The following is a 72089-nucleotide window of genomic DNA, read 5'->3' on the forward strand; positions in this document are numbered from 1 at the left end:
ATGAAGAATTGTTTCATAACCAAACCTCGTGCTGGGAATCCTATGTTGTACCAAAATATAATATTGAATAATAATAACAATAATGATAATAATAATAATAATTATTATTATTATTTATTATTACTATTAACAACTGGATTAACACAACATGTCAATACATTTATTTTCAGGTCGACTCACTTTGTGATAATCAACAGATAAAATTCCAATAAACCACAACTCAGTCTCCTCACAACTGATTAATTAATAGAATGTCAGGAGGAGAAACTCTACTGGCATCGTAAGGATAAAAATGTTGCAATGAACAAAAGTAATCGGTGTGCTTAATCATATGCTTGAGTCAGACATAACAGTCGGTAGAAGCCCGAATTGCTCCATGCTAGCACCTCTGACTACGACACTGATTGACGTGGGTTCGAAGTCCACACAGGACGTCCATTTCTCTCAAGATTCCAGGCACACCTTACTGACGAGTGCCAGTGAGCACGAAACCTGGGTCTACAGCTTCTTATCGATTACCTCCGACCAACTAACATGGTACAATTCGGTCACTAACATCAGATCAAATCACGATGAAAACCCACTCCAATATAAATATTTTATCCCATGCAACAAGTCAAGGAAAATAACGAAAATGAATGACACACTTTAGGAAATATTATGAAAACTTTCAGGTTTAAACTATCATGAAGTATATAAGTAGCTTGAGACAATGCTTCGATCGTGCCACTCATTCATTAGCTAACTAGGACAGATAGTGAGGTTCAAAATTATTCTACAAAGGACACTCACAAGTTCAGTGGTGTCAGGTTGTGCTCGCATTTTTCACTGATTCACACAATTTCCCAATTACTTAGTATACGCCTTGATATGCTCACTCGCAATTCTAAAACTGAAGTCACATAATTCTCAGTTGTAAATCGTTGCTGAACTCCTAGGCTAGGCGCAACACGACTTAGAAAATCCTAGGTTCGAGAGCTGACGAAGCGCACACATTTAACTATCATGATGACTTTGAATAAAGCCAGAACTATAAGGCCTACAGGACACAGTCAACCAACTTCACCCTACCACTTCTTCTCATCCAATAATAATCCCGTACCCTAGTTACTTTTATCAATATACTTCAACTCCCACTCACTACTCTCTCTCTCTACACCACCACAACGAAATTAGCAATGTTTCCAAAACACTGTTTCACACCATTCTCTCTGAATTGATCAAACAACAATGGTTTGGTGGCTTATTTATTTATTTATTTATTTGAACACATAATATTGGTACAAGAGTGCGCCAAATATATATTCGCCACACAAAACATTGAGAGTTTAAAGAGAAGGTAAAAACGGTAAGGAGCGTAAAAAACAAGAGAATAATAACGAAGAGATTGGTGTAAGGTAGTGTAATAATGATAATAATAATAATAATAATAATAATAATAATACTAGTAATAGTAATAATGGGGGAACGGAAAGGTACAATCAGAAGAAATCTTTCAGTTTAGGAAGATACAACCACTGTTTACGAAGAAAGTAAAAGAAGGTTACAGCAGGATCGCCACTGGCTTCTATTCTGAGCCATATCTGATAACGTCTCTAGCCACTATGTTGCACCATCTCTCGGACCCCAACCAGGGAGTCGTGAACGACTAACACAAGCCAGCCCTTTGCAGCTTTCTTTCATACCACGACACCATGTCATACACTGACCACCTCTCCGCTTTTTCCAACCAGTCCCAGAGTCGGCAAATAATCCACGACGTAAAATTCTCTAATACTAAATGTTGTAATTCCAGGCTGATTCTAGTTCACAGGAAGCGCTCAATTAAAAACACGAATTCATCTCATCCTGAAAGTCTGGCCTTGCCCACAGGAAGCTTCGTTGACTCACTGGAAACTCACCTAGTTGCGTCAATGAGACATGAGACTGCACCATTCACATCTTGCACTAGTTGACTGAATTGAAATCAGCATAAAAATGCCAGCCCAATATGCTAGCTTATAAACATCCTCATCTATACACATGTACCATCTTACCCCTTCCAATTGTTGCGTACACGAATGCCACTTCTACTTCAGCTACATATACGCATCTCCAAACAACCCCACACCTCGTTTTACGAAATTCAAATACAACCAGTCTAATCACCACCTACAAGTCTGAACACATACCTACCAATTACAAAGTAAAAGGTTTATAACTTCGATGACTGGACATAGCTTATAATAAATTCACTTCCATACATACGATTGCCCAACTGATCGACCATCCGTTCTTCGACGCACTGCAGTTAATTGACTCCATGAAATATAGGCACTTCCAACAATTAAGTAAACGCTAATTACATTTCACCAACCTACATATCCCAATGTAGAATACTATGCGAAACACGTGCATTGTTATCCCTACTTATTTTACAACTCGTCTGTTGTTGAGCAAGGCAGTAAATAACTAACTAGTAATTGGAGACCGTTCACACTAATCAACTAAACACTTACCATCTCACAAGAAATCATCCCACTTAACTGGGTCGTTAGTCAAGTTCTCGAGCAAATACACTTACAGACCAAAAGTACGAGTCGCCTGTCTTCAACAACACTCGACGAAAATAACTTTATCACTCCACTCACCAACTACACCAAAATCCCCATCGGAACATCTAGTCACACAAACTACTCACTCGGTCTTCTCGACGCGTACGCAACAACGCTCCACAACTACGCCGGTCTAATAAACTAGGAACAGACGACATGCCACCTAAATCGCAACCAATAGTCCTGAGGTGCAAACGCCACGTTGCACACATACGGATTCGCAACACTCAACTTAACAAGCCTTCCGTAACATAGAGGGCAGGAAGAGATAGAGAGCGATCACTATCCTACACTGAGCGACCAGACATTAGACAACGATATTCACTACTCGCCAGTAACGAAACCCTGATCCTGTATCAAACAACCAATAACTAATAAAAATCAAAAGACAAAATTCATTACAGATAAAATCTAAATTCATTCAAGTACCAAATAATTAATCACAACAATTACAGGTTAGTCGACCTCCTCAATCGTTGGTCCCTTACCACTTCCACCACCAGCACCACCTGTTTCATGCATGCCTCCTGGCATACCACCAGCCTGGTACACCTTCGTAATTATCGGCGCACAGACCTTCTCCAACTCCTCCCGCTTACTTTCATACTCATGCTTCTCCGCCAATTGATTAACGTCCAACCAACCAATTGTATCCTCACACTTACTTAATATCACTTGACGATCACTTTCAGATATCTTTTCTTTAAGCTCACCCTCCACTTGCTGTTTCATTGTGTACACATAACTCTCAAGCGAGTTCTTCGCAGAAACACGATCTCTCTGCTTCTCATCCTCAGCCTTGTACTTGTCCGCATCGGCTACCATTCGTTCAATCTCCTCCTTCGTCAAACGACCCTTGTCATTTGTAATCGTTATCTTGTTCTGCTTCCCTGTACCCTTGTCAACAGCAGATACGTTCAGAATACCGTTCGCGTCTATATCAAACGTCACCTCAATCTGGGGAGTACCACGAGGAGCAGGTGGGATACCTGAGAGTTCGAACTTGCCAAGCAGATTGTTGTCCTTCGTCAGAGCACGCTCACCCTCGAACACCTGGATAAGCACACCAGGCTGGTTGTCCGAGTACGTCGTGAACGTTTGAGTCTGCTTCGTCGGAATTGTCGTATTACGCTTAATCAGAGCCGTCATTACACCACCAGCCGTTTCAAGACCCAGTGACAATGGAGCCACGTCAAGCAACAGCAAGTCCTGCACAGCCTCACACTTGTCACCACTTAGAATAGCTGCCTGCACAGCTGCACCATAAGCCACAGCTTCATCCGGATTAATAGATTTGTTCAACTCCTTCCCGTTGAAGAAGTCCTGCAACAGCTTCTGCACCTTAGGGATACGAGTGGAACCACCAACCAACACTATTTCGTGAATCTGGGCCTTATCCATCTTAGCATCTCGCAAAGCCTTCTCAACAGGACCCAATGTACCACGGAATAGATCGGCATTCAACTCCTCAAATCGTGCACGAGTAATCGACGTGTAAAAATCAATACCATCACACAACGAGTCAATCTCCAGATTCGTTTGGGTGCTCGAACTCAATGTACGTTTCGCACGTTCACATGCTGTTCTCAGGCGACGCAATGCACGCTTATTGTCACGAATGTCTTTACTAAATTTCTTCTGGAACTCTTTCACAAAGTGATCCACCAGACGATTGTCAAAATCTTCACCTCCCAAGTGTGTATCACCAGCAGTAGACTTCACCTCGAATATACCATCCTCAATTGTCAAGATGGACACATCAAATGTACCACCACCCAAATCAAATATCAACACATTACGCTCACCACCAACCTTCTTGTCTAAACCATAGGCAATTGCCGCAGCTGTCGGCTCATTAATGATTCTCAACACATTAAGACCAGCTATAGCACCTGCATCTTTCGTTGCTTGACGTTGACTGTCATTGAAGTAAGCAGGAACTGTTATAACCGCGTCACTTACTGTCCTGCCCAAATAACTTTCAGCAACCTCCTTCATTTTCGTCAACACCATCGACGAAATCTCCTCCGCGGAGAACAACTTTTCTCACCCTTATACTCAACACGAATCTTCAGCTTACCACCGACTTGAACCACCTCAAATGGCCAATGCTTCATATCACTCTGAACTGATGGATCATCGAAACGACGACCGATTAGCCGCTTCGCATCAAACACTGTATTTGTTGGATTAATAGCCACTTGGTTCTTCGCTCCATCACCAATTAAACGCTCAGCATCTGTGAACGCCACATAACTCGGTGTCGTTCTGTTACCCTGATCATTGGCAATTATCTCCACTTTGCCATGCTGGAAAACACCAACACACGAATATGTTGTACCAAGATCGATCCCAATGGCGTTAGGCATTTCGAGATACGTCAAAACGAACAAACACAGGTAATCGAATCACTCAATTAATACCACTGCAAGCTGTGCACCTGCTTAAATACTTTACACGTAGAACATACTAGAAGTTTCGATGACCTTCGATAGAAAACAATCGACCAATGACCTGTCGACAAGTATTCACTATTGGCCAATCACACTCAACCACCAGACTACTGACCAAATACTCACAAACAAGATGCTTTCCTAGTCAAAATTTCACTCATAGCCTCCCTAAGTACAATGCAATGCAGGGTGCCTAATACAAACGCAATTGTCTGGTCAGTGTGGACAAATGGACAAAATCTAAGACGTGCACCCATCCCATTCACCCATTCACAACCTCAAACACAAAAAACATTCCAATATCGAGTTTGACTACTGACACAATTATAAGTAGTTGAACTAACACGTGTGATATTTAGGGGTCAGGTATAGTTCAGTTCATACTGGTTAGTCACCGAGCTGTAACTATGCCCGGCTGTACATCATTATGTCATGTTTGCCTACTTCTTAATGCTGATCCAATTCCATCTGAACAGTTGCAATGTGGCTACTTGTTCGAGTGTTCGATGGAATTCGATCATCATTCAGAATTAGACAAACATGGGATCGGTTACCACTCTGTGATGAACCAGTGTAAATGTCTCAGTCCTACAGGAGGTCGGTGACATGACCGTTATGGTTGACTGAATTATCGTTGATTGTCGAAGTGACTAGAAAGACTCATGTAAGAAGTCAAAAGACTGATCGACAGATGAAGAATTGTTTCATAACCAAACCTCGTGCTGGGAATCCTATGTTGTACCAAAATATAATATTGAATAATAATAACAATAATAATAATAATAATAATTATTATTATTATTATCATTATTACTATTAACAACTGGATTAACACAACATGTCAATACATTTATTTTCAGGTCGACTCACTTTGTGATAATCAACAGATAAAATTCCAATAAACCACAACTCAGTCTCCTCACAACTGATTAATTAATAGAATGTCAGGAGGAGAAACTCTACTGGCATCGTAAGGATAAAAATGTTGCAATGAACAAAAGTAATCGGTGTGCTTAATCATATGCTTGAGTCAGACATAACAGTCGGTAGAAGCCCGAATTGCTCCATGCTAGCACCTCTGACTACGACACTGATTGACGTGGGTTCGAAGTCCACACAGGACGTCCATTTCTCTCAAGATTCCAGGCACACCTTACTGACGAGTGCCAGTGAGCACGAAACCTGGGTCTACAGCTTCTTATCGATTACCTCCGACCAACTAACATGGTACAATTCGGTCACTAACATCAGATCAAATCACGATGAAAACCCACTCCAATATAAATATTTTATCCCATGCAACAAGTCAAGGAAAATAACGAAAATGAATGACACACTTTAGGAAATATTATGAAAACTTTCAGGTTTAAACTATCATGAAGTATATAAGTAGCTTGAGACAATGCTTCGATCGTGCCACTCATTCATTAGCTAACTAGGACAGATAGTGAGGTTCAAAATTATTCTACAAAGGACACTCACAAGTTCAGTGGTGTCAGGTTGTGCTCGCATTTTTCACTGATTCACACAATTTCCCAATTACTTAGTATACGCCTTGATATGCTCACTCGCAATTCTAAAACTGAAGTCACATAATTCTCAGTTGTAAATCGTTGCTGAACTCCTAGGCTAGGCGCAACACGACTTAGAAAATCCTAGGTTCGAGAGCTGACGAAGCGCACACATTTAACTATCATGATGACTTTGAATAAAGCCAGAACTATAAGGCCTACAGGACACAGTCAACCAACTTCACCCTACCACTTCTTCTCATCCAATAATAATCCCGTACCCTAGTTACTTTTATCAATATACTTCAACTCCCACTCACTACTCTCTTCTCTACACCACCACAACGAAATTAGCAATGTTTCCAAAACACTGTTTCACACCATTCTCTCTGAATTGATCAAACAACAATGGTTTGGTGGCTTATTTATTTATTTATTTATTTGAACACATAATATTGGTACAAGAGTGCGCCAAATATATATTCGCCACACAAAACATTGAGAGTTTAAAGAGAAGGTAAAAACGGTAAGGAGCGTAAAAAACAAGAGAATAATAACGAAGAGATTGGTGTAAGGTAGTAATAATAATAATAATAATAATAATAATAATAATAATAATAATAATAATAATAGTAATAGTAATAATGGGGGAACGGAAAGGTACAATCAGAAGAAATCTTTCAGTTTAGGAAGATACAACCACTTTTTACAAAGAAAGTAAAAGAAGGTTACAGCAGGATCGCCACTGGCTTCTATTCTGAGCCATATCTGATAACGTCTCTAGCCACTATGTTGCACCATCTCTCGGACCCCAACCAGGGAGTCGTGAACGACTAACACAAGCCAGCCCTTTGCAGCTTTCTTTCATACCACGACACCATGTCATACACTGACCACCTCTCCGCTTTTTCCAACCAGTCCCAGAGTCGGCAAATAATCCACGACGTAAAATTCTCTAATACTAAATGTTGTAATTCCAGGCTGATTCTAGTTCACAGGAAGCGCTCAATTAAAAACACGAATTCATCTCATCCTGAAAGTCTGGCCTTGCCCACAGGAAGCTTCGTTGACTCACTGGAAACTCACCTAGTTGCGTCAATGAGACATGAGACTGCACCATTCACATCTTGCACTAGTTGACTGAATTGAAATCAGCATAAAAATGCCAGCCCAATATGCTAGCTTATAAACATCCTCATCTATACACATGTACCATCTTACCCCTTCCAATTGTTGCGTACACGAATGCCACTTCTACTTCAGCTACATATACGCATCTCCAAACAACCCCACACCTCGTTTTACGAAATTCAAATACAACCAGTCTAATCACCACCTACAAGTCTGAACACATACCTACCAATTACAAAGTAAAAGGTTTATAACTTCGATGACTGGACATAGCTTATAATAAATTCACTTCCATACATACGATTGCCCAACTGATCGACCATCCGTTCTTCGACGCACTGCAGTTAATTGACTCCATGAAATATAGGCACTTCCAACAATTAAGTAAACGCTAATTACATTTCACCAACCTACATATCCCAATGTAGAATACTATGCGAAACACGTGCATTGTTATCCCTACTTATTTTACAACTCGTCTGTTGTTGAGCAAGGCAGTAAATAACTAACTAGTAATTGGAGACCGTTCACACTAATCAACTAAACACTTACCATCTCACAAGAAATCATCCCACTTAACTGGGTCGTTAGTCAAGTTCTCGAGCAAATACACTTACAGACCAAAAGTACGAGTCGCCTGTCTTCAACAACACTCGACGAAAATAACTTTATCACTCCACTCACCAACTACACCAAAATCCCCATCGGAACATCTAGTCACACAAACTACTCACTCGGTCTTCTCGACGCGTACGCAACAACGCTCCACAACTACGCCGGTCTAATAAACTAGGAACAGACGACATGCCACCTAAATCGCAACCAATAGTCCTGAGGTGCAAACGCCACGTTGCACACATACGGATTCGCAACACTCAACTTAACAAGCCTTCCGTAACATAGAGGGCAGGAAGAGATAGAGAGCGATCACTATCCTACACTGAGCGACCAGACATTAGACAACGATATTCACTACTCGCCAGTAACGAAACCCTGATCCTGTATCAAACAACCAATAACTAATAAAAATCAAAAGACAAAATTCATTACAGATAAAATCTAAATTCATTCAAGTACCAAATAATTAATCACAACAATTACAGGTTAGTCGACCTCCTCAATCGTTGGTCCCTTACCACTTCCACCACCAGCACCACCTGTTTCATGCATGCCTCCTGGCATACCACCAGCCTGGTACACCTTCGTAATTATCGGCGCACAGACCTTCTCCAACTCCTCCCGCTTACTTTCATACTCATGCTTCTCCGCCAATTGATTAACGTCCAACCAACCAATTGTATCCTCACACTTACTTAATATCACTTGACGATCACTTTCAGATATCTTTTCTTTAAGCTCACCCTCCACTTGCTGTTTCATTGTGTACACATAACTCTCAAGCGAGTTCTTCGCAGAAACACGATCTCTCTGCTTCTCATCCTCAGCCTTGTACTTGTCCGCATCGGCTACCATTCGTTCAATCTCCTCCTTCGTCAAACGACCCTTGTCATTTGTAATCGTTATCTTGTTCTGCTTCCCTGTACCCTTGTCAACAGCAGATACGTTCAGAATACCGTTCGCGTCTATATCAAACGTCACCTCAATCTGGGGAGTACCACGAGGAGCAGGTGGGATACCTGAGAGTTCGAACTTGCCAAGCAGATTGTTGTCCTTCGTCAGAGCACGCTCACCCTCGAACACCTGGATAAGCACACCAGGCTGGTTGTCCGAGTACGTCGTGAACGTTTGAGTCTGCTTCGTCGGAATTGTCGTATTACGCTTAATCAGAGCCGTCATTACACCACCAGCCGTTTCAAGACCCAGTGACAATGGAGCCACGTCAAGCAACAGCAAGTCCTGCACAGCCTCACACTTGTCACCACTTAGAATAGCTGCCTGCACAGCTGCACCATAAGCCACAGCTTCATCCGGATTAATAGATTTGTTCAACTCCTTCCCGTTGAAGAAGTCCTGCAACAGCTTCTGCACCTTAGGGATACGAGTGGAACCACCAACCAACACTATTTCGTGAATCTGGGCCTTATCCATCTTAGCATCTCGCAAAGCCTTCTCAACAGGACCCAATGTACCACGGAATAGATCGGCATTCAACTCCTCAAATCGTGCACGAGTAATCGACGTGTAAAAATCAATACCATCACACAACGAGTCAATCTCCAGATTCGTTTGGGTGCTCGAACTCAATGTACGTTTCGCACGTTCACATGCTGTTCTCAGGCGACGCAATGCACGCTTATTGTCACGAATGTCTTTACTAAATTTCTTCTGGAACTCTTTCACAAAGTGATCCACCAGACGATTGTCAAAATCTTCACCTCCCAAGTGTGTATCACCAGCAGTAGACTTCACCTCGAATATACCATCCTCAATTGTCAAGATGGACACATCAAATGTACCACCACCCAAATCAAATATCAACACATTACGCTCACCACCAACCTTCTTGTCTAAACCATAGGCAATTGCCGCAGCTGTCGGCTCATTAATGATTCTCAACACATTAAGACCAGCTATAGCACCTGCATCTTTCGTTGCTTGACGTTGACTGTCATTGAAGTAAGCAGGAACTGTTATAACCGCGTCACTTACTGTCCTGCCCAAATAACTTTCAGCAACCTCCTTCATTTTCGTCAACACCATCGACGAAATCTCCTCCGCGGAGAACAACTTTTTCTCACCCTTATACTCAACACGAATCTTCAGCTTACCACCGACTTGAACCACCTCAAATGGCCAATGCTTCATATCACTCTGAACTGATGGATCATCGAAACGACGACCGATTAGCCGCTTCGCATCAAACACTGTATTTGTTGGATTAATAGCCACTTGGTTCTTCGCTCCATCACCAATTAAACGCTCAGCATCTGTGAACGCCACATAACTCGGTGTCGTTCTGTTACCCTGATCATTGGCAATTATCTCCACTTTGCCATGCTGGAAAACACCAACACACGAATATGTTGTACCAAGATCGATCCCAATGGCGTTAGGCATTTCGAGATACGTCAAAACGAACAAACACAGGTAATCGAATCACTCAATTAATACCACTGCAAGCTGTGCACCTGCTTAAATACTTTACACGTAGAACATACTAGAAGTTTCGATGACCTTCGATAGAAAACAATCGACCAATGACCTGTCGACAAGTATTCACTATTGGCCAATCACACTCAACCACCAGACTACTGACCAAATACTCACAAACAAGATGCTTTCCTAGTCAAAATTTCACTCATAGCCTCCCTAAGTACAATGCAATGCAGGGTGCCTAATACAAACGCAATTGTCTGGTCAGTGTGGACAAATGGACAAAATCTAAGACGTGCACCCATCCCATTCACCCATTCACAACCTCAAACACAAAAACATTCCAATATCGAGTTTGACTACTGACACAATTATAAGTAGTTGAACTAACACGTGTGATATTTAGGGGTCAGGTATAGTTCAGTTCATACTGGTTAGTCACCGAGCTGTAACTATGCCCGGCTGTACATCATTATGTCATGTTTGCCTACTTCTTAATGCTGATCCAATTCCATCTGAACAGTTGCAATGTGGCTACTTGTTCGAGTGTTCGATGGAATTCGATCATCATTCAGAATTAGACAAACATGGGATCGGTTACCACTCTGTGATGAACCAGTGTAAATGTCTCAGTCCTACAGGAGGTCGGTGACATGACCGTTATGGTTGACTGAATTATCGTTGATTGTCGAAGTGACTAGAAAGACTCATGTAAGAAGTCAAAAGACTGATCGACAGATGAAGAATTGTTTCATAACCAAACCTCGTGCTGGGAATCCTATGTTGTACCAAAATATAATATTGAATAATAATAACAATAATGATAATAATAATAATAATTATTATTATTATCATTATTATTATTACTATTAACAACTGGATTAACACAACATGTCAATACATTTATTTTCAGGTCGACTCACTTTGTGATAATCAACAGATAAAATTCCAATAAACCACAACTCAGTCTCCTCACAACTGATTAATTAATAGAATGTCAGGAGGAGAAACTCTACTGGCATCGTAAGGATAAAAATGTTGCAATGAACAAAAGTAATCGGTGTGCTTAATCATATGCTTGAGTCAGACATAACAGTCGGTAGAAGCCCGAATTGCTCCATGCTAGCACCTCTGACTACGACACTGATTGACGTGGGTTCGAAGTCCACACAGGACGTCCATTTCTCTCAAGATTCCAGGCACACCTTACTGACGAGTGCCAGTGAGCACGAAACCTGGGTCTACAGCTTCTTGTCGATTACCTCCGACCAACTAACATGGTACAATTCGGTCACTAACATCAGATCAAATCACGATGAAAACCCACTCCAATATAAATATTTTATCCCATGCAACAAGTCAAGGAAAATAACGAAAATGAATGACACACTTTAGGAAATATTATGAAAACTTTCAGGTTTAAACTATCATGAAGTATATAAGTAGCTTGAGACAATGCTTCGATCGTGCCACTCATTCATTAGCTAACTAGGACAGATAGTGAGGTTCAAAATTATTCTACAAAGGACACTCACAAGTTCAGTGGTGTCAGGTTGTGCTCGCATTTTTCACTGATTCACACAATTTCCCAATTACTTAGTATACGCCTTGATATGCTCACTCGCAATTCTAAAACTGAAGTCACATAATTCTCAGTTGTAAATCGTTGCTGAACTCCTAGGCTAGGCGCAACACGACTTAGAAAATCCTAGGTTCGAGAGCTGACGAAGCGCACACATTTAACTATCATGATGACTTTGAATAAAGCCAGAACTATAAGGCCTACAGGACACAGTCAACCAACTTCACCCTACCACTTCTTCTCATCCAATAATAATCCCGTACCCTAGTTACTTTTATCAATATACTTCAACTCCCACTCACTACTCTCTTTCTCTACACCACCACAACGAAATTAGCAATGTTTCCAAAACACTGTTTCACACCATTCTCTCTGAATTGATCAAACAACAATGGTTTGGTGGCTTATTTATTTATTTATTTATTTGAACACATAATATTGGTACAAGAGTGCGCCAAATATATATTCGCCACACAAAACATTGAGAGTTTAAAGAGAAGGTAAAAACGGTAAGGAGCGTAAAAAACAAGAGAATAATAACGAAGAGATTGGTGTAAGGTAGTGTAATAATAATAATAATAATAATAATAATAATAATAATAATAATAATAATAATAATAAATTAGTAATAGTAATAATGGGGGAACGGAAAGGTACAATCAGAAGAAATCTTTCAGTTTAGGAAGATACAACCACTTTTTACAAAGAAAGTAAAAGAAGGTTACAGCAGGATCGCCACTGGCTTCTATTCTGAGCCATATCTGATAACGTCTCTAGCCACTATGTTGCACCATCTCTCGGACCCCAACCAGGGAGTCGTGAACGACTAACACAAGCCAGCCCTTTGCAGCTTTCTTTCATACCACGACACCATGTCATACACTGACCACCTCTCCGCTTTTTCCAACCAGTCCCAGAGTCGGCAAATAATCCACGACGTAAAATTCTCTAATACTAAATGTTGTAATTCCAGGCTGATTCTAGTTCACAGGAAGCGCTCAATTAAAAACACGAATTCATCTCATCCTGAAAGTCTGGCCTTGCCCACAGGAAGCTTCGTTGACTCACTGGAAACTCACCTAGTTGCGTCAATGAGACATGAGACTGCACCATTCACATCTTGCACTAGTTGACTGAATTGAAATCAGCATAAAAATGCCAGCCCAATATGCTAGCTTATAAACATCCTCATCTATACACATGTACCATCTTACCCCTTCCAATTGTTGCGTACACGAATGCCACTTCTACTTCAGCTACATATACGCATCTCCAAACAACCCCACACCTCGTTTTACGAAATTCAAATACAACCAGTCTAATCACCACCTACAAGTCTGAACACATACCTACCAATTACAAAGTAAAAGGTTTATAACTTCGATGACTGGACATAGCTTATAATAAATTCACTTCCATACATACGATTGCCCAACTGATCGACCATCCGTTCTTCGACGCACTGCAGTTAATTGACTCCATGAAATATAGGCACTTCCAACAATTAAGTAAACGCTAATTACATTTCACCAACCTACATATCCCAATGTAGAATACTATGCGAAACACGTGCATTGTTATCCCTACTTATTTTACAACTCGTCTGTTGTTGAGCAAGGCAGTAAATAACTAACTAGTAATTGGAGACCGTTCACACTAATCAACTAAACACTTACCATCTCACAAGAAATCATCCCACTTAACTGGGTCGTTAGTCAAGTTCTCGAGCAAATACACTTACAGACCAAAAGTACGAGTCGCCTGTCTTCAACAACACTCGACGAAAATAACTTTATCACTCCACTCACCAACTACACCAAAATCCCCATCGGAACATCTAGTCACACAAACTACTCACTCGGTCTTCTCGACGCGTACGCAACAACGCTCCACAACTACGCCGGTCTAATAAACTAGGAACAGACGACATGCCACCTAAATCGCAACCAATAGTCCTGAGGTGCAAACGCCACGTTGCACACATACGGATTCGCAACACTCAACTTAACAAGCCTTCCGTAACATAGAGGGCAGGAAGAGATAGAGAGCGATCACTATCCTACACTGAGCGACCAGACATTAGACAACGATATTCACTACTCGCCAGTAACGAAACCCTGACCCTGTATCAAACAACCAATAACTAATAAAAATCAAAAGACAAAATTCATTACAGATAAAATCTAAATTCATTCAAGTACCAAATAATTAATCACAACAATTACAGGTTAGTCGACCTCCTCAATCGTTGGTCCCTTACCACTTCCACCACCAGCACCACCTGTTTCATGCATGCCTCCTGGCATACCACCAGCCTGGTACACCTTCGTAATTATCGGCGCACAGACCTTCTCCAACTCCTCCCGCTTACTTTCATACTCATGCTTCTCCGCCAATTGATTAACGTCCAACCAACCAATTGTATCCTCACACTTACTTAATATCACTTGACGATCACTTTCAGATATCTTTTCTTTAAGCTCACCCTCCACTTGCTGTTTCATTGTGTACACATAACTCTCAAGCGAGTTCTTCGCAGAAACACGATCTCTCTGCTTCTCATCCTCAGCCTTGTACTTGTCCGCATCGGCTACCATTCGTTCAATCTCCTCCTTCGTCAAACGACCCTTGTCATTTGTAATCGTTATCTTGTTCTGCTTCCCTGTACCCTTGTCAACAGCAGATACGTTCAGAATACCGTTCGCGTCTATATCAAACGTCACCTCAATCTGGGGAGTACCACGAGGAGCAGGTGGGATACCTGAGAGTTCGAACTTGCCAAGCAGATTGTTGTCCTTCGTCAGAGCACGCTCACCCTCGAACACCTGGATAAGCACACCAGGCTGGTTGTCCGAGTACGTCGTGAACGTTTGAGTCTGCTTCGTCGGAATTGTCGTATTACGCTTAATCAGAGCCGTCATTACACCACCAGCCGTTTCAAGACCCAGTGACAATGGAGCCACGTCAAGCAACAGCAAGTCCTGCACAGCCTCACACTTGTCACCACTTAGAATAGCTGCCTGCACAGCTGCACCATAAGCCACAGCTTCATCCGGATTAATAGATTTGTTCAACTCCTTCCCGTTGAAGAAGTCCTGCAACAGCTTCTGCACCTTAGGGATACGAGTGGAACCACCAACCAACACTATTTCGTGAATCTGGGCCTTATCCATCTTAGCATCTCGCAAAGCCTTCTCAACAGGACCCAATGTACCACGGAATAGATCGGCATTCAACTCCTCAAATCGTGCACGAGTAATCGACGTGTAAAAATCAATACCATCACACAACGAGTCAATCTCCAGATTCGTTTGGGTGCTCGAACTCAATGTACGTTTCGCACGTTCACATGCTGTTCTCAGGCGACGCAATGCACGCTTATTGTCACGAATGTCTTTACTAAATTTCTTCTGGAACTCTTTCACAAAGTGATCCACCAGACGATTGTCAAAATCTTCACCTCCCAAGTGTGTATCACCAGCAGTAGACTTCACCTCGAATATACCATCCTCAATTGTCAAGATGGACACATCAAATGTACCACCACCCAAATCAAATATCAACACATTACGCTCACCACCAACCTTCTTGTCTAAACCATAGGCAATTGCCGCAGCTGTCGGCTCATTAATGATTCTCAACACATTAAGACCAGCTATAGCACCTGCATCTTTCGTTGCTTGACGTTGACTGTCATTGAAGTAAGCAGGAACTGTTATAACCGCGTCACTTACTGTCCTGCCCAAATAACTTTCAGCAACCTCCTTCATTTTCGTCAACACCATCGACGAAATCTCCTCCGCGGAGAACAACTTTTTCTCACCCTTATACTCAACACGAATCTTCAGCTTACCACCGACTTGAACCACCTCAAATGGCCAATGCTTCATATCACTCTGAACTGATGGATCATCGAAACGACGACCGATTAGCCGCTTCGCATCAAACACTGTATTTGTTGGATTAATAGCCACTTGGTTCTTCGCTCCATCACCAATTAAACGCTCAGCATCTGTGAACGCCACATAACTCGGTGTCGTTCTGTTACCCTGATCATTGGCAATTATCTCCACTTTGCCATGCTGGAAAACACCAACACACGAATATGTTGTACCAAGATCGATCCCAATGGCGTTAGGCATTTCGAGATACGTCAAAACGAACAAACACAGGTAATCGAATCACTCAATTAATACCACTGCAAGCTGTGCACCTGCTTAAATACTTTACACGTAGAACATACTAGAAGTTTCGATGACCTTCGATAGAAAACAATCGACCAATGACCTGTCGACAAGTATTCACTATTGGCCAATCACACTCAACCACCAGACTACTGACCAAATACTCACAAACAAGATGCTTTCCTAGTCAAAATTTCACTCATAGCCTCCCTAAGTACAATGCAATGCAGGGTGCCTAATACAAACGCAATTGTCTGGTCAGTGTGGACAAATGGACAAAATCTAAGACGTGCACCCATCCCATTCACCCATTCACAACCTCAAACACAAAAAACATTCCAATATCGAGTTTGACTACTGACACAATTATAAGTAGTTGAACTAACACGTGTGATATTTAGGGGTCAGGTATAGTTCAGTTCATACTGGTTAGTCACCGAGCTGTAACTATGCCCGGCTGTACATCATTATGTCATGTTTGCCTACTTCTTAATGCTGATCCAATTCCATCTGAACAGTTGCAATGTGGCTACTTGTTCGAGTGTTCGATGGAATTCGATCATCATTCAGAATTAGACAAACATGGGATCGGTTACCACTCTGTGATGAACCAGTGTAAATGTCTCAGTCCTACAGGAGGTCGGTGACATGACCGTTATGGTTGACTGAATTATCGTTGATTGTCGAAGTGACTAGAAAGACTCATGTAAGAAGTCAAAAGACTGATCGACAGATGAAGAATTGTTTCATAACCAAACCTCGTGCTGGGAATCCTATGTTGTACCAAAATATAATATTGAATAATAATAACAATAATGATAATAATAATAATAATAATAATTATTATTATTATTATTATTACTATTAACAACTGGATTAACACAACATGTCAATACATTTATTTTCAGGTCGACTCACTTTGTGATAATCAACAGATAAAATTCCAATAAACCACAACTCAGTCTCCTCACAACTGATTAATTAATAGAATGTCAGGAGGAGAAACTCTACTGGCATCGTAAGGATAAAAATGTTGCAATGAACAAAAGTAATCGGTGTGCTTAATCATATGCTTGAGTCAGACATAACAGTCGGTAGAAGCCCGAATTGCTCCATGCTAGCACCTCTGACTACGACACTGATTGACGTGGGTTCGAAGTCCACACAGGACGTCCATTTCTCTCAAGATTCCAGGCACACCTTACTGACGAGTGCCAGTGAGCACGAAACCTGGGTCTACAGCTTCTTGTCGATTACCTCCGACCAACTAACATGGTACAATTCGGTCACTAACATCAGATCAAATCACGATGAAAACCCACTCCAATATAAATATTTTATCCCATGCAACAAGTCAAGGAAAATAACGAAAATGAATGACACACTTTAGGAAATATTATGAAAACTTTCAGGTTTAAACTATCATGAAGTATATAAGTAGCTTGAGACAATGCTTCGATCGTGCCACTCATTCATTAGCTAACTAGGACAGATAGTGAGGTTCAAAATTATTCTACAAAGGACACTCACAAGTTCAGTGGTGTCAGGTTGTGCTCGCATTTTTCACTGATTCACACAATTTCCCAATTACTTAGTATACGCCTTGATATGCTCACTCGCAATTCTAAAACTGAAGTCACATAATTCTCAGTTGTAAATCGTTGCTGAACTCCTAGGCTAGGCGCAACACGACTTAGAAAATCCTAGGTTCGAGAGCTGACGAAGCGCACACATTTAACTATCATGATGACTTTGAATAAAGCCAGAACTATAAGGCCTACAGGACACAGTCAACCAACTTCACCCTACCACTTCTTCTCATCCAATAATAATCCCGTACCCTAGTTACTTTTATCAATATACTTCAACTCCCACTCACTACTCTCTTTCTCTACACCACCACAACGAAATTAGCAATGTTTCCAAAACACTGTTTCACACCATTCTCTCTGAATTGATCAAACAACAATGGTTTGGTGGCTTATTTATTTATTTATTTATTTGAACACATAATATTGGTACAAGAGTGCGCCAAATATATATTCGCCACACAAAACATTGAGAGTTTAAAGAGAAGGTAAAAACGGTAAGGAGCGTAAAAAACAAGAGAATAATAACGAAGAGATTGGTGTAAGGTAGTGTAATAATAATAATAATAATAATAATAATAATAATAATAATAATAATAATATTAGTAATAGTAATAATGGGGGAACGGAAAGGTACAATCAGAAGAAATCTTTCAGTTTAGGAAGATACAACCACTTTTTACAAAGAAAGTAAAAGAAGGTTACAGCAGGATCGCCACTGGCTTCTATTCTGAGCCATATCTGATAACGTCTCTAGCCACTATGTTGCACCATCTCTCGGACCCCAACCAGGAGTCGTGAACGACTAACACAAGCCAGCCCTTTGCAGCTTTCTTTCATACCACGACACCATGTCATACACTGACCACCTCTCCGCTTTTTCCAACCAGTCCCAGAGTCGGCAAATAATCCACGACGTAAAATTCTCTAATACTAAATGTTGTAATTCCAGGCTGATTCTAGTTCACAGGAAGCGCTCAATTAAAAACACGAATTCATCTCATCCTGAAAGTCTGGCCTTGCCCACAGGAAGCTTCGTTGACTCACTGGAAACTCACCTAGTTGCGTCAATGAGACATGAGACTGCACCATTCACATCTTGCACTAGTTGACTGAATTGAAATCAGCATAAAAATGCCAGCCCAATATGCTAGCTTATAAACATCCTCATCTATACACATGTACCATCTTACCCCTTCCAATTGTTGCGTACACGAATGCCACTTCTACTTCAGCTACATATACGCATCTCCAAACAACCCCACACCTCGTTTTACGAAATTCAAATACAACCAGTCTAATCACCACCTACAAGTCTGAACACATACCTACCAATTACAAAGTAAAAGGTTTATAACTTCGATGACTGGACATAGCTTATAATAAATTCACTTCCATACATACGATTGCCCAACTGATCGACCATCCGTTCTTCGACGCACTGCAGTTAATTGACTCCATGAAATATAGGCACTTCCAACAATTAAGTAAACGCTGATTACATTTCACCAACCTACATATCCCAATGTAGAATACTATGCGAAACACGTGCATTGTTATCCCTACTTATTTTACAACTCGTCTGTTGTTGAGCAAGGCAGTATATAACTAACTAGTAATTGGAGACCGTTCACACTAATCAACTAAACACTTACCATCTCACAAGAAATCATCCCACTTAACTGGGTCGTTAGTCAAGTTCTCGAGCAAATACACTTACAGACCAAAAGTACGAGTCGCCTGTCTTCAACAACACTCGACGAAAATAACTTTATCACTCCACTCACCAACTACACCAAAATCCCCATCGGAACATCTAGTCACACAAACTACTCACTCGGTCTTCTCGACGCGTACGCAACAACGCTCCACAACTACGCCGGTCTAATAAACTAGGAACAGACGACATGCCACCTAAATCGCAACCAATAGTCCTGAGGTGCAAACGCCACGTTGCACACATACGGATTCGCAACACTCAACTTAACAAGCCTTCCGTAACATAGAGGGCAGGAAGAGATAGAGAGCGATCACTATCCTACACTGAGCGACCAGACATTAGACAACGATATTCACTACTCGCCAGTAACGAAACCCTGACCCTGTATCAAACAACCAATAACTAATAAAAATCAAAAGACAAAATTCATTACAGATAAAATCTAAATTCATTCAAGTACCAAATAATTAATCACAACAATTACAGGTTAGTCGACCTCCTCAATCGTTGGTCCCTTACCACTTCCACCACCAGCACCACCTGTTTCATGCATGCCTCCTGGCATACCACCAGCCTGGTACACCTTCGTAATTATCGGCGCACAGACCTTCTCCAACTCCTCCCGCTTACTTTCATACTCATGCTTCTCCGCCAATTGATTAACGTCCAACCAACCAATTGTATCCTCACACTTACTTAATATCACTTGACGATCACTTTCAGATATCTTTTCTTTAAGCTCACCCTCCACTTGCTGTTTCATTGTGTACACATAACTCTCAAGCGAGTTCTTCGCAGAAACACGATCTCTCTGCTTCTCATCCTCAGCCTTGTACTTGTCCGCATCGGCTACCATTCGTTCAATCTCCTCCTTCGTCAAACGACCCTTGTCATTTGTAATCGTTATCTTGTTCTGCTTCCCTGTACCCTTGTCAACAGCAGATACGTTCAGAATACCGTTCGCGTCTATATCAAACGTCACCTCAATCTGGGGAGTACCACGAGGAGCAGGTGGGATACCTGAGAGTTCGAACTTGCCAAGCAGATTGTTGTCCTTCGTCAGAGCACGCTCACCCTCGAACACCTGGATAAGCACACCAGGCTGGTTGTCCGAGTACGTCGTGAACGTTTGAGTCTGCTTCGTCGGAATTGTCGTATTACGCTTAATCAGAGCCGTCATTACACCACCAGCCGTTTCAAGACCCAGTGACAATGGAGCCACGTCAAGCAACAGCAAGTCCTGCACAGCCTCACACTTGTCACCACTTAGAATAGCTGCCTGCACAGCTGCACCATAAGCCACAGCTTCATCCGGATTAATAGATTTGTTCAACTCCTTCCCGTTGAAGAAGTCCTGCAACAGCTTCTGCACCTTAGGGATACGAGTGGAACCACCAACCAACACTATTTCGTGAATCTGGGCCTTATCCATCTTAGCATCTCGCAAAGCCTTCTCAACAGGACCCAATGTACCACGGAATAGATCGGCATTCAACTCCTCAAATCGTGCACGAGTAATCGACGTGTAAAAATCAATACCATCACACAACGAGTCAATCTCCAGATTCGTTTGGGTGCTCGAACTCAATGTACGTTTCGCACGTTCACATGCTGTTCTCAGGCGACGCAATGCACGCTTATTGTCACGAATGTCTTTACTAAATTTCTTCTGGAACTCTTTCACAAAGTGATCCACCAGACGATTGTCAAAATCTTCACCTCCCAAGTGTGTATCACCAGCAGTAGACTTCACCTCGAATATACCATCCTCAATTGTCAAGATGGACACATCAAATGTACCACCACCCAAATCAAATATCAACACATTACGCTCACCACCAACCTTCTTGTCTAAACCATAGGCAATTGCCGCAGCTGTCGGCTCATTAATGATTCTCAACACATTAAGACCAGCTATAGCACCTGCATCTTTCGTTGCTTGACGTTGACTGTCATTGAAGTAAGCAGGAACTGTTATAACCGCGTCACTTACTGTCCTGCCCAAATAACTTTCAGCAACCTCCTTCATTTTCGTCAACACCATCGACGAAATCTCCTCCGCGGAGAACAACTTTTTCTCACCCTTATACTCAACACGAATCTTCAGCTTACCACCGACTTGAACCACCTCAAATGGCCAATGCTTCATATCACTCTGAACTGATGGATCATCGAAACGACGACCGATTAGCCGCTTCGCATCAAACACTGTATTTGTTGGATTAATAGCCACTTGGTTCTTCGCTCCATCACCAATTAAACGCTCAGCATCTGTGAACGCCACATAACTCGGTGTCGTTCTGTTACCCTGATCATTGGCAATTATCTCCACTTTGCCATGCTGGAAAACACCAACACACGAATATGTTGTACCAAGATCGATCCCAATGGCGTTAGGCATTTCGAGATACGTCAAAACGAACAAACACAGGTAATCGAATCACTCAATTAATACCACTGCAAGCTGTGCACCTGCTTAAATACTTTACACGTAGAACATACTAGAAGTTTCGATGACCTTCGATAGAAAACAATCGACCAATGACCTGTCGACAAGTATTCACTATTGGCCAATCACACTCAACCACCAGACTACTGACCAAATACTCACAAACAAGATGCTTTCCTAGTCAAAATTTCACTCATAGCCTCCCTAAGTACAATGCAATGCAGGGTGCCTAATACAAACGCAATTGTCTGGTCAGTGTGGACAAATGGACAAAATCTAAGACGTGCACCCATCCCATTCACCCATTCACAACCTCAAACACAAAAACATTCCAATATCGAGTTTGACTACTGACACAATTATAAGTAGTTGAACTAACACGTGTGATATTTAGGGGTCAGGTATAGTTCAGTTCATACTGGTTAGTCACCGAGCTGTAACTATGCCCGGCTGTACATCATTATGTCATGTTTGCCTACTTCTTAATGCTGATCCAATTCCATCTGAACAGTTGCAATGTGGCTACTTGTTCGAGTGTTCGATGGAATTCGATCATCATTCAGAATTAGACAAACATGGGATCGGTTACCACTCTGTGATGAACCAGTGTAAATGTCTCAGTCCTACAGGAGGTCGGTGACATGACCGTTATGGTTGACTGAATTATCGTTGATTGTCGAAGTGACTAGAAAGACTCATGTAAGAAGTCAAAAGACTGATCGACAGATGAAGAATTGTTTCATAACCAAACCTCGTGCTGGGAATCCTATGTTGTACCAAAATATAATATTGAATAATAATAACAATAATGATAATAATAATAATAATAATAATAATTATTATTATTATTATTACTATTAACAACTGGATTAACACAACATGTCAATACATTTATTTTCAGGTCGACTCACTTTGTGATAATCAACAGATAAAATTCCAATAAACCACAACTCAGTCTCCTCACAACTGATTAATTAATAGAATGTCAGGAGGAGAAACTCTACTGGCATCGTAAGGATAAAAATGTTGCAATGAACAAAAGTAATCGGTGTGCTTAATCATATGCTTGAGTCAGACATAACAGTCGGTAGAAGCCCGAATTGCTCCATGCTAGCACCTCTGACTACGACACTGATTGACGTGGGTTCGAAGTCCACACAGGACGTCCATTTCTCTCAAGATTCCAGGCACACCTTACTGACGAGTGCCAGTGAGCACGAAACCTGGGTCTACAGCTTCTTGTCGATTACCTCCGACCAACTAACATGGTACAATTCGGTCACTAACATCAGATCAAATCACGATGAAAACCCACTCCAATATAAATATTTTATCCCATGCAACAAGTCAAGGAAAATAACGAAAATGAATGACACACTTTAGGAAATATTATGAAAACTTTCAGGTTTAAACTATCATGAAGTATATAAGTAGCTTGAGACAATGCTTCGATCGTGCCACTCATTCATTAGCTAACTAGGACAGATAGTGAGGTTCAAAATTATTCTACAAAGGACACTCACAAGTTCAGTGGTGTCAGGTTGTGCTCGCATTTTTCACTGATTCACACAATTTCCCAATTACTTAGTATACGCCTTGATATGCTCACTCGCAATTCTAAAACTGAAGTCACATAATTCTCAGTTGTAAATCGTTGCTGAACTCCTAGGCTAGGCGCAACACGACTTAGAAAATCCTAGGTTCGAGAGCTGACGAAGCGCACACATTTAACTATCATGATGACTTTGAATAAAGCCAGAACTATAAGGCCTACAGGACACAGTCAACCAACTTCACCCTACCACTTCTTCTCATCCAATAATAATCCCGTACCCTAGTTACTTTTATCAATATACTTCAACTCCCACTCACTACTCTCTTTCTCTACACCACCACAACGAAATTAGCAATGTTTCCAAAACACTGTTTCACACCATTCTCTCTGAATTGATCAAACAACAATGGTTTGGTGGCTTATTTATTTATTTATTTATTTGAACACATAATATTGGTACAAGAGTGCGCCAAATATATATTCGCCACACAAAACATTGAGAGTTTAAAGAGAAGGTAAAAACGGTAAGGAGCGTAAAAAACAAGAGAATAATAACGAAGAGATTGGTGTAAGGTAGTGTAATAATAATAATAATAATAATAATAATAATAATATTAGTAATAGTAATAATGGGGGAACGGAAAGGTACAATCAGAAGAAATCTTTCAGTTTAGGAAGATACAACCACTTTTTACAAAGAAAGTAAAAGAAGGTTACAGCAGGATCGCCACTGGCTTCTATTCTGAGCCATATCTGATAACGTCTCTAGCCACTATGTTGCACCATCTCTCGGACCCCAACCAGGGAGTCGTGAACGACTAACACAAGCCAGCCCTTTGCAGCTTTCTTTCATACCACGACACCATGTCATACACTGACCACCTCTCCGCTTTTTCCAACCAGTCCCAGAGTCGGCAAATAATCCACGACGTAAAATTCTCTAATACTAAATGTTGTAATTCCAGGCTGATTCTAGTTCACAGGAAGCGCTCAATTAAAAACACGAATTCATCTCATCCTGAAAGTCTGGCCTTGCCCACAGGAAGCTTCGTTGACTCACTGGAAACTCACCTAGTTGCGTCAATGAGACATGAGACTGCACCATTCACATCTTGCACTAGTTGACTGAATTGAAATCAGCATAAAAATGCCAGCCCAATATGCTAGCTTATAAACATCCTCATCTATACACATGTACCATCTTACCCCTTCCAATTGTTGCGTACACGAATGCCACTTCTACTTCAGCTACATATACGCATCTCCAAACAACCCCACACCTCGTTTTACGAAATTCAAATACAACCAGTCTAATCACCACCTACAAGTCTGAACACATACCTACCAATTACAAAGTAAAAGGTTTATAACTTCGATGACTGGACATAGCTTATAATAAATTCACTTCCATACATACGATTGCCCAACTGATCGACCATCCGTTCTTCGACGCACTGCAGTTAATTGACTCCATGAAATATAGGCACTTCCAACAATTAAGTAAACGCTAATTACATTTCACCAACCTACATATCCCAATGTAGAATACTATGCGAAACACGTGCATTGTTATCCCTACTTATTTTACAACTCGTCTGTTGTTGAGCAAGGCAGTAAATAACTAACTAGTAATTGGAGACCGTTCACACTAATCAACTAAACACTTACCATCTCACAAGAAATCATCCCACTTAACTGGGTCGTTAGTCAAGTTCTCGAGCAAATACACTTACAGACCAAAAGTACGAGTCGCCTGTCTTCAACAACACTCGACGAAAATAACTTTATCACTCCACTCACCAACTACACCAAAATCCCCATCGGAACATCTAGTCACACAAACTACTCACTCGGTCTTCTCGACGCGTACGCAACAACGCTCCACAACTACGCCGGTCTAATAAACTAGGAACAGACGACATGCCACCTAAATCGCAACCAATAGTCCTGAGGTGCAAACGCCACGTTGCACACATACGGATTCGCAACACTCAACTTAACAAGCCTTCCGTAACATAGAGGGCAGGAAGAGATAGAGAGCGATCACTATCCTACACTGAGCGACCAGACATTAGACAACGATATTCACTACTCGCCAGTAACGAAACCCTGATCCTGTATCAAACAACCAATAACTAATAAAAATCAAAAGACAAAATTCATTACAGATAAAATCTAAATTCATTCAAGTACCAAATAATTAATCACAACAATTACAGGTTAGTCGACCTCCTCAATCGTTGGTCCCTTACCACTTCCACCACCAGCACCACCTGTTTCATGCATGCCTCCTGGCATACCACCAGCCTGGTACACCTTCGTAATTATCGGCGCACAGACCTTCTCCAACTCCTCCCGCTTACTTTCATACTCATGCTTCTCCGCCAATTGATTAACGTCCAACCAACCAATTGTATCCTCACACTTACTTAATATCACTTGACGATCACTTTCAGATATCTTTTCTTTAAGCTCACCCTCCACTTGCTGTTTCATTGTGTACACATAACTCTCAAGCGAGTTCTTCGCAGAAACACGATCTCTCTGCTTCTCATCCTCAGCCTTGTACTTGTCCGCATCGGCTACCATTCGTTCAATCTCCTCCTTCGTCAAACGACCCTTGTCATTTGTAATCGTTATCTTGTTCTGCTTCCCTGTACCCTTGTCAACAGCAGATACGTTCAGAATACCGTTCGCGTCTATATCAAACGTCACCTCAATCTGGGGAGTACCACGAGGAGCAGGTGGGATACCTGAGAGTTCGAACTTGCCAAGCAGATTGTTGTCCTTCGTCAGAGCACGCTCACCCTCGAACACCTGGATAAGCACACCAGGCTGGTTGTCCGAGTACGTCGTGAACGTTTGAGTCTGCTTCGTCGGAATTGTCGTATTACGCTTAATCAGAGCCGTCATTACACCACCAGCCGTTTCAAGACCCAGTGACAATGGAGCCACGTCAAGCAACAGCAAGTCCTGCACAGCCTCACACTTGTCACCACTTAGAATAGCTGCCTGCACAGCTGCACCATAAGCCACAGCTTCATCCGGATTAATAGATTTGTTCAACTCCTTCCCGTTGAAGAAGTCCTGCAACAGCTTCTGCACCTTAGGGATACGAGTGGAACCACCAACCAACACTATTTCGTGAATCTGGGCCTTATCCATCTTAGCATCTCGCAAAGCCTTCTCAACAGGACCCAATGTACCACGGAATAGATCGGCATTCAACTCCTCAAATCGTGCACGAGTAATCGACGTGTAAAAATCAATACCATCACACAACGAGTCAATCTCCAGATTCGTTTGGGTGCTCGAACTCAATGTACGTTTCGCACGTTCACATGCTGTTCTCAGGCGACGCAATGCACGCTTATTGTCACGAATGTCTTTACTAAATTTCTTCTGGAACTCTTTCACAAAGTGATCCACCAGACGATTGTCAAAATCTTCACCTCCCAAGTGTGTATCACCAGCAGTAGACTTCACCTCGAATATACCATCCTCAATTGTCAAGATGGACACATCAAATGTACCACCACCCAAATCAAATATCAACACATTACGCTCACCACCAACCTTCTTGTCTAAACCATAGGCAATTGCCGCAGCTGTCGGCTCATTAATGATTCTCAACACATTAAGACCAGCTATAGCACCTGCATCTTTCGTTGCTTGACGTTGACTGTCATTGAAGTAAGCAGGAACTGTTATAACCGCGTCACTTACTGTCCTGCCCAAATAACTTTCAGCAACCTCCTTCATTTTCGTCAACACCATCGACGAAATCTCCTCCGCGGAGAACAACTTTTTCTCACCCTTATACTCAACACGAATCTTCAGCTTACCACCGACTTGAACCACCTCAAATGGCCAATGCTTCATATCACTCTGAACTGATGGATCATCGAAACGACGACCGATTAGCCGCTTCGCATCAAACACTGTATTTGTTGGATTAATAGCCACTTGGTTCTTCGCTCCATCACCAATTAAACGCTCAGCATCTGTGAACGCCACATAACTCGGTGTCGTTCTGTTACCCTGATCATTGGCAATTATCTCCACTTTGCCATGCTGGAAAACACCAACACACGAATATGTTGTACCAAGATCGATCCCAATGGCGTTAGGCATTTCGAGATACGTCAAAACGAACAAACACAGGTAATCGAATCACTCAATTAATACCACTGCAAGCTGTGCACCTGCTTAAATACTTTACACGTAGAACATACTAGAAGTTTCGATGACCTTCGATAGAAAACAATCGACCAATGACCTGTCGACAAGTATTCACTATTGGCCAATCACACTCAACCACCAGACTACTGACCAAATACTCACAAACAAGATGCTTTCCTAGTCAAAATTTCACTCATAGCCTCCCTAAGTACAATGCAATGCAGGGTGCCTAATACAAACGCAATTGTCTGGTCAGTGTGGACAAATGGACAAAATCTAAGACGTGCACCCATCCCATTCACCCATTCACAACCTCAAACACAAAAACATTCCAATATCGAGTTTGACTACTGACACAATTATAAGTAGTTGAACTAACACGTGTGATATTTAGGGGTCAGGTATAGTTCAGTTCATACTGGTTAGTCACCGAGCTGTAACTATGCCCGGCTGTACATCATTATGTCATGTTTGCCTACTTCTTAATGCTGATCCAATTCCATCTGAACAGTTGCAATGTGGCTACTTGTTCGAGTGTTCGATGGAATTCGATCATCATTCAGAATTAGACAAACATGGGATCGGTTACCACTCTGTGATGAACCAGTGTAAATGTCTCAGTCCTACAGGAGGTCGGTGACATGACCGTTATGGTTGACTGAATTATCGTTGATTGTCGAAGTGACTAGAAAGACTCATGTAAGAAGTCAAAAGACTGATCGACAGATGAAGAATTGTTTCATAACCAAACCTCGTGCTGGGAATCCTATGTTGTACCAAAATATAATATTGAATAATAATAACAATAATGATAATAATAATAGTAATAATAATAATAATAATTATTATTATTATTATTACTATTAACAACTGGATTAACACAACATGTCAATACATTTATTTTCAGGTCGACTCACTTTGTGATAATCAACAGATAAAATTCCAATAAACCACAACTCAGTCTCCTCACAACTGATTAATTAATAGAATGTCAGGAGGAGAAACTCTACTGGCATCGTAAGGATAAAAATGTTGCAATGAACAAAAGTAATCGGTGTGCTTAATCATATGCTTGAGTCAGACATAACAGTCGGTAGAAGCCCGAATTGCTCCATGCTAGCACCTCTGACTACGACACTGATTGACGTGGGTTCGAAGTCCACACAGGACGTCCATTTCTCTCAAGATTCCAGGCACACCTTACTGACGAGTGCCAGTGAGCACGAAACCTGGGTCTACAGCTTCTTGTCGATTACCTCCGACCAACTAACATGGTACAATTCGGTCACTAACATCAGATCAAATCACGATGAAAACCCACTCCAATATAAATATTTTATCCCATGCAACAAGTCAAGGAAAATAACGAAAATGAATGACACACTTTAGGAAATATTATGAAAACTTTCAGGTTTAAACTATCATGAAGTATATAAGTAGCTTGAGACAATGCTTCGATCGTGCCACTCATTCATTAGCTAACTAGGACAGATAGTGAGGTTCAAAATTATTCTACAAAGGACACTCACAAGTTCAGTGGTGTCAGGTTGTGCTCGCATTTTTCACTGATTCACACAATTTCCCAATTACTTAGTATACGCCTTGATATGCTCACTCGCAATTCTAAAACTGAAGTCACATAATTCTCAGTTGTAAATCGTTGCTGAACTCCTAGGCTAGGCGCAACACGACTTAGAAAACCCTAGGTTCGAGAGCTGACGAAGCGCACACATTTAACTATCATGATGACTTTGAATAAAGCCAGAACTATAAGGCCTACAGGACACAGTCAACCAACTTCACCCTACCACTTCTTCTCATCCAATAATAATCCCGTACCCTAGTTACTTTTATCAATATACTTCAACTCCCACTCACTACTCTCTTTCTCTACACCACCACAACGAAATTAGCAATGTTTCCAAAACACTGTTTCACACCATTCTCTCTGAATTGATCAAACAACAATGGTTTGGTGGCTTATTTATTTATTTATTTATTTGAACACATAATATTGGTACAAGAGTGCGCCAAATATATATTCGCCACACAAAACATTGAGAGTTTAAAGAGAAGGTAAAAACGGTAAGGAGAGTAAAAAACAAGAGAATAATAACGAAGAGATTGGTGTAAGGTAGTGTAATAATAATAATAATAATAATAATAATAATAATATTAGTAATAGTAATAATGGGGGAACGGAAAGGTACAATCAGAAGAAATCTTTCAGTTTAGGAAGATACAACCACTTTTTACAAAGAAAGTAAAAGAAGGTTACAGCAGGATCGCCACTGGCTTCTATTCTGAGCCATATCTGATAACGTCTCTAGCCACTATGTTGCACCATCTCTCGGACCCCAACCAGGGAGTCGTGAACGACTAACACAAGCCAGCCCTTTGCAGCTTTCTTTCATACCACGACACCATGTCATACACTGACCACCTCTCCGCTTTTTCCAACCAGTCCCAGAGTCGGCAAATAATCCACGACGTAAAATTCTCTAATACTAAATGTTGTAATTCCAGGCTGATTCTAGTTCACAGGAAGCGCTCAATTAAAAACACGAATTCATCTCATCCTGAAAGTCTGGCCTTGCCCACAGGAAGCTTCGTTGACTCACTGGAAACTCACCTAGTTGCGTCAATGAGACATGAGACTGCACCATTCACATCTTGCACTAGTTGACTGAATTGAAATCAGCATAAAAATGCCAGCCCAATATGCTAGCTTATAAACATCCTCATCTATACACATGTACCATCTTACCCCTTCCAATTGTTGCGTACACGAATGCCACTTCTACTTCAGCTACATATACGCATCTCCAAACAACCCCACACCTCGTTTTACGAAATTCAAATACAACCAGTCTAATCACCACCTACAAGTCTGAACACATACCTACCAATTACAAAGTAAAAGGTTTATAACTTCGATGACTGGACATAGCTTATAATAAATTCACTTCCATACATACGATTGCCCAACTGATCGACCATCCGTTCTTCGACGCACTGCAGTTAATTGACTCCATGAAATATAGGCACTTCCAACAATTAAGTAAACGCTAATTACATTTCACCAACCTACATATCCCAATGTAGAATACTATGCGAAACACGTGCATTGTTATCCCTACTTATTTTACAACTCGTCTGTTGTTGAGCAAGGCAGTATATAACTAACTAGTAATTGGAGACCGTTCACACTAATCAACTAAACACTTACCATCTCACAAGAAATCATCCCACTTAACTGGGTCGTTAGTCAAGTTCTCGAGCAAATACACTTACAGACCAAAGTACGAGTCGCCTGTCTTCAACAACACTCGACGAAAATAACTTTATCACTCCACTCACCAACTACACCAAAATCCCCATCGGAACATCTAGTCACACAAACTACTCACTCGGTCTTCTCGACGCGTACGCAACAACGCTCCACAACTACGCCGGTCTAATAAACTAGGAACAGACGACATGCCACCTAAATCGCAACCAATAGTCCTGAGGTGCAAACGCCACGTTGCACACATACGGATTCGCAACACTCAACTTAACAAGCCTTCCGTAACATAGAGGGCAGGAAGAGATAGAGAGCGATCACTATCCTACACTGAGCGACCAGACATTAGACAACGATATTCACTACTCGCCAGTAACGAAACCCTGATCCTGTATCAAACAACCAATAACTAATAAAAATCAAAAGACAAAATTCATTACAGATAAAATCTAAATTCATTCAAGTACCAAATAATTAATCACAACAATTACAGGTTAGTCGACCTCCTCAATCGTTGGTCCCTTACCACTTCCACCACCAGCACCACCTGTTTCATGCATGCCTCCTGGCATACCACCAGCCTGGTACACCTTCGTAATTATCGGCGCACAGACCTTCTCCAACTCCTCCCGCTTACTTTCATACTCATGCTTCTCCGCCAATTGATTAACGTCCAACCAACCAATTGTATCCTCACACTTACTTAATATCACTTGACGATCACTTTCAGATATCTTTTCTTTAAGCTCACCCTCCACTTGCTGTTTCATTGTGTACACATAACTCTCAAGCGAGTTCTTCGCAGAAACACGATCTCTCTGCTTCTCATCCTCAGCCTTGTACTTGTCCGCATCGGCTACCATTCGTTCAATCTCCTCCTTCGTCAAACGACCCTTGTCATTTGTAATCGTTATCTTGTTCTGCTTCCCTGTACCCTTGTCAACAGCAGATACGTTCAGAATACCGTTCGCGTCTATATCAAACGTCACCTCAATCTGGGGAGTACCACGAGGAGCAGGTGGGATACCTGAGAGTTCGAACTTGCCAAGCAGATTGTTGTCCTTCGTCAGAGCACGCTCACCCTCGAACACCTGGATAAGCACACCAGGCTGGTTGTCCGAGTACGTCGTGAACGTTTGAGTCTGCTTCGTCGGAATTGTCGTATTACGCTTAATCAGAGCCGTCATTACACCACCAGCCGTTTCAAGACCCAGTGACAATGGAGCCACGTCAAGCAACAGCAAGTCCTGCACAGCCTCACACTTGTCACCACTTAGAATAGCTGCCTGCACAGCTGCACCATAAGCCACAGCTTCATCCGGATTAATAGATTTGTTCAACTCCTTCCCGTTGAAGAAGTCCTGCAACAGCTTCTGCACCTTAGGGATACGAGTGGAACCACCAACCAACACTATTTCGTGAATCTGGGCCTTATCCATCTTAGCATCTCGCAAAGCCTTCTCAACAGGACCCAATGTACCACGGAATAGATCGGCATTCAACTCCTCAAATCGTGCACGAGTAATCGACGTGTAAAAATCAATACCATCACACAACGAGTCAATCTCCAGATTCGTTTGGGTGCTCGAACTCAATGTACGTTTCGCACGTTCACGTGCTCTGCTTAGATAACTCCATATAATGATAAGGTAAGTCATTGGTATAAAAAAATTTTCATAGATCGTTTAGGTTTTGGAATTTTAGAATTCTTACTTTTATTTGCGTGTACTGTTTTGAGTAACATGTTACACATGCGCTTAGTTTTTCTCCGGGTAAACTAATATTTAGATAATTTGAATTTTGCTTAATGAACAGTTAATTTATCAATCTGACGATAGGAAACACCATAGATTCGAAGCTTGATCCATTTATTTGGGTTTGAGAAGCCAGTTTTATAACTAGCACCATGGCAACGCTTATTTCTAAGAGTTCATTAACCAGTTTTTATACCCCGATAAGCATAATGAGTGGTAACTTTTGGGATCCATTTATGGACCAATACTATGCGCATATTTCTATCGTATAATTTTTAAATAACTAGACTGTTCATATTCACGTCCCTCTTATCATGGGCTTTATTTGACCTACGAGCTATTATAATACGATTTACCATTCTTGAATTATGCCCTCCCACGTTCACAGCCACATTTGGCCAAATCTTGTTTCCTATTTTATTGGTAAGATGTAGTCTGTCTGGTTGGTATATAAACCCAGTATGCTTGAAATAAATGATTCATATTGCAGAGGCTGAGATTGGTGTTCTGGACTTAACTGGCTGGGCTAGGCAGGAAGCAGGACCGATAAGTACTCTGGAATGCTCGTACGGGTTTACGCGTCATTAGTCCGATCGATAATACACTGCTCTATAATTGATGGTATCATTACGTATACATTAACAGGGCACGCAGGCCACAAGTACTTAGTTGAGTGGCTACATCAAGCCCGTTAGTTTGTCTTAAAATGAAGTCATATGCCTAATTCTACCAGAATTTATCATTTCTTCAGTTGATATCAATGCATGGTCAAAATAATATTTGTGCTGAAAATATTTCGAATAAACCTTCAATCAGGAATTCGAACAACTTACCGCCCTATTAAGAGTAAATAAAATATATAATACTTTTAAACAGAGCAAGAACAATAATGTTTGGATGCATCACTTACATTCTATTCATGTCCACTATCGAGATGTCTGGCAACTGCACTTGTAAACACTTCAATTCCTCTTAGCTATAGGTTACAAGGAGTGTGTTAAGAAAATTTTGTAGAAGTCCTCTTTGTCCTTCCTATGTACCTGCAGCAGCAGGTACAATTGGGAGTGACATCGGGAGAGTATTGATCTATCTTTGAATGGTAAAACGAACACTTGGTGTTGTATGGTGAAACAGTTGAGCAGCAGGGAAGTATCTTTTCGGTGACGCCTTCAATCTTCAGTCGATTCTTCCTGAAATATCACCTTCCTTGAACAGAAGGCTGATGAAGACAGGTTTATTTACGATAGATGGTTGTTAATCATCCTCGGAATATTCTTTTCCGTAGTTCATACTAAATTTCCTCGGGTATCCATTTTTTATAAGATGCTTTTCCAGAATAGCCAATTCCTCATTTATTTTTCCGTTTAAGCATAACATCTTAGCTGTATTGAAGAGCGTTTTTACTAGAAAATTTTTGTAACTGATAGGGCCAAAACTGTCAAATACTGTCCTATCCATGGTTTTTTTCTATATATACTTTCCTTAAAACTTCTATCATTTTTCCGTCCTACACTTAAAAATTGTGTTGGTTCTCTTTTATATTCCATCGTAAACGTTATGTTGGGATGATAGTTGTTGAAGTAACTGAGTAACCTAGAAGCCTTTTTCTGCCATGGTGATCTGACATGTGTCCAATAACGTTTGTTAATTTTTTTAACTACGACTCCGACAACAACTATGTTTATTCATACACTTTGTGTACCTATTCTTCTTATTATGAGTTCGGATACATTGCGAAAATTTATCTAAAAATCACAAACTAAAGTATGCTAAACATTTATTAATAATTATATTTATATTAGTAATTGTAATTTTAGGTTGTATGCAACTGATGAGAAACCGTGAAATAGAATGGATTCATTTTATCTCGCAAACCTCGTTGTTTAAATTTTTGAGAACAAACAATAAACAAGCATTATGATTGCGTTACATTAGATGGTTAATACTATGAGTAAATTATTCGTGCGTGAACTCAGCTTAGGTGAATGACTGCCACAAAACGCTATATTGTGCATACAAGAATGAAAGACATATACACAATTGGAAACGAATCACGTGGAACATATCCCATAAACGGCCTTTTTACTAGCCCTCGTATTCAGTTGGTTCATGCAGGAACAATGAGTATTGACTGCTTGATTATAAACCCCTTAAGTTCTGAACCTTATTCGGTACAGCAATACACTTTCTTAAATGTAATATCCAAGAACTATTATGATGTACGATGTGAACACTATTATTTTCAGATTAAAATGCTTCAATATACAAAATATCCTCATTACTAAGCAAGGTAATACAAAAATTAATTATCTTCTAAACTCCTCATTTTAATTTATCCAAGACGATTAGGTTGAAAAAAATTAGACTGGAACAATGCTAGATATATATAGATTTAATAGTAATAATTTCCCACAATTTTTATTCAAACACGATACAGTAAGACGATAAAATAAATGAAGCTTAATGATTTCTTCTAATATACTTGCAAAATTAACCCTAAAATGAATGAGAACTGGTAGTCTGACTAAATGGAAAAATAGCCGTCACAAATTCAAACAATGGTATCAGTGTTAGTAGTAGTAGCAATAACAAATAATCATATTAATAGTAATAAGAATGTGATTAAAGTTTTTTACATTTTCCCAAAGTAACTTCATTACAATGGAATTAAAAATGCAGACATGAGAATCCTTGACTTAAAACTAAGCCCATCAAAAATGAGTAAGAAAATGTTACATGAGAATTTTGACAATATAATGTGTACAATGAACAGTTGATACATTGATCAAGTTAACTGTATATATGTGTGTTTATTTAAATATGCATCTATCAATGTTCAGTAACCATTTTAAGGCACAAAATAAGAAAAAGCAATGTACAAATCACATAAACATGGAAAGTAATGGATTTACGTAAGCCATTGGGCGCACATCTGGATGAGCTACTGCTGTAAAGCTGGTAAACATTGGAGACATTTCACCGGGTTTATTACTACCTATCAATGTAATAAAAGCTCCTCGATTATGCATTGTGTCACAGTAATTAGGAGCTGAGAAAACAGTAATACAGCGACCGTTGTGAGCAACTTCGTAACCTTCATCTTTCACCTTAAAAAACAATACAAAAATTTCTTGGATGACTCAGAACACAGAATGAAGATCTCGGTTTATGAACGTAATAAGGTCTAAACTGAAATCATAACATAATATAAATCAAGTACTGTACACATTAATACCATCGAAAACAGCAACTATTTCCACTAACTGTTAGATGAATATAACTGGCAGGATCAACCAGTTTGAAAGAAAGGCATGCGGTGTAAATAAATATCATTACTTTTAAATATTATCGAATATATTGTATAAAAATAAGATTATTAGGAAATTGCTAATCGATTCTTACAAATGGACAAAACAGACAACACAAACCAATGTAAAGCCTACACCAAAATGATGGTTGCTCTATTTCATAACTTTCAGATATCGTACACAATTATCATGATTGATTTCGCATAATACCCAATTGGAAATCTATGCGGTAAATTCCCTGCTAAAATCTAGCTATCTAGCGACATGAACCTCAAAATTACACCTAAAAATATAGCATGTAAACATTTCTGACGAAAATCCGAATTTCGTAACAATGTCTGCAGCTTTAAGAAGCTAAATCATGTCCAACGTTTAAACATGGACGACTCCTAGGTTAATAACTCAAGATCGACTGAAGAAATTGAAGCCAGTTCGACAGTCAAAATTAAAACAAGCCTGACATTTAACAGCCAAACTAGCCTCACGACGGCACCAAAGGTAGCCAAGATTGATATGATCCACTTTGGCTTCCAATATACTTAAATTACTCTTATTAATCACAGCACCATCATCGCTCACACAGCCACCCGGATACAAAAACTTTTCGACTACTTCTAACGGCAATATACCAATAGTGAGCGCGGGCGCAGCCTGCTACAAGTCTAGCAAAGGTCCTTTACATTTAGTACTTGCCAAATACATACCATACTTACGGATATTGCTTGCCAACAACATCGATTAGATTGTTCTGTCCCCCATGGTTGGTGACTGACTTCCCTAATGGAAGGTCCTAAAGGATCTTTGTTAGGGCAGCACACCAGCTGAACTATCCCTCAAAGAAATCTATCGATCGAATATGTTAAGAAAAGTCAGGTAGTGAGTGCCCCAACATCCTTGAATGAAGCGACAGCCCCTTTTATTTTTAAAATGGACCGACATTCAAGTAACAACTATCGAGGGACAAGTCTACTTTATACTGCATCCAAACTATTGGTTTTTGTCATACTTGACTGATTTTTCAAAATCCGTGAAATATTGTCTCGCGATTAGTAGGTCAGCCTTTGTTATGATCATCGGTGTGTTGATTATATCTTTACCCACCACCAAATTTCAGAACATCGCCGCACCTACTGGAGGCCAATGATAATTGTGTTTATTGATATCCGGACCGACTTCAATCCGCAGAACAGAATTGTAAACTATGGGATTATTTGTTGAAGGTGTGTGTGAGAAGTTTATTGATACATTGAAAGCTCTGAATACAAAAAACTCAGGGAGAGTGTGATCATAAAACCGCCTCCTCCTATTGTTTTATTTCAGTAATTTTATTTATTTATTTGAACACAAATATTGGTACAAAGGGGCACCAAATACATATGCGCCACACAAGTCACTTGATTTGCGTGTGGGCTGTGATACTGCCCGGGTGCTCAAACCGAAGCAGGTGGTCTTCTTGAGGAGTCACACCCGGAGCATTCGTCCTAAAGGTATGATCCACAAGGCAGTGGAGCAACGTAAGGAGATACAGTCCCATAGTGGCCGGTGACCAAGAGTAGGTTCACACGCCTTTTGTTCCTTCAGGATCCTGGAGCCAATGTGCACCATTAGTTTGGAATCAGGGTTTTACAACTCCTCTATGTAGATCTTTCATACCCACCGATACTGTTGAAGCGCCGGACATTCGCTTTTCATGGTCTCAATTTCGTAAACAACACCCCCATAGCGAGAAAGCAGTGAGTAGGATCTCTATGACAGTGGCTGTATACACACGGCCATGTGAGACCATACTCTCCACACCTTTGACCGTACCAGGGCACTTGGGCTATCACACGGGGTTCGAACCCGGGACTTTCGGTCTCGCGCACGAATGCCTCCAGTAATGGTGTCTATCATTGAAAGGTGTACCTCAGAAGTATATAATCCATGTGAAGGCTCTTTACTGAAACACTACCGGTCGAGTTAGAGCTTATAGAGAACTGTCATCTGATCTTGCAACCTTAAGTGATGTATGACAAGGTTGTCCACTATCTCCATTTTTGCTCACTTTCGTCATAGACCTACCGTTAGAAATAACGTTTACGTCGACTGAATTTTCAGGAATTGATCTCCTTCCAGGAGGTCCACACAGATGACATAGTTCTGTTTGATGAAGACGCTGATAAAATGCAGTGTTCTAGTAGCATTGAGCAACAATGCCATGAAGTTTGGAATGCGTTCCTCTCCCTCTAGATGAAAGTTGTTGCTTCAGGACTGGTCTGTGTCAACACCTGAACTAAAGATAGGGAATGAAGTAGTCGACCGCATCGACAACTTCATTGATCTTGGAAGTTCGATCAGCCCTAATGGATTGGTGTCTGACAAAATCTCTTGTACGGATTCAAAAGGCTCGTTTGGCTTTTGCTAACTTACGTCACCTATGTCGAGAGCGAGATATCCGTCTATCAATCTATATATACTGCGCAGACGTTCTCTCTATTTTACCTTACAGCTGCGAAACGTGGCCATTAAGGGTAGAGGATACTTGTAAGTTGCTAGTATTTGATCACAAATGTCTCAGAAATATTGCCAGCATCTGCTGGGATCACTGGGTAAGTAATAGTGAGGTTAGACGCAGGGTATTACGGAATGATGGTAAATCAGTTGATGAGGTTGTGAGTCTTGATTGACTGAGATGGTTGGATCACGTATTACGCATACCCAACCACCGATTACCATGACGCGCAATGCTGACTAGTGTTGAAGACGGATGGAAGAAAGTTGGGAGCGACCAAACCAAAGCATGGCATCAGTCCATAAAGTCATTAACTTCTGGTCTAAGCCATGTTGGTGTAGATGCTGACTACTTGGTTGGGGTCCGCGCGACTGTCGTAACCAGTGGCTAGAGACTCTGGGTGACATGGTTCAGAACCGATCACAATGAAGTAGGTGTATACACTTTTTGTCTTCTCATAAACGATGAGTTTAAAATTACTTTAGACCTTTCTACGAACTAATTCTTCCTTCCTGTATTATATCCTTATACACAATCTTTCTTTTATATATTACTACCATTGAAGTAACTACTTCTATGAATTTGGTGTTCATCTTGATGTATTAATGAGGTGTGGCAACTTGAACCATTGCATATATGTGCCTGGTCCACGGTCACGGTTTCCCAGTTTCATTATTCCTCTTTAACTGTACCATCGATGATATACTGGGAACATCCCTGATGCAAGTAGATAGTAGTGGTGTCAATTTATCACATGGAAAAAGGCTTTTTGACCCTCAGTATGCGGATGATTTACTTGACTGTGGGATGATAATCAAGATATGCAGTTCATAAGTAATGAGCTGACAACTATTATCCATCAGTATAGCATGTACTTGCAAAGTCTTAATGTAAAGGACTTTTGCAAGACTAGTTGACACTTGTGTCAGCAACCATTCTTGACGGTGAGACAAAGTAGTGGGTTGAAACATCATCAAAAATGGCTCAGAATAGAAACATGTGACAGTCCATATGTAGTTCTCTTTTATCTTTTTATAAGAAATATTATAGGAATATCTTCAACTGAAAGAACTCTTCTTGGCTGTATTTTCTTAACTAGACTGCTCCTCTCAAGATATACTACCCTCATCGTCTACTGAAATACGAAACGACAACTGTCTATTCCAATTTTCAAAGTTAGTCCTACACCACCAACAAGATCACGAGTTTGCTGTTGAAGATCATCCAGTCAGTTATCATCAATGTACAGTCTGGCACAGATATATTTTGACCTAATTTGTCATACAGCATTAGTAAGACGAGTTGAAATTAACAAGATGCATAGCAGAGGAGACCATAGTAAAGTAGTAGCAATGACAAGGAAAATGACTCATCACTGAGAATAGGGTTCGGAGAGACAGAATGGAGAAGTACATATGGACGGAAACTGGAATTCAAAAATTGAGTGCAACTGCACCACTGATTGCAGTTATCACACAGAGCCTAATCAGGTAGTCGGCATCTACTAACATAGCGCAAACTCACAGTTAATGGCCTCAAGGACTGATATAGTATGGCAGCCCCTAGCTTTTCTGCAAACTACTCCTACACCAATGAACAATGGGGATTTCTAGATACACGGAGATTAAACTATGTTGGATTGCTATATTTATCAAATGAACGATTACGCTGGGATCTAGAGAGAGAAGAGATTGGACTTTTAATTTTAGAGTAAATCAAGCAACTTTAGGGTATTTTGAAAACAGAACACTTGATGATCAATGCACTTACTTCATGACTTCTAATAATATAGTCTAGACCATTTTGCTTACAGAACTTTTTAGTGACATCAGGACCAAATTGACAACCGACTCCACGTTTAGAATGGGCTCGACCTTCAGCCTCCATTGGGTCAGACCATAGCAATTCACACATTATAGTGCCTTCGTCAGGTTGACGATTTCGAGACACCTTTTTTATTTCATCTAATGTAACATTATCGCGTTCGAACAATCCACCATGCATAACCTAATTGAATGTGTTAACATTGTAAATAAAGTAAAAAAGAATATTGTGAGATAAACTTCTCTCATTAATTTTTACAGCTAGAAATAAATAGGCAGTAAGAACATGGAAAATCACAAAACTAATAGATGATCGCGATCTATCAGAAAATACCATTTGTGTAATAAACTTGGGGTGATAGATTGGCTAAACATCAACCAATAAAAGTATAAGCATCAAACATTTGGTTTTGAAGAAAATTAAAAACAAAATTAGGTAGTCCGGTAAAGCTTAGTAATTAAAGAGGTTAGTTTCCAACCGACGGTCAGTCAGTCAGTAACAACGTAGAACTTTGTACGTACGTACATCAGTTCGAGTTGCCATACCACATTAGCACACAGATGTAGTGGTCGATTTAAATCCCGTAGTGGTAGAGGTAATAAGAGTATAAGCAGTAATCGGGAAAATTAGTGTTTGGAGATGTTATTTAAAGAGTATAATACTTACCTAGTACCCGTTTCCTAACAACTGCGTTACTTACTCGATGGTCCCAGGATATACGAGCAATATTTCGAAGACACCTATGGTCAAATACTAGTAAACTACGGATATCCTCTACTCTTACCGGCCATGTTTCACTGCCATAAAGTAGGACGGAACGAACTGCTGCGCAGTAAACACGTCCTTTGGTTGATAGACGGATATCTTGCCTACGCCATAAATGACGCAAGTTGGCAAAAACTGGTCGAGCCTTCTGTATCCGTGCTGAGATTTCGTCACACACCAGACCACAAGGGCTGATGAGACTTCCAAGATAAGTGAAGCGATCGACACGCTCAATTACTTCACTCCCTATCATTAGTTCGGGTGTCAATGCAACCCAATCCTGAAGCAACATTTTGCATTTCGAGGGGGAGAATCGCATCTCGAACATGCTTGCATTGTTGCTTAGAGTGGTCAGAAGACTCTGCATTTTGTCAGCGTCTTCACCAAATAAAACTATGTCATCAGCATATTCTAAGTCAACAAGTGAACCTCCCGGTAGAAGTTCAACCCTTGGAAACCTAGACGAGGAAAGTGTTACCTCTAAAAGTACGTCGACGACAAAGTTCAACAAGAATGGAGAGAGTGGACAGCCCTGACGAACACCACTTGAGGTAATCAATTCTGATGACAGTTCCCCATAAGCTCTCACTCTACCAGTTGTATTCGAGTAGAGAGCCTTTATAAGGTTAATATACTTCTTTGGTACTCCTTTCAATGACAAACACTGCCATAGAACCTCACGATCGACAGAATCGAATGCTGCTTCAAGGTCGAGAAATACTACAATTGTGGGGCGTCTGAATGTGTGTCCGTGTTCTAGAACCTGACGTAGTGTGAATATGTGGTCTATACAATCACGTCCAGGTCGAAAACCAGCCTGATTTTCTCTAGTCTGCTCTTCACGAGCTTTAGTTAGGCGTCGGAGTATTATTGAAGCTAATATTTTAGACATTATATTAGTCAAACTGATTCCTCTGTGATTGTCACAAGAGGACTTTTGTCCTTTCTTATAGACTGGCACAATCAGTGATTGAGACCAGTCAGATGGGATTACGTCCAGTTCCCAAATTCTACCCAAGACCTCAGTTAATCTCACTGCTAATACTGAACCACCATCCTCAAAAATCTCAGGAGTAAACCTGTCAGGGCCTGCTGTCTCCCTCGCTTCAGATTTCCTATGGCTTTTTCAACTTCGTAAAGAGACGGAGGACCTACATTAACTTGCCATTCAGGTTGACTGGAGGTCGTGGGAAACCCAAGTGTGGCTGAAGGCCAGTTGAACTGATCCCTAAAGTGTTCTGCCCATCGATCCAACCTCCTGGATTGAGAATGTATAATATGTCCATCTTTCTTTGAGAGTGTTTCGCTAACAGTCGGTTTCCTTAACAAGTCTAAACAATTGTCTGCTATTACCTATTGCCACTGCCTTTTCCACCTCTCTTGCTTTCGCTACCCATCACTGTTCACGATCATTGCGTAGACTTCTTGTCAGCTTGCATTTAAGCTGACTCCGCTCCTCATTATGTTCAGAGCCAGGTGGAATGAGTTTCCGAGCATCTATCAGTGCGATAGATGCTGCTGAGATCCAGTGTTGATCCCTAACCTTACGGGTTACCGTACTAGCAGATATCACTGCTGTTTCCACAGCTTTTCGGATATCATTCCATGCTGCCTCGGGGTGGGCATCACATACATGGCTGCCTAACTGTTTTCCTAGTTGTTCCTGAAATATGCTCTTAGCTCGACTATCATTAAGTAGGGCCCTAAGGGGTTTACTTGCAGCGTCTTTCCTACGTCCAGTAAGACGCAGACAGATACGCGCTCGTACTAGAGCATGATCTGAATCTAAGCATGTGCTCCAGAATGAGCGACAGTCTTCTATCGAGCCCCTCCATCGGTGGCTGATAGCGATGTGATCTATTTGGGTCCAACGTTGGGACGAATTAGGGGGTCGCCATGTTAAAGGATGTTTTTCCTTATGCTTAAAGTTAGTATTTGCAAGGAACAGGCGGTTATCTGAACATAGCTGCAACAGACGGTCGCCATTATCTGTTCCTTGAGCCACGATGCTATAAGATCCACCCAGGTGTCTTTCCCTATCGCTTAGTTTACCTACTTGAGCATTAAAGTCACCGGCCATTATTATTAAACCCGAGCGCCTAGCTTTTCGGAGAAGGTCGGAGAGCTTTCTGTAAAACTCATCTTTTACATCATCTGCGCTGCAGTCAGTGGGAGAATAGGCAGAGACGACGAAGAGGCAACGACGAGTGTCCCTATCTTTTCGGATCCCTACTGTTCCGTTTAGTCGGACAGCGCATAAACGACTGTCTACTGGGATCCACTCTAAGAGAGCTAGTTCTGCCCTAGGACTCAATGCTATATCTACGCGGGCGAGGCCATGGTAAGCAGAATCAAGGCTTCCAGATACACGAAGTGTGAATCGAGTCGGTTCTTTATTTTGGCATGGTGAGGTCAAATGAATGACGCTACTCGGATCCTGTATGCGCGTTTCGGAGACGCAGCACACATCGATGGCGCGGGATTCTAAAGTCTTAGCTAAGGAAGCCTGTTGTCCTATTTGGCACAGTGTTCGGACGTTAAAAGCTCCTACGTGTAGTTTAGAGCGTGGTTTCAGGAGACCAGGAATAGCGTTCCGCGTACTCGAATCGTTTGCCCTAGCGGTGCGAGATGATAAAGAGACGTGAGGAGGATTAGTCATGGAGATAAGAGAGGTATTAGGAGGTGTGGGAAGGGTTTGAATGTGACCAACTTGTTCTCGTGTGCTGTTACGGGTATGAGGGGTGATATCACTTCCCGGCTGCCCACACCGTGGAAGGGTACTTCTTGAGGAACTTGAAAAGGAAATTGGATTAGTGTTGGTCTTAACGACCTGGGAGCGTGACCGCAGAGCCCAAGGGACAACTGCTTGAGGCCGGTCGCGCACGGCCATTTCGTGGAAGGTTTTTAATGTGTTAGTTCCGTTCTTGAAAGGGCCTTACCGCCGGAGACGGAAATGCGTGAGGTAAGGTGAGGTGTGACATTTTTAGGGTCGACCTTTTCTAACCCCACCCCTCCTTGTGGGAAGGCAGCATAGCTGCAGATGCTGGTTGTCCAAGGGAAACACCTTACTGCTGTCACACCCCTCTACAGTCAGCAGTATGACTTCGCCCTCAGACCTTGAGTTGCTGCCTTTAGTCTTACCGTTCTCCAATCGAACTGCCTGGCATGGTAGAACCTACAGGGACATATGTTCCAGCCAATATAGCTCGGTTGGGTCACCACGATAGGCAAGCCCGACCACCGCGTCAAGGTAGCAGCTTCGGTCGGGTTCCAACCGATGGGCTAAAGATTCGAACTTCACTCCATTTGCCTATGAGTGGGTAGCTAGTTGGGTAGTATTACCGAACTTTAACCAAATAATGTGGTTTAAGGCTGAATACAGAAAAATGTATTTCACAAATGGGTAACGCTGCAGCCCAATATGAAAAGTTGCACAGCTAAATAATTTTTGGTCCTAGACAGAATTATTGATTACCACAAATGGCTACTTCCTTGAAACATAAAATTTGTGGTTACACTTAACAAAATAATATAGTAATAAGATAAACAAATAGGAAAAGAACCACTCATATAAGATGTTTTTAAAATAAGCTTATTTAGTTTTGTTAGTGTAACACGTAGAGCGATTGATATTTGCTTTAATTATGATTCAGTGGACTATGTATATCTTATGCTATAAAACTGTACACTCATCCTCCTACAACTAGAAGAACTTTGTGTCAAAGCGATATTTGATCAAAGCCAACATACCATGATCTAGCTCTAACACTATTATAAACAGAATCTTATTTGTAAGATGATTCATTACCATGAGCAACTACAAGCGCAAACTACTATCAGTCTTCGTATTACAGAAACATACACCAATATTCGGCAGATAAAAACAATGTTACAGAGATAAGTTTAGAGAAGAAAAGTTTTTTTTGTTATATTTTCTGCTATACTTTTGATTGCTGGACTCTGTTTTCGACCATGTGGTTAAAACGGTCATTCAAACATCCATTCAAATTAAACGAACAAATAAGCAAGAACTCACAGACAATCATTTGAACATGGAAAAATGACTTATGTAAATCGCTTACCAGAATTCTTTCATTAATCAGATGGCATAGAGGTAACCAGTTGAATATATCCGTGAACATATTGGCCACTTCAGAAGAATATTTTGACTTTACCTCACCTTCAAAGCCATAAAGTCTGTTCATGTGTTCGGATTCATGGTTACCTATGGGGACAATTAAACATATACATAAGTATATGAAGCCGGAAATTATAAAAGCATAGAATATCTGATTTAATACCAACTGCTCACCTCTGGAAAGATAAAACTTGTCTGGATAGAGAAGCTTAAACCCGAACAAGGTGAAAATACACTCCACGGAAAACGATCCCCGATCAACAAAGTCACCATTGAACAACTAGAGAAACAAATCCTAAAAGTAATATTGCTTACGTAAGGATTATCTTTGCTCGGAAGCCCGTTAATTTTGAATATGTTCATAAGATCGTAGAACTGACCGTGTATATCCCCACAAACAGTAAACTTAGACTGTTCTGGGACTTTAATGTCTACCAAACTTGGTAAACCGCGAAGAAATAAGAAAATATCTTTCATTATCTACAAATAAACAAAAATAAATATTGTATTGGATATATTGTAATACACAGCAAACGCTATCATATTAGAAATAGACGCAACTCATACTCATTAACAATGAAAATTTTTTACCTAATTTTGGAGCAAGTTAGGAAGGGGAGTAAGTAGTGAGGGAAGGATGAGTCTAATTCGGTGACTTTAGGTCTTTTTAGCAAAACAAATTAATTAGTAAAGCGCAAGGTCAACTGAAAGCGGACTTTAGATACCTTGATATTGACATTATAATAGATCAGTGTTTAAGCAATAAAATGCTATACATAAATGATTTCAGTCTCTCAGTCACGTGATTTAGAACATAGAATCTAGGTGTATCGACTTCATACTAGCACAGCAGTAAAGAGTCAACCAGATTAAAACAAAATCACGATAATGATACCAAAGACATTAGTAAACTATGAAAAGAGAATATGGTTCATAAGAAGAGAATGAAATTAAAGGATGTTCAATTATTAATGATATTAGACCTCCCTCTCTAAATGCTCTCACACGGCCACGCGTATACAGCCTCTGCCAGGGAAGTCCTACACACGGCCTTTTCGTGGCGGGGGTGTTGTTTACGCAAATGAGAGGACGAAAAGCGAATGTCCGGCGCTTTAACCGGATCCCTAACCAAACCAATGGTGCACATGGGCTCCAGTATCCTGAGGGAACAAATGGCGTATGAACCAATCGTTGGTCACCGGCTACCATGGGACTGCATCTCCTCACGATGCTCCACTGCCTTGTGGGTCAGACCTTAAGGTCAAAGGCTCGGGGCGTGGCCGCCTAGGAAAACCACCTGCTTCGGTCTGGGCACCCGGGCAGTATCACAGCCCTCACACAAATCGAATGATTTATGTGGCGCATATCTATTTGGTGCCTCCTTGTACCAATGTTTGTGTTTAAATAAATAAATAAATAAAGTATATTGATTCACATAATATATATTACTGCACTGTCGCTTGTTGTGCACTATTATATCACCGGGAAATGAAATTAAAAAATGAATATTTTGTGAACCAATAAGGGTTGCTTCACTGCCTTTTGGATTAGACCCTTAGGTTAAAGACTTTAGGTGACAACATAATAAAACTACCTGCTTTGGTTTGGGGACGCGGACAGTATTATAGCCCCCATACAAAACAATGATAACAACTGCTGAAAAGATTTTAATGCTCGCCAAGAAAAATCTTATTTACAATCATACGATAACATTCGTTTATATTTCATTTATGCTACGACACTTATGCATTCCTCTTTATTATTATTTTGCGTATCTTATTTTATTTTTTATTTTTCAACATTACAGCAGCTTTCCTATGGCGGAAACCATGTCCTATCTAAACGATCTTGAGTCACTGAATGGTCGAAGAAAGTTGGATGCTATCACCGACTATGAATCCTGGAGCAGTCTTTCCAAAACCACATACACCATTCAAAACTGGTCTCTCTCAACATTCGCATTTTAACCCAGATCAGACAACAGATAAGGGGAGTATTTCTTTAGGAAGTCTCAGCATCGATGTCTGTTGTCCGTCCGAGAACCATATTCAAGAATCCAGTGAAGTACTACAAATTCGCTCTCCATCTGTCGCTTCAAAAAGCTTGACTCACGTACGTTTATCTGGGGACCCTGTGGCATCTTTGTCTGATTTTCCTAGCATTGATGTTGCACTAAGCACAAGAGCTGAGGTAGCAGTGACCGATTGGATCTCCATCAACAGTCTGTTATGTGCTGTTACGTTAGAAAGCTACATCAAAGTGCGAAAAGAATCGGTGTGAAAAAAGATATCTACACATTTGCTCTGACAGATTGCAGCCCGGATGCGATCAAGGATGAGTTCTACCACCATTTAACAGTTCTTCTGCAGAAAGTGTGTACGACAGATATTGTAGCACTAGCCGGAGTCTTGGATGCTTAGGTCAGGTGTCTAGGTACAAAAGAGAATAGTTTAGGTGGCCAATAAGGGCTTGTCTGTCGCAGGTTGAATAACGGTGACCACCTACCACAACTTTGTGCAGAATACAACCTGTTTCCGGCTCGCACTACCTACCACTACAGTCATCACCCATGCGTCACCTGACGTCCTCCTTCTGCATCTCAAACCTGGACTCAGATTGATCACATCGCGATCACCTACCACTGGCGTGGTTGTGTACAAGACTGCCACTCCTTGTGGAGTATCTATCTGGACTCTGATCATGCCCTTGTTTATGTCAATTTTATCTTACGTTTTAGCGGCCAACAAATTTATCGTCCCAAACGGATCGATATCAGCCAATTGGTTGCAGCTTCTATTGCAAATAAATGTCAAAGCCAACTGGGTTCAAGGCTAGCTACCATCCACCGAAAAGTATAGATGAGCGTTGAATGCACTTGCATGACGCCATGAAAATGGCGAGTAAAGTTGCGTGCGGCTCCGCGAAACGTCCCACTTATAGGCACAGGGTTTCTACAGCATCCTTACAAATCACTGAAGTACGTCAGTCTACTCCGGATGGCTGTGAGTTTGATCATAAACGAGGACTGTTACGTAATGAGATTGTGCAAAGCTTGCGTAGGGACCGAGAAGCCTGGTAGTCGCAGCGTGCCACTGAGTTGGAAACAGCAGTTGCGTCCGGTAACTGCTGGGAGCTCTTTCAACTCATCCAAGTCACTGGCAGCGAGAAGTCTGGTGTGAGCGAAACAATCTATGAAGATGACGAGATGCCAACCATTAACACCAACCGACGTCTTGGACGAGTACCAGTTCAACTGGTCTGCTGCTCCGGCAACATCGATCACTGTCCTGCTCTCCATGGCCTGTGACGACTGGTCCACCTAACGAGGCAGAAGTCCGCAAGGAACTCCGACTCTTGAAGCGCTACAATTCACCAGGCTCAGATGACTTAGCTTCGGTCCTTTGTAAAGATGGTGGTGACTTTCCGGTTAGGGAACTAACTAAGTTCTTTAGAATGGTCTGGCAATTAGGGAGTGTTCCAACATCATGGAATGAGTCAATAGTTGTTATTATCCTTAAAAAGGGTTCATGTCGTTTCTGTAACAACCGTCGGGGGATACGTCCACTTCCGATTGCGTCCAAACTATTGGATTCCGTCATACTTCGTAGATTGTTCAAAATCCAAGAAAGATTGTTTCGAGATGTGCAGGCTGGTTCACTGGTATTGTCTATTGAAGTAGGATGTGCCTGAGAAGTTTAATAATATCTCAAAAGCCCTATATACAAATACCTCAGGCAGAATGAGGGCATACAAACATCTCTCTCTACTGTTCCATTCAAGCAGTGGGGTTGCTCAGTATCACTATTGCTCTTCAACTTTGCCATTGATGACGTTCTGGGAATAGCTCTGACGGATGTAGGTAATGATGGTGCAGATCTGTTGCCTGGAGAAAGACGTTTCAACATTGAGTATGTGAATGATACTATTTTACTGTGTGATGATACCCAAGTCATGCAATCCGCACTAAATCAGTTGGCAATCAGTATCCGTAGGTAAGGTATGTGCTTTGCACCTTCGAAATGCAAAGTACTTTCACAAAACTGGCAGGACCATAATCCTGCACTCACCCTGGGTAGTGAGCGGATACAAGTAGTTGAGAAGTTCGTGTATCTAATTAGCTGCGTAAGTGCTGTTGATAGTTTGAATGATGAAATAAATTCACGTATAATGAAAGCCAGAGAAGTTTATGCCAATCTGGGCCATCTTTGGCGTCTTCGTGATGTTAGTCCGGCTGTAAAAGGTCGGATCTACAAGGCGTCGGTAAGAGCAGTTTTGCTCTATGCTTGTGAAACCTGGCCTCTCCGAGTTGATGATGTTAGGCGACTGTGTGTCTGGTCATCGTTGTCTCCGAAGGATTGCTGACATCCAGTGGCAACATTATGCTATTAATGCAGAGGTTCGACATCGTGTTCGGGCACAGCGGCGATAATTCAATTAGTGTCACTATCTTGAAACATCGACTTCAGTGGCTTGGATATGTATTTCATGAATGTCGCCCCAGAGAATTCCACGTCATACATTATTTGCTGACGCTAGGACCGATTGCAAAAAGCGGAGAGGTGGTAGGGGAACATTACGAGACCTACTAGTGAATAGCTCTTCTGGATATCAATCGACTTGCATTCATAACAAAAGCCACAATATTAACTGATATCCAACTTAAATATAATTTGAAATTCACTCAGGAAAGTATAAATATCCAGTTAAGCTAGCGCATTTTTGTCGAAGATGATAAAGTTGCGAGTTGTTTGATTCAAATTAAAGTAACTTGGCAATTACTTTATTTAGAATATGGAATGGGCATATCGCTGTTAAATTGCTAAATTGGACAAAAATGTCAACTTACTATAATGGCATATTTCTTGTGTAATACTTTCTGAGATTTGTAGTGCTCCATTAAAGCCAACATAAACGACTCCGTGACAAAGTATTTTCCATTGCTATCTTGTTCTAAGTGTGGACCATCGTAACTAGATTCTACAGTAATTGTTGACAGATCAAAAGATTCTAATGGGGACGGCTGATCTTCTACTGCAATGGCTTTTTCAAATGCTTTGCGACGAATTATTTTCCGGCATTCAGTCAACTTCTCACGAGCCATTTTGTCACTAGGTGCAACTCGAATAACCTAGTTGAGATGAAACCTCATATTAGCAGATAATAGTAAAGCGGACATTTTTAATAACTTGACATATAAATACCAGATGTTATTGGTTTTCAAAGCTAGACCAGGTGGAAATTGAAACTTTGTAGTTAGAATTAAATGAATTAAGTAAATCGCTATTTTACTGAGGTTAAATTGCTTTAAAAGTAGCTTGTCACAAACAGTTACAGCAAAAGTACGATTATGTCCTTACAAAATAAGTTTCATAAGTCACGATGTAAATGATTTATGTACGTAATGGTATATCCCTATGCTATTTAAACAGACATAAAATATATTGCAAATCAGACTACGGTAACAGTTTATAAATTATGGCATTAAATTTATATTCAACATGGAAATAATTAGTGACAAAATACTTTATCAGTGTGCAGCGCAGCAGTTTATCCCATGTTATAAGATATCCATACAAGATCCACGTGATCACATATCTTGAAAATCCAAACAAAAGAAATACCACTGTGGACAGAAAATTCTCCGCTTAGTTTAAAATCTCCACTTGCAACACCCTGGTATGAGGATGAATCTACGTCATTTTATCCAACCAATTTATACTACCTTTGTAGGAACCAACTACAGGAGTTATCGGCTGCAACATAAAGGATACATCAAACTATGTGACTAACGTGAAGACTAATGCAGTAGAACAAAGTATTGACAAGATATCCGAAACACTTCGAAGAAGTTTAGTGACAAAGAAACGCCTTTATTTTTATCCCACCGTTGCTGCTTCAAACTAAGACATGAATAGATATGACGCGTACCAAAGCGGATATTAATGTCCGAACTTTAGTGACTTTGTCAAGGATTATTGAGAGATACTGAGTCACAGGCAGAATTCAATGTTTTAACCATCTTTAAAATTTTTATATCCCTTTACATCACTAAACCGAAGAAACTAAGTCGTGATACATTGAATACTGAGAGATAGCTAAGAGTTCGACAGATATTTTTTGTAAACTGGTAAGAAAATTCGCAGGTTAGAAATTGGCTGTATAATAGTAGAGAAGATCCTTGCACTACCTTCCAGGACTTATTGCGGAAGAGGTTGCTGAGTCCAATCGAAAGTATAAAAACAAAACACAAACAGGGCCCTTCGAGATGAGTAGCACACAGGTTGGTTTTATCTTTAAATTTTGGAAGATTCTGTATGGAATGCCACATCAAATGTTGATGATTTAAAGACATAATTAAGCAAACAATTGGGATTTTCAGAATACGTGTGATATCAGACAAAGTGTGTGGAGTGACATTATACGTATTGGTGAATCTTCCATCATTGCTATACTTCGTGTTTAGTTCAACTCATTCGGTATTAAACGACAAAGCTTAAATATATCACTGTTAAATGTCCAGATATCAGGTTAATAGGAAAACTTATGTACTTACAGTTTCGTAGTCTGCTAATGCCTCCTTATACTGACCTAATGCCATATGTGCAGATGCCCTGCGATAATAACCCTGGACAAATAAAAAGATTAAAATGACAAACCTTCACATAAGAACTATCCAAAGATATAGCTTTAGAAGCATCATCCAAGGCATAGCCAAAACACTCTGTACGAAGATAAGCGAGGCTCCTGTTGGCCAAATAAACAGCAGTCTCCCGAATTTCTATCGCCTTCGTGTATGCATCGATGGCTTTTTCATAGTCCCCATCTATTAGTCGAAAAATACCGTTAAACACGTGTCCATATTTGTGTGTGTGAGGTCTGTCTATGCATTACCTTTAAAAAATTTGTTAGCTTCTTCTTTTAATGCTTCTGCTTCATCCGAAATAGTCGATAACGTCATTCTTTAATTCACGTGTGCGCCGTTCAGGAAAAGTTTGGACAGACGGGCTCTCAATTAAATGGTTCAAATGTTGAGTTGCTAAAAATTGTAGTAAGAAGTTCAGTTTTTAGTCTTCGTCAATAAGGATAGTAGATTAGTGAACCTGTTTTAAACCTTTCCGATTGCCTGCCAGTGAAAGTTCAGCTTCTCCTTGAAAATATTCACTAATGGGGCTGATACCACTTGTTCGGGTAAGTTGTCCCAGTAATTGACAACTCGATGAGAAAAACGAGGTCTCACTTTAAGTTTATTAGATCACGGTTTGTGAACCTTCTTGCTATGACCTCGTAGATTATTAGTGCTGGAGGGAGTGTAGGGCCATTACTTAAAAGTAAGAGTAACCCAGGCGAGGTTCATAATTTCATTAGATTGTTTCGTACTATATTTATGATGCGTGATAACGTTTCATAGTTGCTTTCACGTAAATTAGACATGTATTCCGTCACTGCCGTCAAGTTTTAGTCGAAATCATGTACATTTATGACTCGTTAGTCGACATACTGTGGTAAAACATATCGCATGTACACGAGCGTTCATAGTCCATGTCCTAAATAGACACTTTGTCGTACGTAATATGTCACTTAACTCTAGGTAATAAGCTATTCGTATCAGCCTTTTACGAAATGGCCACGTTACCTGAACCCTTTAAACTTAAGTTACATTGGCGGTTACCATTTTAATTAGTAATTACTATACTCCTAGTATTTGCTATCATGGCTCGATTTCCTTATTACGCGGCGGTCATTTTAATCCCATTTTCGGTTATTTATATACAATACGGGTTTGGAAAATATTTGAACGTCCTTGAAAATTCTCCACGAACCCAACCATAGTTTTCTTATATGTTTTTGTTCACACGTCCAACTGTTACGCTAATAATACCTAAACGAACGTTCAGTGCAACTGTCAGTATACGTAAGAATGATGTTATTTAAATTTGACTTTATAACATCCGAACTATTCTAGTTATTCTACTTCAATGTCGTACTTTGCTTTATGAAGTATTGTCTCCTCGTGGCTGTTATCTAACAGATGATTTCGGTACATCAATCGGCTGTTCAACTACTCGACGATTTAAAACCTATCCAGTTCAATTGGTGGTCTGACGACATTATCATTCGCGCGAATCATCAGTTTATGCAGTCGAACGAATCTCCTGCAAACTGAAAACGACATTGTCGCCTCTATCCCAACACTGACAGAGTTTTTCACTGGTATCATTGACATGAGTCCAGAGCGACACTCTTGGTTTCATATGTTCTTTTCGATATTTTTTCTGTTCACTAACCGAACAAACACACAGCACTCACCGTTTATCATATTTTAGAGACTTCACCGTGCCACATTTGCCGTCGATTTGTAGCCTTCGACCCTTACTGACTGTAACAGCAGTCATCAACTTTTCTAACTCTGACTAAAAGTTGATTAATAGCTTCGCACAGCGAAATCACGACCACTCTTCACGGTTATATTTCTGTACTTACGGTTAGTCTGTTAAATATAGATGTAACTAGAAGCTGTCAACGACACTGTATGACACTCAAATTTAAATCAATGGCAGTATAGACATAGGCATCTACTGATAATACACTTATCGTACCATCGCTATAGCATCATTACTCTTGCGGCAAACATAACGTTTCTCATCGGAAAAACTCAATTGCTTGTCAAAGCTATATATTTCAGCGCGACTTGATAGAACAATAAAACTTTTTGTTCTTTTTATTATTTCTATGGTTAATCGCTTTACGTTTAACCGACGTCGTACTAACATATTATTACTCACTGTTCTCCCGATCAGTTTCTGCCGCCTACTTTCCATTTTGTTCTACAGCTCGCCAATATCCGGAGGATTCATATTAATCGTTTGGTAATCTCTGGCGCGACTACTCCCAGCATGTTTGGTACCGATTCAAACGGCCGTTAAATCTGGTGGAGGAATATTGTAGGGCCAGCGAAATGTCACTAAGCCCTAGCCAAATCATCCGACAGTTGAGTCATTGAGTGTCGAACAAGTCATCGATCCTCGTCAATGTTAAGGACAACCAACACGCATCAGTTAATCGTATGCCATGCCCATGCGGCAGTGGTCTCACTTTCGCTTGTATCTAATTTAACTAATATATTTCTGTAATAACTTCCTGTGTGGTGTACAGTCTTCAAAGCATCTATCGTACCTTGATACGTCAATTGGGTTGTCCACGTAAGGTGCTGACCACGAGGTGTGACTTCGACGTTAGCTAGTTTGTCACACCGTTCACGTCTAACTCGAGTAGGCCTCCAATCATTTTCGACATAGATCATATACGTCGGTGATCTACAGGAGCAAAAATATAAGACACATTAGCGCTCAAATCATAATTAAAGATACGAAATGCCAGTATAAGGTCGTTGTCTGGGGCTCCTGTCCAATCATTTCTCGCAATAATTAAGTTAGTCAAGCATGCATACTTGTTACGTGACCCATGTTGCTCAGGAGTTAACAGACTGCGCGAATCCATGTGACTTAGTAACTCAACTGTGGTGTTTGAATGAACTAATGATTCCTTTGTACTTGTTGAATGCTTGAATTCCAATACCAAATACAGCATATTCGTTCATGCTTATCGAGTATTACTTGATCCAATTGCGTTATTTCTAGGATTCTTGATTTCTAATCCTAATCATAATATTGGTGTCACGATGGAGCCCCAGAAGGAATATTTAGATATCCATTCAACTTCTGATAATTATGTAGCGGCACAAAAAAACCAAAAATAAATAGCTCTTTACGTTTTCGACATTGGATGCTGACCACACGTCTTAATGGACTCACAGAGCTGAAGGTGCTCAGTCATGCATCCGCGCCCGAAAAGCTAAGGTTGGCGAAAAACGAGTTCGACCACATGATAGACTTAGGTATCATAAGACCGTCAAATAACCCATGGGCATCAGCGCTGCACATGGCCCCTAAAAAGGACAGCAACGATTGGCGTCCAACTGGTGACTATCAGCGATTGAATGCGAAAACCATTCCCGATCGTTACCCGTTGCCTCATATTCACGATTTGACAGCTACCTTGAAAGGTACAACTGTCTCTTCGAAAATCGACTTGGTTAAAGAGTATAACCAAATTCCCATGGCCACTGACGACATTCCGAAAACAGCTATCATAACTCTTTTCGGACTTTACGAATTTCCGCGAATGCCCTTCGGTCTAAGGAACGCTGCACAAACCCTCCAAAGGTTTATAGACGACGTCTTTCGAGGTCTCAACTTCATACATGCGTATGTTGACGACTGTCTAATAGCAAGTCCGGACAGAGAATCGCATCCCCAGCATCTGGATCTTGTTTTCGATCGACTACAAAAACATGGCATTACTGTAAACATTCAGAAATGCCGAATCGAAACTGACTCATTAGACTTCCTAGGACACACTATAGATGCTCAAGGCATCCGAACCCTTAGAACCAAAGTGGCAGCCATTCTGGATTACCCAGAACCGACCACGATCAAGCAATTACGAACGTCTAACGGCCTTGTAAGTTTCTATAGACGATTCATACCGGAATGCGCGTTACTCATGAAACCTCTGACCGACCAACTTCGTGGAAATGTGAAATCCATCAATCTGGATGACACCGCGCGAAAAGCATTCTCCACAGTTATGGAACTTATTGCTAACGCAACAATGCTTGCACATCAGGACACTCAAGCACCCATTAGTATCGCAGTAGACGCATCCGACTCAGCAATCGGAGGAGTCTTACAACAATGGGTTAACAACTCCTGGTAACCTTTGGCATTTTTCTCTAGACGGTTGCTAGACACCGAATCGAGGTACAGCATATTCGGTAGGGAACTCCTAGCTATGTATTGTGCTGTACGGCATTTTCGACACTATATCGAAGGCCATGAATTTACCCTTTTCACTGACCATAAACCGCTTACCTTCTCCTTAAGCTCTTCTTTAGACAAGTACTCTCTCCGTGAGTTTCGACAACTGGACTACATTTCGCAGTTCATTACGGATATCCAACAAATTTCTGGAGCAAACAATTTAGTCGCAGATGCCTTGTCTCGAATAACCTCCTTGAACAGTTTCCAAGGAATCGACCTTCTTAGACTCGCCCAGCTTCAAAAAGAAGACACTGATCTTCAGCACAAGTTATCGTCTACAACCCTCAAACTACGCATCAAACAGATGGGAACAGCTAAGGAAACCTTACTGTGTGACACATCTACAGGTAGGGATCGCCCAATCGTACCGAAACGTTATCGACGCAACGTCTTCAATACGTTGCACAAACTCTCTCATCCAGGTGTTCGTGCAACCATCAAGCTTATGGCAGAACGGTTTTGCTGGCCTGGCATGAATAAAGACGTGAGGGAGTGTGCACGCTCCTATGTAAGCTGCCAAAAATCTGAGGTTATCAGACACAATAAATGTCCCTTAGGCTCATTTAAAACTCCCAATGCTTGTTTCGACTATGTTCATCTGGATTTGGTAGGACCTGTAGTGGCACTGGACCATAATCACACAATCCTCAAAGCTGAACACAAGACTACTCGGAAAATAGATACTCAATATTTAACGCGGATAAATACCTAACGATGGAGAAGGCGCGAACAATGAATTGAATGAATTAGAGTTGATTGAATGGCACGGCTCGGCCATGCAGGCGTGGTCTCTGCTGAATGTTACCTTATGTCTTCTATTCATATTAAATATATTATTCTTTCACTAGCCTAACCTTGTTCTACATCATGTATTGGTAATTGATACGATACAGTGAGTTGGTGTAGTCGATGGTGTGACTTCCACGTAAGATCTTATAGATTAAGCAGTTATATCATGACAAATCTACAAATTTAGGATTAGGTCTATTATTAGAGCAGTACTAATATCCTAGTAGACCATAATTCTACAGACCTTTACCAGATTCAAATGGATACTCCTATCTCTTAGCCTGCGTTGACTGTTTCACTCGATGGCCAGAAGCAGCACTTATCAAGGACATCACTGCTGGAACAGTGGCCCGCGCGTTCGTCGAACGGTGGGTAGCAAACTTCGGCTGTCCTTCAGCTTTCACTACAGACCACGGATGTCAGTTCGAATCTGAACTTTTCCGTTGTCTGACCACACATTTAGAAATCACTCGTTTCCGAACGACTGCCTACCACCCACAAGCAAACGGGTTGGTAGAACGTTTTCACCGACAACTAAAAGCTTCGCTGTCAGCTGCAAACGTTTCACAGTGGACCGATACTCTTCCACTCGTCTTACTAGGTACTCGCAATGCAGTGAGAGCTGACATTGGATACTCTGTGGCTCAACTCGTTTATGGAATGACACTTCGACTTCCAGGAGAATTCCTGGATCCTTCATCCTCTTCAATGAACATGGATCTAACCTCCTACAAGGACAGGCTTACAAACTCAATGCGTTCAGTTGAACCTGTTTCCACTCGGCCGCAATCAACTGATGTTTTCGTTCAACCTGACTTACGATATAGTTCACACGTCTTCGTACGTCGAGACTCGCATCGACGACCTTTCGAATCAGCATACGAAGGACCTTTAAAAGTTGTTCAACGTAAACCTAAGTACTATATAATCGATAAGAACGGAACCAACCATAGCATCAGCATCGATCGCTTAAAAGCAGCGTATTTAGAAGGAAATCCTATCTACGTCGATTTTCCTACGGTACAATCGAAAAACACGACCCTGACACTTATAATACCTCATCCGACAACCAACACGCACGATGATACTTCAACAGTATCTGAAAATAAACTTAAAACAGCGCGTTCTGGAAGAAGAGTAAGATTTTCAGAACATTTAAACAACTATTGCACGTAAGACACCAGTCAACATTTTGTTTCATCTCGATTTTCCATGGCATTATATGTAATATATAAAAAAAATTTATATGCTTATATTTATGTATATTTATTATTTGGCTAATATGTATATTAAAACAAAAAACATTTTGCAAAGATCGCTTTTACGTTATTTACCTTTTTCACCCATTTTGTGTCTTGAAGCGCGTACGAGTTTATTTCGACAAGCACTTACATATTCTTTTTTTCTTTTCCAGGACAGCTGGAAAAGACGTTAAATAGAACGATGAGGTTTACAAGGAACCAAAATTTTCATTGTACATTATTTTCTTACTATATTGTATTTCATGGTCCCTTATAGTAAGGAAAGACGACCAGACGCTGCTAAACCTAGCAAGCTATCAGAAGAGTGTTTACCAACGACAAAACTCATTGGGTTTAAACTTCTGGCCGGCCACGTCTTAGAGTCACCACTGCCCCACTAGGGGAGGTGACCTGTAGCGGTAAATAAATCCCCAAAATAAATAGCTCTGTAAGTTTTCGATATTAGATGCTGACCACATGTTTTAATGGGCTCACCTAGCTGAAGGCGCTCAGTCATGCATCCGCACCAGATCACGGGTGGGAACGCCGTGCTCAACAACCCCTGCAATCGCTAGCCAGATTGGATCAGACGATCCTCGATATATTGATAGCTTACAAAATATATCTTCGAACCTCCTCGCTTCTGTCTTTTGATTTCACTTGGTGGGTACGCTTCATATAGGTGTTACTGGTTAAAGCGTTGTCAAACTCTGAATACCTGTGGCATCTTCACTTTTTAACATTATTTGGAAAGTTTTGAAATCTGGAGCGTGCGGAATGAAGATGTCAATGCTGATAAAATCGGGGCACGTTTCCTGACATTCATTATCAATACAGCGTACAGCTTATTAAACCTTTGATATATCCAGATAAATCAATTTCACTACTTTATGCAACTCTTAAGGAACTATTATTAAATCATGTAAAGTGCACTAGTTTTAAATACCCTGAAGGGGCGAAATTTCATAAGATGCTTCGTCAAAATAACCAAAAGGTTAGGGAACTCATTCTTGAATTGCGGGAACAAGCTGACAAATGTAATTTCGATGATCAACTTCATTTGCAACTGAGAGATCGATTAATTGCAGAAATTAACATACCGAGTTTGGAAAGAGAGCTGTTAAGAACGCTGAACTGTTCCTTTCAAGATGCTAGAACTGCATGTAATAACTACGAGGCAGTGAATGAACTTGATATCCAGTTGATGAAGATTTCTAATACTTTGCTTCGTCCTCTTGATGAAATACAATCTCAAGGTCAATCAAACTTGCGTTCGTTAAACGGTGATTCCTATTCTCGTTTAAATATGAAAGGTGTTTCAACAAGGAATCACAAAGCAAATCACGAAGGTGAGATCAATGTTGGTAAATGTTTATCATGTGGAAAGTTTCATTCACGTAATTCATGTGCATTTCGTAATACTAAATGTTTTAAATGTGGTAAGATAGGATACATTCAGTCAGTATGCAAAGCACCTTGTTCATTTTTCTTCAGGTAGTACTTTCGTGTCTTAAGGCAACCCTCGTGCTATTGATAGAAGAAACCAGACAAGTAGTGAATAGGTCATTATTTCGATCTTAACGCGGTCACAGTGGAGCGTGGGATTATCTGTTCAGACAAACAAAGGCTCTCAACATTCAATATAAGATAATAGGGAATATAACGCTTATACAAAATAAGGAAGTGAATGAATACTTTAATAATACCGTTTTAGCATATGCTTGGTTGTTTGGGGTCAACTCTTAGCCAACCAACCTAAGCTGTTACATTAGCTTCCCCCTAGAATCGACTTCCGTAGGAACGTCGGTTCGATTAACCTATCTATCGAAAACACCTTAGTTCTATTTCTCATCCCAAGGGAAAATTATCAACTCGCTCACTGTTTGACTTACAATCAGTGACGACTAACGCTGTCAGCTGTCAACGATAGTCCATCGATGTCTCTTCATTTACTAGTTTGTCATCTTATTTTGTAGCATGTGATTTCTTCTACAACTATTACTGACGGTTTGCTGCGTGCTTTCAAGAGAAAGAGTGTGAGAATGTGGAATAATAATATCTGAGGAAGTGCCGCGAGCGGGCTGCCCAACACTCTGTTGGTGAGGTACGATTTTTCCATGCTCAGACCGGCTATCAGGTGTTTACTCACCTGCCTCTTGAGTCGCCCTCAAGTAAAAAGTAAAGAAGAATCTACTTCAAAGGTAATGGTGATAACCAATCAAACCTGAAGAACTGCTCCACTGCCTGCATAAAAATAATAAGATACGAAATGGAAATACATAAATATAATTGATAATTGTTCGGTTACACGTAAGTGATTGGCCTTCAGAAAGGATTGGTATTCTGGAAAGAAATAGACATAGTGTAGCCATCTTGTGTACGAAAAGGTATGAAAACAAAAAAATACTTTTTATAATGCATATATGTAAAAGTGTAAACTTGCTAGAAGTTGGACTCAGTGTCAAACCCGATCAAATGTATGACCTTGGGCCTATGACGACCGCCTTTTATAACCAGGTACGTTGTAGCTGCATCAAAAACCATTACGTGTGACTTTACTAATGCAAGTTTGTTTTCCTTGTTTCAGGGCAACAGAAAGTGAATGTACTAGAGGAAGAAGAACAAGCCTTGCGCAAGTTAAACCTGCGGGATAATGAGTAAAACCATTTTGTAATAGACTTCCCGTTTTTGTACTTAAACCGCGTAATTCAATTTTTAAATATATCTATGTTGTGCTCGTACGCCGTGTTCTCACTTGAGTAGCATCTGTCGGTCCTGACTGTTGTGTTGTGTTTCAGATCGCTCCTGCTTGCAGATCAACGCCAATAGTACGTGCCACAAATGGTGGTGGAGGTGTCGACGGAAAAACGCGAGGAGAATCTAGACGAACCCCTCTGATTCCAATCAGGGCTGCTCCAGGTTCAACCCCACGCCAGCCACCACTGCTTAAAACGTCGTCAGATTACTCCGTTTGGAAATTTGAAGTCACAGCGTACCTTCAGAAAGTTCCATTGACCGAACATTTCAACCATCTCGTTTCTTATCTGAGCGATGGAGCGGTACGCAGGGCTATAGCGAATGGTTTTGCGGCCAGTAACGCGCTCTCACAAAACTGGAGAATTCTAGACGACTGTTTTTCCATGCCCGTAGACATCCAGCAGGTGACAATTCAGTTTTTACCACGCCACCAGAAAGAAAGCGAGAGTCCGATAGACTATCTTCATTCCCTGCAGCAAGTCGCAGTACAAGCATTCCCTCGTCTAGATACGATGGGACGAGAGGAATTAATACGCTCACGTTTTGTCGAAGGCCTGTTGCCCGGACCACTTAAAGAACACTTTCTTCGAAATCCGCCAACCGATACGTCTGACGTAAAAAGAACAACATTGCGCTTCCTGGCAGCTGACAAACTAGTGAATTTATCCAGTGCACATTCATCATCAGTAACGACTGTAGAACGAGCTACAAAATCTAGTGGCCTGGACAGCTGCCAGACTGCAATGGCTGTGTCCGACCTTCCCGGCCAAGGTGCTACCCGCGGACAGTCGAATTCGAGGTGGAATAAACAACCAGCATGGGGAAACTACAGTGGGCGTCAAGCCGACCCTATATATTGCAAAAGGTTTGGCAGGAACGCTAGAAGATGCGGTCACAACCGCCCCCGTAAACCAGGTAAGCGGCGTTTTGGTTATTTATCGTCCTAGGTTAATCATGTCAATCCAACTACGTTTAAAGGCAGAGTACGAGACATCGAGCTAGACATACTTCTAAACACAGGAGCTTCAGTATCCCTTATTAAGGAAGACTTCTTGCAGAGACTTAACTACAGCACTCAGCGTAAACAGTGCTCCTCTACATTAATCACGGCGAGCGGAGACCCCTTGACTGCGTGTTCTAAGATAGGGTTAGAGCTAACAATAAACAAGAACTCTTTTCGACATGGATTCCTGGTTGACTTCATGTTAAGATATCAGGTCTCTATGGACATGAATAAGTCGGAAGCTAAAATTGGCGGGGTTGTCGTGCAACTACAACGCCAGGAAATGCCAACCGAAACCGTAGCCCAGGTGGGAATTGCAGAGATTGTACGTCAGGTACAGGATAATAAAATAATAAGTGAAAAAGACCGTCGAGCAACCACCGATGTACTGCAACAATTTAGTTCCGTTTTCTCTGAGAATATCTCTGGAAATCGTACGACTACTGTACAGCACTCCATCCTCACAGGTGATCACATGCCATTACGTCAACCACCTCGCCGAGTACCAGTACATTACCAGCCTCAATTAGAATCAATGATAAAAGATATGCTAGAGAAAAAGATCATTGTACCATCTTCATCGCCATGGGCATCGCCTATTGTTTTAGTGAAAAAGAAAGACTCCTCCCTACGACTGTGTGTAGACTACAGACGCCTTAATGCTATAACCAAACGCGATTCTTTTCCACTTCCACGGATTGATGCTACATTAGATGCTATGAAAGGCGCTTGCTGGTTCTCAACTCTAGACTTAGCATCAGGGTATTGGCAAGTGGAGGTTTGACCTCAAGATAGAAAAAAACCGCGTTCATAGTACCCAATGATCTATATGAATTTCAAGTACTAATGCCCCAGCCACCTTCCAACGATTGATGCAGACAGTTCTACACGGTCTCGTACCACACAAGTGTTTAATTTACCTGGATGATATTATTGTGTATGGCAGCACTCCGGAACAGCATAATGCCAATTTAAGGGCAGTTCTACAACGTATTAAGCAGCACAACTTAAAAGTAAAACCATCTAAATGTCGACTCTTACAAAAAGAAGTACTCTTTTTGGGGTATCGCATTACGGAAGATGGAGTAGCAACGGATAAGGCAAAAACGAGCGCCATTATTAGCTGGCCACAACCGAAATCTGCCGAGGATGTTCGCAGCTTCCTGGGGCTCGCTTCTTATTACAGACGTTTCGTACGCGATTTCGCATCCCTGGCAGCACCTTTACATTGCCTGACGCATAAAGGACGAAAATTTTTGTGGACCACAGAATGCCAACACGCATTTAACACTTTGAAGTCATTTCTTGCTGCTCCGCTCATACTGGCTTTTCCGGACACTTCGGCTAAAGCGGATGAGTTCATACTTGATACAGACGCTAGCTCATCAGCTATTGGAGCAGTCCTGTCTCAAATAGCCCAAGACGGAAAGGAACGGGTCATAGCGTACGCTAGTCGGCGGCTAGGTAAAAGAGAGACACGGTATTCTACGACGCGCCAAGAGATGCTGGCTTTGGTAAAATTTTTGCAACATTTTCGTCACTATCTCTTAGGACGGCCCTTTCGTGTACGAACAGACCACCGTGCACTACAGTGGCTTCGTTCATTCCGTGAACCAGAAGGTCAGGTAGCGCGCTGGCAGGAGAGGTTGCAGGAATTCGACTTTACTTGCGAAAACCGACCCGGAAGCCGACACACAAACGCCGATTACCTATCTCGTATACCCTATTCTCCTGATACCATTAATGCCGTTCTTAGCACAGCCCCCGATATCAACTGGCCGTCGCTTCAAGCAGCAGACCCTGACCAGCGATTTATTTACCAGAGACAACTACATGGCAATAATAAACCATGTATGACAGAGTTGAAGGATCATTCCTTGGCGACGCGCCGTCTGTGTGCCAAGTGGAGCAGTCTAAGATTGTATGAAGACACGCTACTTATAGTCAGCGAATCAAAACAGCCACTATTGATAGTACCACGTGTACAGGTTCAGAATATTATGGGGCAGATACACCGAGAACTGGGGCACTCAGGAAAACGGAAGACTGAATATGCTATCTGCCAGAGGTTTTGGTGGCCATCCATCCATGAAGACGTTGCCGAATTCTGCAAAAATTGTATCACGTGCTATGCTATCGAGTCACCCCGACAAATACCTCGTGCACCCTTAGTTCCAATGACGACAGAAGGTTCGCATCAGCGAGTTGGCATCGGTATTATGGGGCCACTCACAACATCAAGGAACGGAAACCGTTATATCCTAGTTATGGTAGACTACTTCAGCAAATGGTGTGAAGCTGTTCCTATACCACAACAGGATGCTCTCACAGTCACCCGTGTTTTCATTGATAATTGGGTATCCCGGTACGGCGCTCCCCTTTCATTCCATTCTGACCAAGGTTCAGCTTTTGAAAGTCATCTCGTCGCCCAGGTATGTCGATTATTGGGAATCCGAAAAACACACACTACCGCATATCATCCAGAAGGTAACGTCTTGGTGGAAAGAACCTACAGGACTATCAAAACTCTCTTACAGTCGTTTATCGATAAGTCGTCGACGGAATGTTGGGATGACGTGATACCACAATGTCTGCTAGCTTACCGCGTATCAGTGCACGGATCTACGGGATTTTCACCCGCGACCCTACTTTTTGGATATGAATTGCGCCTACCCGTTGAGCTGCAAATACCGTTGTTACCATGCGAGGCCCAAGATTATGTAGTATACATCCGTAACCTTCGCAACCGCCTATAGCTTAGTAAAGATCAACTTACAAAATGCCAGCAGGCACCAAAAGGATGTGTACGATCGCAAGGCGAACGGACCTGTGTATAAACCCGGAGATCGTGTGTGGCTGCACCGCCCTTTGGCTCCACCGGGGACATGTAGCAAGTTCCATCACCCTTGGCAAGGACCTTATGAAGTGGTGTTTACGCGGTCCCCCACTACATTCGTCTTACGTAACCTTCAACGACCCCAAGGTGATGTTAAAACAGCACACTACAATCAATTGAAGCCCGATAGAACAACGGTGCACTTAGATTCCCCGATCGTTAACCCGCCGACTGCCGTCAGCCATTATGACGTGCCACCAGAGGGAGGGGTAGCATACCCATGTCCAGCACCAGGCACTGAGGACAGTGCCTGATGGAGGGAGGGGGTAATGTAGCTGTATCAAAAACCATTACGTGTGACTTTACTAATGCAAGTTTGTTTTCCTTGTTTCAGGGCAACAGAAAGTGAATGTACTAGAGGAAGAAGAACAAGCCTTGCGCAAGTTAAACCTGCGGGATAATGAGTAAAACCATTTTGTAATAGACTTCCCGTTTTTGTACTTAAACCGCGTAATTCAATTTTTAAATATATCTATGTTGTGCTCGTACGCCGTGTTCTCACTTGAGTAGCATCTGTCGGTCCTGACTGTTGTGTTGTGTTTCAGATCGCTCCTGCTTGCAGATCAACGCTAATAGTACGTGCTACAACGTAGCCAAGGGTGCATAACTGTACTCTGCAAAACGGAAAAGAATGTACGTTTAAGGAGAAAACAGTTGTGTAGAGTATGAGGATCAAGTACAGTTGTGTCAAATACTCTTTTCTGGTTTGATTTAAGTATGTATGATATATTGAAGCAATATTTCGTCAATTCATCCAAGTAGCGAATTTGTCTGCACCTTAGAAGTGTGTAAGTCCTATTACTCATTAATATTATGAATGATTAATCGGTAAAAGGAAAAATTGCAGTCATTTCCCGTGGTTTGATGTGGTCTAATGGCTAGGCACACGGTCTAGCATTCAGAAGAGCAGAGGTTCGAGTGAGTGGGGCCTGCGTTTTTGTTCACCAAAACCTCCTTCAATACGATGTTTGTTGGCCAGAAGTTGTCCAGATGTGAAAGATAACAGGAGGACGGATTGATATGTCAAAGTGCCATATTGGAACAGTACAAGTTCTTTGTCTGTATGAATAATAATACTATAGAAGAAAACTACAAGTTTGGTAGATTTCCATTTTACGTTATAATTAAACCAACGAGGAAAAAAAGTATATATATAAGTTATTGACATAACATGTCTTTTTTATAACGTGTTAAGTTCCAGGATTTTGTATGGACCACTAATAATAATTGGTTTAACGTTAACATAGCCACGATAGTCATATCGTCAGTTCAATGTTATGATTACTTAACAGTTACTTTATAAGCTGTGTTTAAAATTAGGTATGTGGAATCAGTGCGGCTAACATAGTAACCTTACAGTAACGCACTGTACTATATCTTCACGGTTATTGATCCTTAAATGTCAGAAATTTAAAAAAATCTGAATATTGCCAATAAAGATGGGTTATATGATCACACTAAAAAGCATGCTGCAGGGAAACTGGTTAAGTCATTACGTAAGTTTCCTAAACATGAAAAAAATGATGAGAACTTTAATAAGTACTTGACCATGGTTTAATCCGAAATGTTTTGTCTAAAAAACCACTTATTAATAGTAGTATTAATCATATCAAGCTACTAAACACATCTTCGACCGGAAACTTTTAGAAGTAGTTCATATGGTAAATATGTATAGCCAGTCTACGTGAAAAATTTGTATAGATATATAAGAAGTACAGCCAACATAGTTAATTAACCAGAAAAAGAAATTATAAAACTCGCCTGGGTTGCTTTTTGAATTCGTTGTATTTGCCAGCGTTAGTTGTATGAGTTTGATTAAAATCCTCAGCCATCGTTTCGGAATACCTAGCTTATGTGTCCAGTATTTAAAAAAATATTTAACACAACACTTATATATCAAAGGTAAAAGGTCTGGGGAGTTGTCGGTGAGGCGGAATGAGGAAAAAAAATTATTTTTAAGTAGATGCAGGGTCTGATTAGCTACGTGGTTAGATTTTATCCTGCAGCCGAAACTGTCAACATCCTTGACTGACTAATTGGATGTACCCAGCGAACCGTTTTAGTCATTTGTAAAAATTTATCATCTTTACATTTTGATTCCGTGGTGGATTTGTCAGTTAAACGATCTAACAACACGTATGGTGGTTCATGATCTAGATAAGCCGGCTTTAGCCTATCAATACTTACTGTGTCGATGTTTCCATGTTTTTCTATCACGAAATATTTAGATTTTCTTGAGACGACTTTGAAAGGACCTTCAAATGGAGGACTGAGTGGTGCTTTTATTTTGTCACATCTTATCCAGACGTGCGTGCAATTGCTTAGGTCTTTAGGTATATATACGGCGCGCGATTGTTCACGAGTATTAATCGGCTTAATTTTAGACATGTGGTCCCGTAGTTGATCTACATAATTTTCTAAATTAAGTTTTTGACTGTTAGTATTAGGGTTAACAAATTCACCGGGTAGTCTCAGAGTTGTTCCGAAAACCAGTTCCGCAGCTGAACACTGTGCGTCAGTTCTGACAGATGTTCGTATTCCCAACATAACTAATGGTAGGAATTCTGTCCACTGATTGGGGTTCGAGTGAGATATAAGGGCGGTTTCTAGCCGACGGTGAAAACGTTCTACCATCCCATTAGCCTGAGGATGACATGCAGTGCAGCGTATCCTATTGGAGCCTAGAAGTTTAGCCAAGTTATTAAATAGTTCGGATTCGAATTGCGCTCCTCTGTCAGTCGTTATTGTTATGGGTGTACCAAAAGTGGTTACCCAGTTCTGCATGAAAACCTTGGCTACTGTTTCCGCTGTGATATCCGCTTTCGGGATGGCTATAAGGAATCTGGTAAATCGATCTATGCATGTAAAAAGATAATTAAAACCGTTTGAACGTGGTAAAGGACCTACCAAGTCGATATGCACATGGGCAAAACGTGCATCTGGTTGCGAGAAAACACCTATGGGTGAATTTGTGTGACGATTAATCTTTGATTGTTGGCACTCTCTAACCCATTTGTGTACATCCTTCTGTAAATTCGGCCATATATATCTGGCATTGATTAGTTTTGTTGAAGCTTTTGCGCCAGGATGAGACAAAGAATGAAAGTTATTATATATCAACTTTCGCATACTTTTGGGAACGAAAGGTCGCGGCATTGCCTTGGTCGTGTCATAGTAGATTAGAATACCATCGACAGGTGATGGGAACTGTTTTAAATTAAGACTTGAATTGTTTGTTTTAAGCAGGTTTTGTAATTCTAGATCCTGCTCTTGTTCGTTTCTCAACGTCTTGAAGTTTACTGTAGACTGCTGTAGCACGTTCATTTCTAGCCTAGATAAAGCATCTGCCACCTGATTGTCCTGACCTTTGACATGTCGGATATCGCTTGTGAACTGTGATATATAGTCAAGGTGTCGGACTTCTCGAGGTGAGTATTTATCGGCTCTCGCTTTTAATGCATTCGTCAGTGGTTTGTGATCCGTAAAGACTATGAATTCCCTGCCTTCTAACATGTGTCGGAAGTGTTTAATAGTTAGGTAGATTGCAAGAAGTTCTCGCTCGAAGGTAGAATACCTTGTCTCTGTTGGAGCGAGTCTTTTTGAGAAGAAAGCAATTGGTTTCCAGGCGTTTTTAACCAGTTGCTTTATCTGAAGCACCCACCATCAAAGCAAGTGGGGAAAGAGAATCCGGATACACCAACGTAGTTGCTTGAGCTAATTCATCTTTAAACTGTTTAATAGCTTCGACGGCGTCAGAAGACAGTTTGAATTCTTTTGGTTTTCCTTTAAGTGAATCTGTCAAAGGTTGCATTAATTGTGCACAACCTGGTATGAATCTGCGATAAAAGTTAATTAGACCTAGAAAACTTCTCAGTTGTGTTTGATGATGTCACAGGTATTCAGTGTTTGACAACGCTTCTACCAGTAACACCTAATATATTTCGTTCCCACCAAGAGAAATCAAAAGACAGAGTCGAGGAGATCGGAAGAGTATATTTGGCGATGACCAATATACCGGAATTCTCTGATCTAATCTGGCTAGCGATTGCGGTTGATGTTGAGCACGGCGTTACCACACGTGATCTGGTGCGGATGCCTGACCGAGCGCCTTCAGCTAGGTGAGTCCACTAAAACATATGGTCAGCATCCAATGTCGAAAACTTAGTGCTATTTATTTTGGGGATTTATTTACCGCTACAGATCACTCCCCCCCCTAGTGGGGCAGTGACGACCCTAAGACGTGGCCAGCCAGAAGTTTAAACCCAACGAGTTTGTCGTTGGTAAACACTCTTCTGATAGCTTGCAAGGTTTAGCAGCGTCTGGTCGTCTTTCCTTACTATATGGGACGGAGGTACAACATAGTAAAAAAAGAAAATGTACAATGAAAATTTCGGATCCTCATAAACGTCATCGTTCTTTTCCAGCCGTCCTGGAAAAGAAAAAAGAAAATGTAAGTGCATGTCGAAATACACTCGTATGTGCGTAAAAACACAATGTCGGCGGAAAAAAAATGGAAAATAAACTCCTGAACACGTAATAGCGTTAAAAAATTGTTTTTTTTGTTTTGTTTTTTTTTAAATAGAAATAAAAATATATAAGCATATTAAAATTGTTTTTTTTTAAAAAAAATAATATAAAATGTCGAGAAGTGCCTTACGTGCAATAGTCGTTTAAATGTTCTGGAAATCTCACCCTTCTTCCAGAACGCGTCGTTTTAAGTTTATTTTCGGATACTGTCGAAGTATCTTCGTGTGTGTTGGTTGTCGGATGAGGTATTATAAGTGTCGGAGTCGTGTCGTTCGATTGTACCGAAGGAAAATCCACGTAGATAGGATTTCCTTCTAAATACGCTGCTTTTAAGCGATCGATGCTGATGCTATGGTTGGTTCCGTTCTTATCGATTATATAGTACTTAGGTTTACGTTGAACAACTTTTAAAGGTCCTTCGTATGCTGATTCGAAAGGTCGTCGATGCGAGTCTCGACGTACGAAGACGTGTGAACTATATCGTAAGTCAGGTTGAACGAAAACATCAGTTGATTGCGGCCGAGTGGAAACAGGTTCAACTGAACGCATTGAGTTTGTAAGCCTGTCCTTGTAGGAGGTTAGATCCATGTTCATTGAAGAGGATGAAGGATCCAGGAATTCTCCTGGAAGTCGAAGTGTCGTTCCATAAACGAGTTGAGCCGCAGAGTATCCAATGTCAACTTTCACTGAATTGCGGATACCTAGTAAGACGAGTGGAAGAGCGTCGGTCCACTGTGAAACGTTTGCAGCTGATAGCGAAGCTTTCAGTTGTCGGTGAAAACGTTCTACCAATCCGTTTGCTTGTGGATGGTAGGCGGTCGTTCGGAAGCGAGTGATTCCTAAAAGTGTGGTCAGACGACGGAAAAGATCGGATTCAAACTGACGTCCGCGGTCTGTAGTGATGGTTTAAGGGCAGCCAAAGTTTGCTACCCATCGTTCGACGAAGGTGCGGGCCACTGTTTCAGCAGTGATGTCCTTAATAGGTACTGCTTCTGGCCATCGAGTGAAACGGTCAACGCAGGCTAAGAGATAGGAGTATCCATTTGAATCTGGTAAAGGTCCTACCAAATCCAAATGAACATGGTCGAAACGAGCATCGGGAGTTTTAAACGAGCCTAAGGGACATTTATTGTGTCTGATAACCTTAGATTTTTGGCAGCTTACACAGGAGCGTGCACACTCCCTCACGTCTTTATTCATTCCAGGCCAGCAAAACCGTTCTGCTATAAGCTTGATGGTTGCACGAACACCTGGATGCGAAAGTTTGTGCAATGTGTTGAAGACATTGCGTCGATAACGTTTCGGTACGATTGGGCGATCCCTACCTGTAGATGTGTCACAAAGTAGAGTTTCCTTACCTGTTCCCATCTGTTTGATGCGTAGTTTAAGTGTTGTGGACGATAACTCGTGCTGAAGATCACTGTCTTCTTTTTGAAGCTCGGCGAGTTTAAGAAGGTCGATTCCTTGGAAACTGTTCAAGGAAGTTATACGAGATAAAGCGTCTGCAACTACATTGTTTGCTCCAGAGATGTGTTGAATGTCTGAAGTAAACTGCGAAATGTAGTCCAGTTGTCGAGACTCACGGGGAGAGTACTTGTCAGAAGGAGAGCTTAACGAGAAAGTGAGCGGTTTATGGTCCGTGAAAAGAGTGAATTCATGGCCTTCGATGTAGTGTTGGAAATGCCGTACAGCACAATACATAGCTAGGAGTTCCCTACCGAATATGCTGTACCTCGATTCGGTGTCTAGCAACCTTCTAGAGAAAAATGCCAAGGGTTGCCAGGAGTTGTTAACCCATTGTTGTAAGACTCCTCCGATTGCTGAGTCGGATGCGTCTACTGCGATGCTAATGGGTGCTCGGGTGTCCTGATGTGCGAGCATTGTTGCTTTAGCAATCAGTTCCTTAACTGTGGAGAATGCTTTTCGTGCGGTGTCGTCCAAATTAATGGATTTCGCATTTCCACGAAGTTGGTCGGTCAGAGGTTTCATAAGTAATGCGCATTTGGGTATGAAACGTCTATAGAAACTTACGAGGCCGTTGAACGTGCGTAATTGCTTGACGGTGGTCGGTTCTGGGTAATCCAGAATGGCCGCCACTTTGGTCCTAAGAGGTCGAATGCCTTGAGCATCTATAGTGTGTCCCAGAAAGTCTAACGAGTCGGTTCCGAATTGGCATTTCTGAACGTTTACAGTAATGCCATGTTTTTGAAGTCGTTCGAAAACAAGATCCAGATGCTTGAGATGTGTTTCTCTGTCCGGACTTGCTATTAGACAGTCGTCAACATACGCGTGTACGAAGTTGAGACCTCGAAAATCGTCGTCTATGAATCTTTGGAATGTTTGAGCAGCATTCCTTAGACCGAAGGGCATTCGCAAAAATTCATAGAGTCCGAAAGGAGTTATGATAGCTGTTTTCGGTATGTCGT

At 41.1% G+C, this 72089-nt stretch overlaps 4 protein-coding genes across 5 annotated transcripts; all 4 read right to left on the minus strand.

The window, feature by feature from the left end:
• Window positions 1-2988: 2988 nt before the first annotated feature.
• On the minus strand, window positions 2989-5215 carry HSPA8_3 (Heat shock cognate 71 kDa protein). The gene has a single exon (XM_051209391.1). The coding sequence runs from the start codon at window positions 4605-4607 to the stop codon at window positions 3051-3053; it is 1557 nt and encodes a 518-aa protein (XP_051074846.1). The 5' UTR covers window positions 4608-5215; the 3' UTR covers window positions 2989-3050.
• A 3516-nt stretch (window positions 5216-8731) lies between these two features.
• Window positions 8732-10763, minus strand: HSPA8_4 (Heat shock cognate 71 kDa protein). The gene has a single exon (XM_051209392.1). The coding sequence runs from the start codon at window positions 10705-10707 to the stop codon at window positions 8794-8796; it is 1914 nt and encodes a 637-aa protein (XP_051074847.1). The 5' UTR covers window positions 10708-10763; the 3' UTR covers window positions 8732-8793.
• A 15279-nt stretch (window positions 10764-26042) lies between these two features.
• On the minus strand, window positions 26043-28012 carry HSPA8_5 (Heat shock cognate 71 kDa protein; the record flags this gene model as incomplete). The annotated part of the gene is made up of 1 exon (XM_012947058.3): window positions 26043-28012. The coding sequence occupies exon 1, from the start codon at window positions 27954-27956 to the stop codon at window positions 26043-26045; it is 1914 nt and encodes a 637-aa protein (XP_012802512.2). The 5' UTR covers window positions 27957-28012.
• A 5846-nt stretch (window positions 28013-33858) lies between these two features.
• PPP5C_1 (Serine/threonine-protein phosphatase 5) lies at window positions 33859-52717 on the minus strand. 2 transcript variants are annotated; one of them, XM_051209394.1, is made up of 10 exons: window positions 52671-52717; window positions 52462-52606; window positions 52227-52393; window positions 52124-52195; window positions 50417-50698; window positions 45886-46050; window positions 45745-45850; window positions 45515-45657; window positions 40614-40850; window positions 33859-36151 (listed from the first exon to the last, which is right to left on the minus strand). In XM_051209394.1, the coding sequence occupies exons 2-10, from the start codon at window positions 52526-52528 to the stop codon at window positions 35927-35929; spliced, it is 1464 nt and encodes a 487-aa protein (XP_051074849.1). In that variant the 5' UTR covers window positions 52529-52606; window positions 52671-52717; the 3' UTR covers window positions 33859-35926. The 2 variants fall into 2 exon arrangements, with proteins under 2 accessions (XP_051074849.1, XP_051074848.1); XM_051209393.1 differs by having other exon boundaries at window positions 33859-40850; window positions 45745-46050.
• Window positions 52718-72089: the final 19372 nt, after the last annotated feature.

Source organism: Schistosoma haematobium, chromosome 1 (genome assembly GCF_000699445.3).
Source record: "Schistosoma haematobium chromosome 1, whole genome shotgun sequence".
NCBI classification, from domain to species: Eukaryota; Metazoa; Platyhelminthes; class Trematoda; order Strigeidida; family Schistosomatidae; genus Schistosoma; species Schistosoma haematobium.

Excerpts from the sequence above, each read along its gene's own strand:
- HSPA8_3 (XM_051209391.1), bottom strand. The coding sequence starts at position 4,607 with ATGGTGTTGACGAAAATGAAGGAGGTTGCTGAAAGTTATTTGGGCAGG.
- HSPA8_4 (XM_051209392.1), bottom strand. The coding sequence starts at position 10,707 with ATGCCTAACGCCATTGGGATCGATCTTGGTACAACATATTCGTGTGTT.
- PPP5C_1 (XM_051209394.1), bottom strand. The coding sequence starts at position 52,528 with ATGACGTTATCGACTATTTCGGATGAAGCAGAAGCATTAAAAGAAGAA. Across the intron at positions 52,394-52,461 it reads AGCTAACAAATTTTTTAAAG|ATGGGGACTATGAAAAAGCC; the intron begins GTAATGCATAGA and ends TTCGACTAATAG. Across the intron at positions 45,658-45,744 it reads CAAGTTTTATCTTTCCAGAG|GTAACCATGAATCCGAACAC; the intron begins GTGAGCAGTTGG and ends TTGTCCCCATAG.